Below are 72089 nucleotides of genomic sequence, written 5' to 3' on the forward strand. Positions count from 1 at the left end.
CATACAAAGACCCGTTTATTCTCGGCCACAGTTATGCCCTCCCTTCCATACATGATTACGAAACGTTGACATCTTTCAAGGAAACATCTGCACCGGTTTGAAACATTCAATCTGGCTTGCCTTCGATCCATGGTAGGTGTAACCAGACTGCATTTCGTGAGGAACTCACAGATCCTTGACAGAGCAGGACACATTAGCATTAGTGAGCTCCTCCGACAGGCGAAGCTGCGTTGGCTGGGTAATGTAGCCTGCATGCCCAGCCACCCGAGTTCGATTCCCGCTCACGGTCAACACCAGTGACGATCATTTGAACCGGCCCTGGGCCTCACTTAGGTCGACTGAGCCTCAAATAAGTTCCAAGTACGATATGTAAACATAGCCAGGGGGGATACAAAGGCGGCTAGGCGTGGTACTGGTCACCCACCCCCTCGTATGCCGTCCTGGCCTTTACATGTGCTCGCGAACAGCACTTGCCCCAACACTATGTTCAGGCTGTAAGGGGGATCATTGTCTTTGCATTAAACGTCGCACACACACACGCGTCTTTGTGCATTGTGTGTGCTATGTGTCTGTGCGTGTGGGAATGTGCATGTGTTTACACAGTATACGTGTGTGTTTATATGCCCGTTTCTGTGTATATACTACGTGTATTTGTGTGCATGTACACATCTGTGCATGCTTATAGGTGTGTGTTTCTATATATGTGTGTATGTATGTAGGCGAGTGTATACACACGTGTGTGTGTATATGCATGTACGTATACCTGCGTATATATATTCCCGACCTCTGCTGACCGTGTTGATGTGAATGTCTTTGAGTGTCGTGCCGGCCTTAAAAGGTGCTCTCACATAGCACACGCACTTGCCCAACAGTGTGATATTTGGCTATACACGGGGAACCGTTGCCGTGGTAAATATCGGCAATTATATTATCAGAGGTCGTGTGCTAAGCGCATTTCGGCATACACAGATCGTGTGTGCATCACGCAGAGATTAATTTGATTTATCTTAACGCAGCCCCACATCTAAGGGTCCATGGGTCACTGCGGTTTGGTCGGTACCACCTGGAGTGACAAATACTACAACTATTTACCATGGACAGTGTCCACCACGGGTAGTAATTACCAAGGGCAGTGTCCACCACGGGTAGTATTTACCAAGGGCAGTGTCCACCACGGGTAGTATTTACCATGGGCAGTGTCCACCACGGGTAGTATTTACCATGGGCAGTGTCCACCACGGGTAGTATTTACCAAGGGCAGTGTCCACCACGGGTAGTATTTACCATGGGCAGTGTCCACCACGGGTTGTATTCACCATGGGCAATGTCCACCACGGGTAGTATTTACCATGGGCAGTGTCCACCACGGGTAGTATTTACCATGGGCAATGTCCACCACGGGTAGTATTTACCATGGGCAATGTCCACCACGGGTAGTATTTACCATGGGCAGTGTCCACCACGGGTAGTATTCACCATGGGCAGTGTCCACCACGGGTAGTATTTACCATGGGCAGTGTCCACCACGGGTTGTATTTACCATGGCCAGTGTCCACCACGTGTAGTATTTACCATGGGCAGTGTCCACCACGGGTAGTATTTACCATGGGCAGTGTCCACCACGGGTAGTATTTACCATGGGCAGTGTCCATCACTGGTAATATTTACCATGGGCAGTGTCCACCACGGGTAGTATTTACTATGTGCAGTGTCCACCACGGGTTGTATTTACCATGGGAAGTGTCCACCACGGGTAGTATTTACCATGGGCAGTGTCCACCACGGGTAGTATTTACCATGGACAGTGTCCACCACTGGTTGTATTCACCATGGGCAGTGTCCACCACGGGTAGTATTTACCATGGGCAGTGTCCACTACGGGTTGTATTTACCATGGGCAGTGTCCACCACGGGTAGTATTTACCATGGGCAGTGTCCACTACGGGTTGTATTCACCATGGGCAGTGTCCACTACGGGTAGTAATTACCATGGGCAATGTCCACCACGGGTAGTATTTACCATGGGCAGTGTCCACCACGGGTAGTATTTACCATGCGCAGTGTCCACCACGGGTAGTATTTACCATGGGCAATGTCCACTATGGGTTGTATTCACCATGGACAGTGTCCACCACGGGTTGTATTTACCATGGGCAGTGTCCACCACGGGTAGTATTTACCATGGGCAGTGTCCACTATGGGTTGTATTCACCATGGACAGTGTCCACCACGGGTTGTATTTACCATGCGCAGTGTCCACCACGGGTAGTATTTACCATGGACAATGTCCACCACGGGTAGTATTTACAATGGGCAGTGTCCGCCATGGGTAGTGTCCAGGGTATCCCCCATGGGTAGAACGCTTAACGTATTCACTTTGTGTGTATCTCACACATGTCTGACTTGTTCTCACATTACACAGAGTAGTAGTAGATGGTTGATAGTCGGATAATACGGTGGGGGTTTTTTTGTTGTATACCAAAGCGAAATTCGCTATCAAACGTATTGCGGTGTCCCTTCATTGATTGCCCAGACTTTCTCATCAGCTGCGACCACCAACCAGCGCCTTGCTATCCACGCTTTGCTCTACTCTAGGGGGCAATGGGCGAGAAGGAAATCATTGTTAGCCTTCGCCATCCTAGGTGGTACCGATAAAAAAGACGTGCAGGGCAATGCCACAAGGACCGTACAAGGGGCCGTCCATAAATGACGTCACGCACCTGGGGGGGGGGTCAGATATTTGTGACGATGTGTGACGAGGACGGGGGTCAAAAATCGTCAAAAATCGCGTGACGTCATTTATGGACGGCCCCCAAGCATTGACATGGGCGCTGGAGACTGCCCCCTTGTAGGTGAAAGTGGAAGGATTTGGCGGTGTGACGTCAGGAATAGATGTCCCTTTTATACCCACGTAAACTTAATTGGACAGAGGATAGCGGGAAGAAACAGTCGATACGATGATACTTGTTTTTTTAATATTGTAAATGTGTCCCATTGTTCGTGTGCACGGTGCCACGGTGGCTTGGAGATGTTAACTACCTCGCCTGGTGTACAGGAGGTCGTGGGGTCGATCCCGACCCTGATGCCTGTTGTGTATTTGGAGGTATGTGAAGGCTATACGGGAGGAATCGTTGTCTTTGTATATATTTGTATATAGTTTTAATAATAATTCATAGCCATTTTCAATCCACCGCTGGACGAAGGCCTCCCCACACACCTTATCGGTTTGTTTGACCATACTTCACCACGCCGGTCAGTGCGGGTTGGTGAAGAGCGGCAGGTGGGGAGAGGAAGGGAGGAGAGAGACAGATTCAAATGTCACGTGACACGCCCGTTATAGCACGCTTGGCTACGTACGGTACGAATGAAGTTCAACATACGTACAACACATGGCAGGAAATGGAACCCAGGTAGCCTGATTCACAGCGCAATCCTCTAACCACTGACCCAAAGCTCCTCCCCGTGTTTGTATATAGGCCACCACTATAAAGCTCTACCACTCCTGCGTATGCATATAGGCTACCATATATATACATATGAAGAGGCGCAAATCAGAGCCTGTATCTTATCTCGAGGGTACACACAACGCCGCCTTGCCCAGGTTCAATCAAAGTGACAGGTCGCCTTTCAATGGCAGAGTTAATATTGAGGCCGGCCCTTCATAGCACACACAGCACACAGCACATACACACAGCACACGCATACAACACACATACAACACACATACAACACACACACACAGCACAAGCACACAGCACACACACACAGCATACGCACACAGCACACACCACACACACAGCTCACACACTCTTGAATACCCACAGCACACAGCGTACACGGCAAACACACAGCACACACACAGCATGCACAGCAAACACAGCGCACACAGCACACACACAGCATACACAACAAACACAGCACACACTCTGTGCACGCACAGCACACACACACAAACTCAGTGCACACACAGCACACACACACACACAACTCAAACTCAGTGCACACACAGCACACACACACACCGCTCCCAGCTTTAGCTGTACCATAGCCCGCTCTCCATACGGACAGCGACAGCCCCGTTATTTTTTATTTAACTTTGCCCGCTACCGCTCGTCCCTCCACGCTCTCCAGAGACCTTCCCTCCATCCTCCTCTCGCAAGCTGCTGGTCTCTTAACAACAAGGGGAGAGGGCAAGTCATATACAATGCGTGCCACTCCACTGCTGGATGAAGGCGCATTTTTTTTTTGCCATCAGGCCGCGTCGGCCGTTAGGGGGGAATGTTCCATCATACTCCACCGTGCTGGTTCAGTGCGGCTCGGTTGGGGCAGTGCCGGATTATCCTCGTAGCAAAAGTAGCTACAAATGTAGTAGCTACTGCTACTACATATGTAGTAGCTACTACTACTACAAATGTAGTAGCTACGGGCCCCGCACTTTCAAGGGCCTCGCGCAAAATGCTTTCAAGCTATCAATTCCGGTTCAGTGATTCTGCACTTGCTCTATTACTATAGTACTATACCGCCTTCAACTTTTATGTAGAACTGTGTTTAAGGTTAGCGATTTGTTGTATTATCTGGCCGTATAGCAAATGAAAACATGCAATAACTTTACTATGCAAGTACAAAAATGCGTGTTTTAATATTTCTGTGGGGTTTATTCATGTATTTAGGGCCTATACTCCTTGGTTCAGTTCGGTAAAGTCACGTAGGTAAAAAATTAAATAACAAAAATCACGACGCTGGCGTTGGTGTCCTCATGACAGCACGGTCCCTTCACCTGATGAAGGCCACTTGTGTTGTGGCCGAAACGTCGTGATTTTTGTTATTTTATTTTTTACCTACGTGACTTTACCGAATAGAACCAAAGAGTATGGATCATTGCAGTCACGAAAGCTTCAAATCTATTTAGGGCCCCTTTATAGCATATGCTACAGGCCCCGTACTTGCTTAATCCGGCACTGGGTTGCGGGTAGGGTCGGGTGCACGTGTAAACTTCAGACTTCACTCTCCACCGATGTTAGCCGTGGTCCGGAATCGAACTCAGAGTCCACAGCGCAGTGCGCTAACCGATGCGCCACCGCTCCTCCCGTGCAAAACGTAAATGTGACGCAGTGCCGAAGCAATTCACTGCGATATTAAATACGCACTTGAGCGTGATGTGTCTGTAATTTAAGATCTGAGATAGCGTGTGCGTATACATGTGTGTTTATATTGACAGTGTTAAATTGGTATGAGATATAGTAACCTAATGGTTGTTGGGGGGGGGGGAGAGGACAAATAGTGTTTGCATGTGTTTATATATGTCTGTATGTATGTGTGCCTGTGTATTGTTTCTGTGTGTATTCAAATGTGTGAATGTATTTAAGTGTTAATATGTGGGAGTGACTTTGTGTGTGTGTGGGCGGGGGGGGTTAGCGCGCTGCGCTATGCACCCGGCCACCCAAGTTCGATTCCTGATCTACACCAGTGCCGGTCCTGGGCCTCGCCTAGGTCGACTCAGTCTCAAGTTAGTACCTGGTGCCATGTGTTAGAATCACAACTGGGGAGACAAAGGCGGCCGGGCGTGGTGCTATCCACCCACCCGCTTGTGTGTCGTTCCGACCTTCATAGCACTTGCCCCAACGATCTGTAAAAGGCAATACGGGGAGAGCTTTGTCTTGTGTGTTGGGAAGTCAAACGACGATCATCATCCCAGAACTATGGGGTTCAGGTCAGGTTTGACATTACAATACTTTAATCAAACAATGGGTAAGACAATAGGCGATGTTTCGGATGCGATGACGATGACGGTGATGACGATTACACGTGCGCACGCGTGTACGACACACACACAACTAGGTAACAAAGATTCAGATAAACAACAACATCGAACGACACTAAATGACATGACGTCGAGTCGGGCTGTGGCCGCACGCGTGCGAGCCGTGCGCTGTTTCCGGAGAGAGAGGGAGATGTTGAGGTGGTGGTGGTGGGAGGGAGGGGGGAGTCAAACACTCTCCGCACACTCCCCTCCGAGAGCAAAGCTGAGAGAGGAACGGCGGAGAGACGAGGGGAGAAGGGAAGACGGGAGGGAGGAAGAGCTGCCGGGAGGGAGGACGAGGGCAGGCAGGCAGGCAGAGAAACGCACGCGGACATCATCCCGCTCGAAACCATCGCGAGAGGAGGTTGCTGTTGGCAGCTTGTGCCTCGGTGAGACGAATGCGGCAGTTGGTAACCGCGCGTCGCGTTAGATGGATGGTTTGTAATTGACCCTGCGGTGCAATTGACGGGAAATGCGCGCGGATACAACGGCCGGATTTGAAAATTGAGACCTATTTATTCATTATTATTATTGTTATTATTGCTGTTGTTGTATAACCTTAGCCTCGTCTCTTTGCGTAATTTGTTTTGGCACATTGCGCGAGCGTTATTTGTTTGTGTTTACGCCTTTAACGCACACGTGGTGGGGCTATCGCATTGCGGGCTGCGCGCAAACACGCGGGCGCACAGCGCGCCCACAACAGAGAACGGCGTCACGTCGGCATGCCGCACAATAACACGAACGCCTAACGATGACACAATCACCGACATCGTCTTGTCAATCCACTGCTGGATGAAGGCCTTTCTCCCCATGCCCCGTTGGTCATGGGGCGCCGCGGAGCGAGGGGGGCAGGAGGGAGGGGAGGAGGATGGAGTGACCATACTTCACCACGCTGGTCAATGCGGGTTTGTGATGGGGGAGCGGTACTCTCTGATCGGTTCAGATACCACTCCGCTTGTTTGTGGGTTCACTCTCCAACACACCGGTGTTGCTGTACTAGTAACGAATTGGCATGCTCTATTTACGTGACAAACGTTACTAATTGGCTGTGTCGGGTTGCGGCGGATTTAACGACGCGTTTATATATTTACGCGATCTAACCCCAAAAAACTTGTATCCATGGATGATACTGGTCGCGAAAGCCTACGAGTTAAACTTACCACTCCGCTACTCAGCGGGTTGCCTGATGGCTGTAAGCGCAATGCGCTAACCACAGCGCCACCGTTCCACCGACAACCATCTATCATATAAGTAGCACAAACACAGAGCGGCTGTGTGACGCATCCCTGATGCTGCTGCTGTTCGTGCTGCTGTTATTCCGCGTCTTAAACAAACATAAAAAAAGCCCCGAGAAATACAAACAGATTACGCATGCGCGGGGCGCGCTCGCGCTATGAGTTAAGGCGGCGGATTGGCCCAGCACAATTGCATTATTAATGCTAGTTTATTCCTTTAATAACATTTTCTTCTTTTTAACACGCGCACACACACACACAAATCTGTCTGCGACAGCGGCGGCGTAGTCGTCTCGTGTTGCGCGCGCTCGACTTAAAGGGGGAGCCTCCTCGTTCAATGCCCAGCCATTGTGCGCGCGCGCGTGCGTCTTTTTTTGTGTTGCGTGGCTTGGTGGCTTGGTGGGGGAGGAGGAGGACAATAGCGGACGAGAGGGCCAGCGGGCCCTGCAGTGGCACGTGGCGCCGTCAGATGGCACCTGGCGACTCACGTGCGACCCGTGAGGAGAGGCGGTCAGGGTGGGGTGGGGGTGCCCCCAGTGAGAGATTTCCATGACATTAAGGAGGAGGGGAGGGGAGGGGGGAATCCACACTCGGCGAATGCAGTTGGCCTCTTCGCAGCCCCGCGGCTTAGATCAGCCACAATGAATGGGAGCGGTGGTGGTGGGGGGGGGTGAGCCACGCGTTACGGGGGGTTTAGACTCGAGTTGTGTCCGGCCTAAGCCCGCCACGGTGGCGTTAGAGAGACGAGACTAAGGGCAAAGCGGTATTAATGCATTAATGGGATGAGCCCCTTCGTTCGTACGTGCCTGCGTTTAGCCTTTTTTTGTTTATCTGTCGAACTGTTTATCTCCATATATATTCATTAATCCGTCCAACTGTTTATGGAGATCTCTGTTCATTTATCTGTCCAAGTGTTTATCTAGGTATAGAAAATAATGTGTCTCTCCAACTTTTATCTAGATATGTTTTTTTTTTATCTGCCGGGTTACGTATTAATCGATCAATCTGTATCGGTTCGGATATCAATATTTGTAGGCAATTTAAACCGCACTCTCTGTACAATAACAAGACACATTTTGACTTCTAGTATTTTCAAGCAAAAATATTTTGGGTACGTCTTATACTGTCATCTGTTGTGTGTGTTTGTGTGGGTATGTCCAGATTTGTGGGGAGCGGTAGTGCAGCGGTTAGCGCGCTGCACTACAAACCCTTGCAGTCAGCGTTCGATTCCTGCTCACGGCCAACACGAGTGATAACGATTAGATGAAAGGGTCCTGTGCCTCCCGTAGGTCGACTCAGCATCAAATGGGTACTTGGTGCGATGTGTAAATATCGCTACGATGGAGACAAAGGCGGTCGGGCGTGGTGCCGGCCACCCACCCCCTCGTGCGCCGTGCCGGCCTTCATAGGTGCTCGCTAACGGCACTTGCCCCAACAGTCTGTTACAGGCTACACGGGGGAGCTTTGTCTTTGATGACCAGGTTGGTATACATTTATTGACACTGAGCACCAGCTTTGGGCCTTCCTCCTTTCTTTGTCAATGGCATCAATCTATGCGCACCATTTGGAGATGCGTTGCGGCGACAATAACGATGGGCACGGCGCTGGAAGGACGTCATCCAACAGTAGACGTTTCAGGCAATGCTCCTTCACCAAAGCTTAAATTGACGGTGCATGTTACACGTAATTACACGAACACATACATTCCATAGTTATTCCTGTTCTTATCATAGATGTCCTAATAATGTAGCACAGTTTATAATTGCATGGTCGGGTGCATCATAGCTTGACGTAATATAGACTATAACATCCGCTCAGTGTGGTGTATACTGCAGCACATCCATCCACATTGTATACTGTATTGCCCTTTGTCAGTCCACTGCTGGATTAGGGGCTCAACCACGCCGTGTCGGTCCATGGGGTGGCGGGGTTATTAGACCATACTTCACCACGCTGGGCACTGCGGGTTTTCTGAAGAGGCGACTCCCAGTATACCCATCGCTCGCTGCCGATGTCGAGTCGGGAATCGAACTCGGGTCGCAGGAGATTCTTCGCGAGCGAAGATGCGCAGACCACTACGCTACCGCTTCCCCGCGCATCCACGCCACAGCGGTGCGCACGTGGCGCAGTGCCAAATCGCACCGCGCACGACGATGCCCTCATACGTGACTCTACACATCGGGGGACTGCGTGAAATGCGCGCGGCGCTTTCTGGCCCCCCTTTGCTCTGCTCGATGGCATCGGCGTCCTGAGACGCGAGCGGCCCAGTCGGAGTTCGAGCGGCGGCGGCGGCGGCGCGAACGCCGTTTTATTTTATTTCATTTATTTTAACGCGTGCCGGTTGTGCGGGGTTTTTTTCTTAAAAAAATATTCAAAGCACTTCAACCCCCCCCCCCACCCCATCCACCAAAAGACACAATGCGGAGCGCGCGAACGAGTTGTTGAGGCTAATCCCCCGCGCGCGTTCGTGAGCGCTTTGTTGGGGCCGCTCGGCAAACACCGCGCGGTGGCTTAAGACGACGACGAGGAGGCGGCGGCGAGACCGCGAGGGACAATCGCGTGGCACGCTTTAGCGCGCGGCACGCTTTGGCGCGCTAAAGCGTGCCGCGCCGGGGTGTGCGCTCCGTGCAGCGTTCGCCGACGCAGCAAGCGAGCAGCCTCTGTGAGCGTGCAAGGCCGGCACAGGCAGCCAGCCTCCACGCCATCCGCCAGCCCTGCTCTCTGTTGCCACCAGTCCCTGTGTAACGGGCGATATGCTGGGCTCTATGTAACAGGCGATATACTAGGCTCTATCCACCAGCGTCGATACCAGCCACTTTATAACGGGCTATGTATGCCAGCCTCTATTCTACTCTTGTTGCCGCTATACACCAGCCTCTATCTACCAGCGTCTATTCACCAGTGCCCTATATCCTCTATATATACCAGGCTATGTACCAGTCAATAGCAGCCTCTATACCAGCATGTACATACCAATCTATATGCCAGCCTCTATTTCAGGCTAAATCATCATCAGCAGCATCATCACTATAACTATTATCATCACCAACACGAGAATCGTCACGAACTGCACTCCTACAACAAAGGCAAAGGTCCCCAGTATAGAATTAACAGACTGTAAGGACAAGTGCTGTTAGCGAGTACTACCTATGAAGGCCAGAACGGCACACGAAGGGGTGGGTGGCCAGCACCACGCCCGGCCGCTTTTGCCTCCGTTGTGGCGATGTTTACTACACACCGCAACTAGGGACTAATTTGAGGCTGAGTCGACCTAGAGGAGGCCCACGACCGGTTCAGATAATCATCACTGGTGCTGGTGGCCGTGAACGGGAATCGAACTCGGGTCTTCGGGTTCGCAGCGTAGCGCTAACCGCTACACTACCGCTCCCCATTCATAGAATGGACACCTCCACACATATCAATCATCTACAAACACACAGTGTACATGAATAAGATTATATTCCTATAGATAGACGCAGATATACACAACCACATATACAATTATACATATCCTTACGATATACAATTGAACACATTTGCATACATTGTAAAAGTGTGTACTGTATACATATATACGCATATCTTACCAACACACTGGTACACATATACTGTATAATTACACACATGCTGTACACACCCACGCGTGTTTACATGTAACAATTGTGTCGTACATGCCTAGTAATAGTGATGATTAACACTTGAAATAATGCACACATGCCTACAGACGTATTCTACTCACACGATACGCAGAACATCCATACGCACACATACACGCAGTGATACAGACACGCGCACTTGCACGCATCAAGCGAACTAATCCATCACACATCGGCAGATTCATGCGTGCAACCCGCACCACCTAACATAGAGACAAAGATAAAGACTCCCCCCCCCCCCCGCCACTTCTCCCCTAGCCTTGCACAGACAGCAGCGGGCAAGGGCTGTGAGCAAGCACAGACTAAGAGAGCGTGCACCACGCCCGTCCGCCTTTGTCTCCCCCCGTGCTGATGTGTGCGCACCAGTTTAAGTCTGATTCGATCTGACAGAAGCCCATGACTGATTCACATATCACTCGCCCACCCACGTTAGCCGTGTCCGAGAGTCGAACTTGGGTGGTCGGGGTCGGAGCGGTGTGCGCCAACCACTGCGCCACCGCTCCACACACGTACATACAAAGAGTGCCCGTATAGCATTTAACAGAGTGCTGAGGCAAATGCGTGTAGCACCTCTGAGGGGGAGGGGGGCGCGGCACACGAGGGGGGGATGGGGGGGGATGGCCAGCACACCACGCCCGGCCGCCTTTGTCTCCCCAGTTTAAGTGGCGATGTTTACACATCGCACCAGCTACTCATTTAAGGCTGAGTCGACCTAGGGGAGGCCCAGGAGCGGTTTAGATTATCGTCATCGATGTTATACCGTGAGCGGTCGCCGGCTTCGTAGCCGCAGTGCGCTAACCGCTGCGCCACCGCTCCTCACACATGCGCACATACACACACACGCGTACACACGCACACACACACACACACGCGTACACACGCACGTACACACAATTGTGTCTTCACACACAACTTACCTTCGCGCGGACCCTGGTTCTGTTGACACGGCGCTCATTTAAACGACGATCGCGCTTGCCAGGCCGTGCGTGTGTGTGGTGTGCCCGTGTGTGTGTGGTGTTCCCGTGTGTGTGTGTGGTGTGCCCGTGTGTGTGTGAGTGTGGTGTGCCCGTGTGTGTGGTGTGTGTGTGGTGTGCACCCGAGTGTGTGTACGTGTGTCCGTTTGTGTATGTGTGTCCATGTGTGTACGTGTGGTGTGTGTGTGTGCCCGCGTGTGTGTATGGTGTGCCCGTGTGTGTGTACGGTGTGCACCCGCGTGTGGGTTGTTACAACGAGAGGCAACATTAATCCGGCGCACACATTCACGGACACCAACAAGCACGACGCTTTCGCTGGGCGACAGCGCATCCGCTTGGGAGCCCTCGCGATTATATGCGGCGCAGTGGGTCCCGGAGAGCATCGTGCGAGTCACCATTTTCATTGGGAAAACGAACGAACGAAGGATCGAACGAACGATAAGGACGTTCCGCAGAGCTTGACGACGTTGCGGTCATTGAGGAGGCAGAGATGCGGGGCCGCGGCGCGTCGCAGACCGCAAACGCAATGACGGGGATTTACTAGAAATTGGGAGAATTCTTGCAATGAATTGCGCGAGGTTTATTCTCATTCACAGAGATGGAGCGAATCGGTGTTTGCGAAGCTATGCTGCGCGTTTTGTGTCTGTGTTCCGCCGCGCCCCCCCCCACCACCCATAAACTCCGAAGAGAATTATACTAATAAGAAGCCACAACGGACTGTGTTGACACTAGCTTCGGTTTTTTTACAGGAACAACGTAGACATTATATTGAAAAACACCACAATCTGCGTCAACGCTGCCTTGTAACGCTACAGTATATATATTAAATAGGTTTGCCCGAAACGTCAGCGAGGCTTAGGCGACGCATCGCGAGGGTGCGAGTTAAAATGCCGCGGTTGACGATGGACATTAGGGTAGTGCGTGGAGTTTGTCGATAATTTGGTGGCCAATTTGGTGAGGTTGGATAGAACGTGTGGCAATATTTATATATTTACCGGCTGATCACTTGCTTATTTATTTCAGCTGTATCGAATACTCCCGACTGCTCAATAAACACGTGGGCTATTCATTTAAACGTGTGACCGTGATGAAGCGAAGAGTCTTACTATAACGGATGCATCGCTGTTCATGAATACAACTCAATACGCAGCAGCAGCAGCAAACGCTACAAAGACGTAGATGCCCCGTATAGCCTTCAACAGGCTGCTGGGGCAAGTGCTGTTAGGGAGCAGAAGCACCGATGAAAGCAGGAACGGGCACACGAGGGGATGGGTGACCGGCACCACTCGCGGCCGCCTTTGTCTCCCCAGTGGCGATGTTTACTACGCACCGCACCAGGTACTGCACTTGAGGCTGAGGCGACCTAGAGGAGGCCCTATGACCGGTTCATATAATCGCCAACGGTGTTGGCCGTGAGAGGGAATCGAGCTGGAGTCGCCGGGTTCATCGCGCAGCGCGCTATCCGCTGCACCACCGCTCCCCACTACACAAGACAAAGAATCCCCGCATACAGCCTTCACGGACTTTGGTGGCAAGTGCTGTGAGCGAGCACACCATGACAGACACACACACACGCACGTGGAACACGTCTACTACGTACCAACCTCGTACGTACCCGGCACGCAATTCACACGTGATCACGCTTTCGTGACGCGTTCGTGACGCGTTCAAGTCGAGTCGTCACAATCGGGGGGTAGGGGGGTGGGATTTGCGGTGGTTCGGCTGGTTACCCACACCGCGATACGAACTCGCCTTACCCGACACAGTTTAATTCTGGGCCAGGGCTCACGACATGAAGCGGGCTTCGGAGTGGTGGTTGACGTCTGGCAAACGCTCTCACAGTCTCTACTTCCACCGATGGGCCCGGCATTGGCCAGGGCGGTGAATTATGGCCAAACAACGTTACCCTAACGTCGACATGGCGTAATGAAGGGAAGGAAGAGGTTTAATCCAGCAGTGGATTGACTGAAGTCTAACGTATATAAACAACATAGTATAGCCGTATTTCCCGTCGGTCACGAGCGCGCATTTATCTGTGTGTGTGTGCAGTCAGTCTCCAATCCTCACGACCCACTCCAGCCTATGTATTCATGTGCTATGAAGAAAATATTCATTACTCGAAACGTCGCATATCATATATTAATTTGGCTTGATTTTATAGCCACAGTGATATTCACGAATATGCCGATGTTATTTTGGCTCTGTTTGTTACGTATCTATGTGCTGCGTTGGTATATTATTTATGTGAATTATAGTGTCCTATGGTTCACAACGGGATGTGTTAATAATACAGTACGTGGGAGCAATGGCGACTGCCGTGCGTTGCTGGCAAGAAGACGCCTTCCCAGGCGACCACGCGGTATGCCGAGCGGAGATCTCTCGAACTGACTCGTGGCCTGGGGTTATCGCGCAGAATGGATCGGTCCGTCCCGATCCCTTTCATCCACCGAGAGTCCCAGAGCCATGCGTGACAACAGCGTTCGGACATCTCAAGGGCTGAATAGCTGACATGTGTTTATTACACGTGTCAGGGAGGGGGAACATTTGATTCTCATGCTCGCTACAACACTGGCCTCTGTGTTGTAGGGCAATACACGTGCAGCGCAATTGTCGAGTGCGTTATGATTCTGTACGCCTGTCCGTATGTATGTCGCTGCTTACGTATGGTTACGTATTATTGTGTCTGTGCATGCGTGTTCGTGTGTGTGCGTGGTTTGCGTATGTTGGTGGGGATCGATAGAGTGCAGCGGTGGTTAGCGTATTGCGCTACGAACCAGGCCACCCTAGTTCGATTCCCGCTCACAATCTTGAGCAGTGGCGAATATTTGAACCGGTTTCTCAGTCGCCCCGAGGTCGGCTCAGCCCAGAATTAGTTATCGGGTAACGGTTTTGTAAGCATCAGCATTGGGGAGACAAAGGCGGCCGGGCGTGGTTGTTGGTTTACGCACCCCCTCGTGCACCGTGCCGGCCTTTTAAAGGTTCTCGCTGACAGCACTTTTCCCAAGACTCCCTTAAAGGCTATACGGGGTGGCTTTGTATGTACGTGTATATGAAAGTATCTTTGCAGGTATATTTGTCTTTGTATTCCTATCCGGTTCCACTTTATAAATGTTTAACATATGTCAGGAGCATTGATATTGTATGATGATCTCATATAGATTTTAGGTTGGCAATATTGTACTGAGTTTTATTTTTACAATTTATAAAAGACCACGTGATTGTGTATTCATATGTGTATCTGCGTGTTCATTGTTATCGGTGTGTTTATTGGACGTGCATTTCACATTTGCGAAATATTAAATACTGCAAAGCCCATAGTGTGAATGTTATCTGCACGATGTATAAATATATATTGGTGTATGAAGGGTATATTTTAATTAAATGGCAAGTTTTAGGATGATACCGTATGCATTAGTCCGGTAATGTTAACCACAAACATACTCTCTAAATATTCTTGGTTCTTTTGATGATTGCTTGTGTTGCAGTCGAAACGTCGTGAGAATTTTATTGTTTTAAATTTTTATTATTTTATTGTTTCCCTTCTACGTGACTTTACCGAAAGAACCAAGAATATGAATCCCTGCAGTCACGAAAGCTTTAAATAAAAAAAATTTTACTCTCCAAATGTTCTTAATAATATCACTGAAATGCCCTATCATAGACTGAATTTACAAGATAGATAAATAAAGCAGGTCCTCTGTATTATATCATACACCTCTTATCTCTCTTCGAACGCGAACATAAACGGCAATTTCTTAGAACACAGAATAATTATCAAAATTATTATGGCAGAATTTGCACACGTCATCCCCCGGTTCATATTTTGTGTTTTAACGAATTGTTACGTACAGTGAGGGAAACAAGTATTGGATCCCCTGCTGATTTTATACGTTTGCCCACTGACAAAGAAATGATCAGTCTATAATTTTAATGGTAGGTTTATTTGAACAGTGAGAGACAGAATAACGACAACAAAATCCAGAAAAACGCATGTCAAAAATGTTATAAATTGATTTGCATTTTAATGAGGGAAATAAGTATTTGACCCCTCTGCAAAACATGACTTAGTACTTGCTGGCAAAACCCTTGTTGGCAATCACAGAGGTCAGACGTTTCTTGTAGTTGGCCACCAGGTTTGCACACATCTCAGGAGGGATTTTGTCCCACTCCTCTTTGCAAATCTTCTCCAAGTCATTAAGATTTCGAGGCTGACGTTTGGCAACTCGAACCTTCAGCTCCCTCCACAGATGTTCTATGGGATTAAGGTCTCGAGACTGGCTAGGCCACTCCAGGACCTAAATGTGCTTCTTCTTGATCCACTCCTTTGTTGCCTAGGCCGTGTGTTTTGGGTCATTGTCATGCTCGAATACCCATCCACGACCCATTTTCAATGCCCTAGCTGAGGGAAGGAGGTTCTTACTCAAGGTTTGACGGTACATGGCCCCGTCCATCGTCCCTTTGATGCGGTGAAGTTGTCCTGTCCCCTTAGCAGAAAAACACCCCCAAAGCATAATGTTTCCACCTCCATGTTTGACGGTGGGGATGGTGTTCTTGGGGTCATAGGCAGCATTCCTCCTCCTCCAAACACGGCGAGTTGAGTTGATGCCAAAGAGCTCCATTTTGGTCTCATCTGACCACAACACTTTCACCCAGTTGTCCTCTGAATCATTCAGATGTTCATTGGCAAACTTCAGACGGGCATGTATATGTGCTTTCTTGAGCAGGGGGACCTTGCGGGCGCTGCAGGATTTCAGTCCTTCACGGCGTAGTGTGTTGCCAATTGTTTTCTTGGTGACTATGGTCCCAGCTGCCTTGAGATAATTGATAAGATCCTCCCGTGTAGTTCTGGGCTAATTCCTCGCCGTTCTCATGATCATTGCAACTCCACGAAGTGAGATCTTGCATGGAGCCTCAGGCCGAGGGAAATTGACAGTTCTTTTGTGTTTCTTCCATTTGCGAATAATCGCACAAACTGTTGTCACCTTCTCACCAAGCTGCTTGACAATGGTCTTGTAGACCATTCCAGCCTTGTGTAGGTCTACAATCTTGTCCTTGACATCCTTAGAGAGCTCTTTGGTCTTGGCCATGGTGGAGAGTTTGGAATCTGATTGATTGATTGCTTCTGTGGACAGGTGTCTTTTATACAGGTAAGCTGAGATTAGGAGCACTCCCTTTAAGAGTCTGCTCCTAATCTCATCTCGTTACCTGTATAAACGACACCTGGGAGCCAGAAATCTTTCTGATTGAGAGGGGGTCAAATACTTATTTCCCTCATTAAAATGCAAATAAATGTATAACATTTTTGACATGCGTTTTTCTGGATTGTTTTGTTGTTATTCTGTCTCTCACTGTTCAAATAAACCTACCATTAAAATTATAGACTGATCATTTCTTTGTCAGTGGGCAAACGTACAAAATTAACAGCATATATGCGCATATAATTATTGGCATCAAGCATACGAAATACCAAGTTATCAAGACCCATATATAAATATGCGTATGCGAGGGTGAATAAACCTTAACAGACTGTTGGAACAAGTGCTGTTTGCGAGCACCCATGAAGGCCGGCACGGCACAGCATCCCGCCCGGCCGCCTTTGTTTCCCCAGTGGTGATGGGGTTTTTTTCACGCCGCACCGGGTACTAAGTTGTCCGAGGGGAGGCCCGGGACCGGTTCAGATAATCATCACTGATGTTGACCATGAGCGGGAATCGAACTCGGGTCTCCGGGTTTGCGCATACATACACACACAGCTCTGTGTGTATAGGTACGTACATACATACACACACAGCTCTGTGTGTATAGGTACATACACACACAGCTCTGTGTGTATAGGTAAGTACATACATACACACAGCTCTGGGTGTATAGGTACGTACATACATACACACACAGCTCTGTGTGTATAGGTACGTACATACATACACACACAGCTCTGTGTGTATAGGTAAGTACATACATACACACAGCTCTGTGTGTATAGGTACGTACATACATACACACACAGCTCTGTGTGTATAGGTACATACACACACAGCTCTGTGTGTATAGGTACGTACATACATACACACACAGCTCTGTGTGTATAGGTACGTACATACATACACACACAGCTCTGTGTATATAGGTAAGTACATACATACACACAGCTCTGTGTGTATAGGTACGTACATACATACACACACAGCTCTGTGTGTATAGGTACATACACACACAGCTCTGTGTGTATAGGTACGTACATACATACACACAGCTCTGTGTGTATAGGTACGTACATACATACACACACAGCTCTGTGTGTATAGATACGTACATACACACACAGCTCTGTGTGTATAGGTACATACACACAGAGCTGTGTGTATAAATACATACACACACTGACAACTCTGTGTGTAGGTACATACACACACACAATGACAACTCTGTGTGTGTAGGTACATACACACATACACACACAGCTCTGTGTGTATAGGTACATACACACAGAGCTGTGTGTTTAGGTACATACACACACACTGACAACTCTGTGTGTAGGTACATATACACACACTAACAGCTCTGTGTGGGTACATACACACACTCACTGGTAGCTGTGTGTGTATGTACCTACACACACAGCTCTGTGTGTAGGTACATACACACACAAACTGACAGCTCTCTGTGTGTAGATACATACATACACACTGACAGCTGTTTGTGTAGGTACATACACACACATTGACAGCTCTGTGTGTAGGTACATACACACACACACTGACAGCTCTGTGTGTGTAGGTACATACACACACACACTGACAGCTATGTGTGTGTAGGTACACACACACACACAGGCAGCTGTGTGTGTAGGTACATACACACATACACACACAGGCAGCTGTGTGTAGAGGTACATACACACAGTGGTAGCTCTGTGCATCAACGCAATTGTTCTGCGTCGAGGAGACCCTCGGCTCTGATTGACAGCGCAGTGGAGCGGGGAGATCACCCCGGAAGGGAAGGAGAGAAGAGGGAGGGAGAGCGAGCGAGCGAGCGACGCTCTGAGCAGGCGGTGTGCTCGCCCGCGTGTGGTGGTGGTGGTGGTGGGGTGGTGTGCGTGGAGGGGAGCAGAGTGAGAGAGAGAGAGCGAGGAGGGGGGAGAGAGAGGGGGGAGGGAAGAGGGAGGGGAGGGGTGGGTGGGAGGAGGTGGCTGACTTGTGAGACCCAGCCCAGACGCACACATAAGGAGGCATATATGTCTCTCCAGCCTCCCATCATCAACTCGCTCTCTCGCTCTCTCGCTCTCCCCGCATTCTCGCTCACACAACACTCCCCGTCCACACACACACACGCTCCTCCTCACTCTCTTTCTTCTCCGCGTCTCCCCGAGCCGCTGTCACATTCAGCTCGCTCGCTCTCTTGGTGCGCTCTCGATCTCCGTGTATACGCGTGGTGGTGGTCGTGGTGGTTGGTGGTGGTGCCTCTGAGCTTGCACGCTCGCATCTCTACCCACCCCCCTCGCTCGCTTCGAAGCGCTGCAAACCCCCCCCCCCCCCGGACTCAAACACGGCGAGTGCGGCTTGGCCTGCCGCCGTGCACAGGTGAGCAAGCGACTCGTGCAAGCCGGCGTGTGTGTTTCTCTTTGTCGTCGTAGTCGTCGTTCGGAGAACGAAAGCGAGGAACGAAGGTTGTGAATGGACGATAGTTGGGCGTTCGTGGCTTGCGAAAGGATGCTGCGGTGCTGCCAACTGCTGCTGCTGCTGCAAGTTCATCTTGCATCGTTGAGATTTTTTAAGTCGCAAACTTACCGGCGCTGATGTCGAGGTTAAGTGGGCATTTGCCCTACCATTAGTGGCCGGCTCTAATACAGTAGTACACGTGGTGTGTGTCGTGTGTGTGGTGTGTGTGTGTGGTGTGTGTGGTGCGTGTGTGTGTGGTGTGTTTGTGGTGTGTGTGGTGTGTGTGTGTGTGTGGTGCGTGGTTTGTGTGGTGTGTGTCGTGTGTGTGGTGTGTGTGTGTATGGTATGTGTGTGTGTGTATACGAGGCACGCGCACGCAGGATGCACGCTTGCATGCCATAGAAGAACACGCGAATAAATTAATGCATGCAATTGAGTGAGCGATTTAAAGGTGTTGGGGGGATAGCAGAGGCGTGATAATGTTGCGTAAAAAAAGACAAATATCCCCCGTATAGATAGGCTTTAACAGACTTTGAGACTTTGGGGGGCCAGTGCTGTTAGCGAGCACCTATGAACAGCGGCAGGGCACACGAGGGGGGGTGGTGGTCAGCACCACGCCCGGCCGCCTTTGTCTCCCGAGTGGCGACATTTACACATCGCAGCAGGTACTAATTTGAGGCCGAGTCGACCTAAGAGGAGTTGGCGCACACACAACGCACCACCACACTCACTCGTGTGTGTGTGTGTGGTGGAGTGTGTGGTGTGTGTGGAGTGTGTGGAGTGTGTGTGTGTGTGGTGGAGTGTGTGGTGTGTGTGGAGTGTGTGTGTGTGGTGGAGTGTGTGGAGTGTGTGGAGTGTGTGGTGGAGTGTGTGGTGTGTGTGGAGTGTGTGGAGTGTGTGTGTGGTGGAGTGTGTGGAGTGTGTGTGTGGTGGAGTGTGTGGTGTGTGTGGAGTGTGGTATCTTCGACATACGTTCTACGCGCGCGAGTTGTGCGCTACCCGGTGCAGTCGCACGGCGTGGCGCGCGCGTTCCTCCGCGCTCCCAGACCCCCGTGTGACCGTGAGAGACGGCATCGGGTTTGCTGCACTCAACTTACGCAACGCGAAAGCTTTTGTCCTTTTTAATCAGTGGAATGTATTGCGTGCAAAAAAACGGATGCGTGGCCCGAAACGTCAGGCGCCGTGTCAATGATGAATGTGTAAAGGGGTTGTTATTGCCCTGTGTGTGTATATCTAGATGTGTGTGCGTGTGGGGAGCGGTAGTGTAGCGGTTAGCGCGCTGCACTACGAACCTGGCGACCTCGAGTTCGATTCCCGCTCACGGCCAACACCAGTGACCACCCACCCCCTAGTGTGCCGTGCCGGCCTTCATAGGTACTCGCTAACAGCGCTTGCCCCAACAGTCTGTTGAGGCTACAAGGGGAATTTTGTTTTTTTTTCTATGTGTGGGGAGCGGTAGTGTAGCGCTTTGCGCACTGCGCTACAAACCCGACGGAACCGAGTTCGATTCCCGCTCACGGCCACCAACGCCAGTGACGATTATTATCTGAACCGGTCCGGGGCATCCCCTAGGTCGACTCAGCATCAAATGAGTACCTGGTGCGGTGTGTAAACATCGCCACTCGGAAGACAAAGGCGGCCAGGCGGGCGTGGTGCCGTGGCCGGCATTCATAGGTGCTCTCCAACAGCACTTGCACCCAATATTCTGTTAAGGGTATGTGTACTGAATGTTCGTGCACGGCTCGATGTATCTGATACCTCCACGAATTTTTTGCGCGTACCAAGTACTGTTATCCCACGCGCGACTCTTAGACGACGAGAATGACTTTCTAAGTCATGTAAATATATATACTGTATATATCGAGTTCGGATAATCTGTATGACTTTCAAATCGCATCTGCAGAATGATCACTCCAAGTCGAACTGTCGTGACATGCTCTGTTTTGTCAGATCGCGTCTGCGTTATCCACAGACGTTGTGTGTACACGTGTTTCCCAGTGCAATGTTAGCCGATCTGGAGGTGAAAGAAACATTGTATATGTGATGGTCTCGAGCCTTCATATGTTTTTATTATATTAATGTATCACCGAGTCCGCATATCATCATCATCATCATAAAGCCAGCAAGCTATGATCTTGACCCATTTGACCCACACTAGCGACTTGGAATGCGTATATGCGATTATAAACGCTATTTATTTTCGAATGTGCGCATCGCATATATACACAGCATTTTGCGGAATGAGTCAATGCGCTGTGCGTATCGATGTTCATGTATACATTGCATTATTTCTTAAATTATTGTGATTATATACCTGTGCTCCCTATTAAAACATGCTATTTGTCGATACAGTATTTAAACATGCCATAAATAGCATCAATAGTTACTATTCTTCATTATTATTATTATTGATGATGATGATGGAGAAGAATAAGCAGTATTCGATCTATATATGTGTAGGCTACAGATGTCGGCTTATATGTACATACATATATACAGCCCTTTGTCGACCCACTGCTGGATGAAACCAACAGTGTAAAAATATTTATCTAACATTTTAAAGAGTTCGTAGTACCATGACTGCACATCACAGACTGTATGGCGTACGGTATATATTCAACGGGGTATACCATAGAATGTCAACATGATGTCAGTATACACATATATGCCGTGTATATATAGACTGTCAATATCATAATATAGACTGTCAATGTATACCCCGTTGAATATATGCCGTACGGTATACGCAAGCCGTCTCGTCGTGACGAACAGACCGCGACATTGGCATTTATCTCCAGAAAGTATTGACTGCGACTGTCATTATTATCTACGTAACAATATTTCGACTCGTTACTGGTCTGTTATCGATCCGCTTACATTTGCCACGCCGCCTCGTTTAACCGCCCGTTGTTGTTGTTGTTTGTGTGTGCGTGCGCGCGCGTGTGCGTCTGTGTGTAACTTGGCGTGCGTGTGTGTGTAAATGACGTGCGTGTGTGTGTCAATCTGCGTGTCATCAATGATCGATAGTGTAACGGTTAGCGCTACGCCGCGCTACGAACCTGGCGAACCCGGGGTTCGAATCCCACTCACGGCCACCACCAGTGACGATTATCTGCACCGGTCCTGGGCCTCCCCTAGGTCGACTCGGCCTCAAATGCGTACCTGGCGCGGTGTGTAAACATCGCCACTAGGGAGACAAAGGCGGCCGGGCGTGGTGCTGGCCACCTACCCCCTCGTGTGCCGTGCCGGCATTCATAGGTGCCCACTACCAAACACTTGCCCCAACAGTCTGTTCAGGCTATACGGTGGATCTTTGTCATCAAAGTGGGCAAATTAGTGGCACGTTCGTGTGTTTGTGTGAACGTTTGGTTGATGTACTCCGCCGTGTTTACACAATAACCACGGGGAAGAACATTTTCCGTAAATAGAAAAAAATAATTATGACCGATGGCACTTTTAAAGCAACAATTCCATTCGACCCGAGACATGCGTTTTGCACGCTGACACAATATCTATTCTGCTGCTTTTTTCACAACTGAAAAATAATTTCCGGTTTCTATTTCTAGGCGTTTTAATCCACTCTACGCATACAACATAACAACAGATTTGTTTTTAATATATAGAAATACTCTTTTTATTTTATAAGGTAAGGCCCACTGAGATATATATATAAATTCTTCAGATGCAACCTGGCCACAAATGATAGCTCAACAGAGTGGCTTATCACGGAGAAATGTATAGCAGACAAATACTCTAAACGCGTGTTTTTAAATGTGGGGTGAAAAAGCGGAAGACCCGGAGAAAAATCCACGCGACCAAACATACAGCAGCAGCAGGCGTCAGGGTCGGGATCGAACCCACGACCTCCTGTATACCAGGCGAGGTAGTTAACATCTCTCAGCCACCGCGGCGCCAATGTTACCGTCCCTTGGTCTATTGTATATCCAGACTGATAATATCCCGCAGCCACTTGCTCCATCAAGCAAACTCTGGACCAGGTTTTGATCATTGGGCTCTCATCAGCAGTCAAGCCTCATCAATAAATCAAACCCCTGCTGGGTTTGCCAGGACGTGCGGACGCGCGTGAGCTTTGTCCATGCGCGTGCCCACAGACAATGCTTTCGCGATCCACCGCTGGATGAGTGGCCTCCTTATTTGACCATACTTCACCACATTGGTCAGTGCGAAGTTAGCATACGGAAGAATACAGACAATTAAATACAATTTGAAATGAAGACGGGTATTCAAATGAAGTCCAGCTGACAAAACGGGGACTTAAACTCTTTTTTTTAAATATCTCAATATGACATTGGATTCCATCTAAGACTTAATTCCTTCTTGATTTGTGTTCGTCTTCATCGTGCAATATATTGCATTGAACCCACCACGCATTCCGTCGATATTGCCGTGCTGTGTTCTGTGTTGAAGCAAGCTTATGGAATCGCCATCGTCATAATCACCACCATCGTCAGCTCGTGTGCAGCCAGGCGCTATGGGGTGGTAGGGGTGGCGTGGGGGTGGGGGGGAATTGATCAATGGATCGCAGGTCTGTCGGAGATTGCGACGGCTTTGGGAGGCCGTCGTCCAACAGTGGATTGATCATGGCTCGAGATGATGACGATGATAAGACGATGTCTCAATTGTGGCTCTCATCTGGATTTATATATCTATCTACATAAAGGTCACCGCGTGTGTACAGAGATGGATTCCAAGCCGTTTGTCGACACGGATGCTACTGGTATTTGGACATGTCTGAATGCACACGGTGAAATGCTAACCTGCGCATTGAGTAACATGTGGATATACAATATAGCAGATACCATTACGTAGCATTTACCTAATGCATACGCATGCGCATACATATGTGTGTGCGTGTGTCTGTTTATATGGGTCTTCCCCAGGTCGACTCGGCCTTAAATGAGTACCTGGTGCGTAAACATCGCTACTCACTGGGGAGACGGAGGCGATATCACACGCAGGATTAGAGAATGCAGGCATAACGTGTAATCTTGTTAATGTAAAATGACACATTTACATACGTAAGTATATTGTATAAATACTCCACATTTACCGTTCATGCTGCGCACATGTGATATGCATGATATAGGTATACATACAATGCATGACACATTTCCCCGTATAGCCTCTGCAGACTGTTGGGGCAAGAGCTATTAGCGAGCACCTATGAAGACCGGTACGGGACACGAGGGGGTGGGTGGCCAGCACTTCGCCCCAGGCCGCCTTTGTCTCCCTAGTGACAATATTCACACATCGCACCGGGTACTCACTTGAGGCTGAGTCGACCTAGGGGAGGCCCAGAACCGATGGTGTTGGCCGTGAGCGGGAATCGAACCCGGGTTGCCGGGTTTGTAGCCCAGCGCGCTATTCGCTGTGCTTCTGCCCCCCGTACATATATACACATTCAACCACTTAGGTATTTCAGAATTTGCGTATCACCTTTGGAATTAGTATAATTATCACAACGTATCCTGCATACACATATGTATTGTGCAGTGCATACAACACTATACAGTATTTTACAAGCGTAAATGTATATGTGTGTGTGTATATAGATGTTGTATATTATGTTCGGCACATTGTATGTACGTTTAACTTCTTTCGCACCATACGTAGGCAGCGTGCATTTGTATTTTACGTTTTGTAAGTGCTGTATGCATGTATGATGTTACGTAGATATGTCTCGTATTTCATATGGATACAAACATATACAGTATATACACATAACAGGTACATTACACGTCATGCAGATACACACACATTACTCACATAGTCTATATAAAACACATGTATATGACACACAGTGACACAGAATCTCACATGCATGGTAAGAGCAGGGCTGCACAGTTACATAATGCACACTACACATTCCATTGCGCGTTTATATATAACACAATTGCATAAATGCAATATAAACTCCACAGTACATGGATGTACACATTACTCAATTACATTTGCATTACATGTATATGTTAGTGCATATGTCTCTTGCATATATGGTACGCACAGACATAATATACATTTACACATACTCTATTCTGCATATACGTCGCGTATTTATATAATAAATTTCGACACATACATATATACACGAGTGTACATAACACGCGTTTATGTGCACACTTGTGTATAACAAAAACAGAGATCCCCCATGTAGCCTTGGATAGACTGTTGGGGCAAGTGCCCCTATCGAGCGTTTATGAAGGCCGGGAAGGCGAAGAACGAGGGGGTGGTGTGGATACTAACACCACGCCCGGCCGCCTTTGTCTCCCCAGTGGTAATTTATAAGCACCACTCCAGGCTGAGTCGACCTGGGTGGGGGGAGGCTAGGGGAGGCCCCTGTTCGGTTCAAATATTCGCCGTCAGCGGGAGTCGAACTCGGCTCGCCGGGCACGCAGCAGAGAGCAGCGCTGTAACCACTGCACTACCGCTCCCCTGCACTACCGCTGACACACAAAGACAAAGATCCCCCGTCTAGCCTGTAACAGACTGCTGGGGCCAAGTGCTGTTAGCGAGCAGCGGCACCGATGAAAGTCGGCACAGCACCACGCCCGTCCGCCTTTGCCTTCCGTGGTGGCGATGTGTGTACCGCACACCGCACCAGGTACACGGAGCTACACGGCATCACTCTGCGCGATTCAACGCAAACGCGCTGGGTCTTGCGTTGTTTTTTTTTCCTTGAGCGCGCCGCCCCTATCAGCGCGGCAGGAGAGGGCTGCCTGCCTGCCCACATTCTTGGCGCTTTGCGGCCACAGCGCCCCAGGGCCACATGGAGGCCCTGGCCCGGAGCGATTGAGTCCCAGCGGTCAGAGCCGCAAACAGGCCGGGAGTTTGTGCGTGAGTGCGCGCAAGCCCCCCCCCCCCCCGAGTGTGCGTGAGACCTGCGGGCCGAGTGTGGGTGTTAGCTGCGCGTGTGCGTGGGCGAGTCATGCGGCTCACGTGTGCGCAGTGAGTCCTGTTGGACGCGAGCGAGTGCGTGAACAGTACGGGGCGTGCGCCCCGTCGCCTCTTCGCAGGCAGCACGCTCAGCGTTGCCCACGTGCACGCGACCTGCGCGTTAGCAGCACGATTGTTTTCATGTAAATACGCCGTTAAGACCGCGTGTCTAAATGCGCGTGCGAGTACGCGAGTCCCGCGGCGCCTGCGTGAGTACTGCGCTCTGACCCGCGCGATGACAGGTTTTATTGTATTTGTGTATTAGTAATCAGCCCTTTGTGTATATAAATGCATGCGTGGGTGCGTGCGCGCGCGCGCATGTGCTGTGCGCGTGATGTGGGTTGCGTCAGTGCTGTGCTGGTACGCGTGCGAGTGGTGTGGGTACGTGCACGCTGTGGTGCGCGCTGTGGTGCGCGCGTTCCACTTTTCTGCTTTGGCCACTTGTATCGCTTGGGCTCCGATCGCCCCGTATTTCGTCGACCCACCCCGCCAGTGTTGGAGAATGTACAGAGATACACACAGAGATACACACAGACGGACACATAGAGATACACACAGAGATACACACAGACGGACACACAGAGATACACACAGAGATACACACAGAGATACACACAGAGATACACACAGAGATACACACAGACGGACACACAGAGATACACAGAGATACACACAGATGGACACACACACACAACCTGCACGAAATCAGTATTCCTACAGTTAAGCCTGCCCGTCTCAAATGGACACTGCACGTGTGCGCGTGGCTTTACCGTGCACGCGCACGCGTATTATACGCGTGCTCGAATACCACTGTGAGATCAATGTTCGTATGCATGTACGTTGAACTTCTTTCGTACCGTACGTAGCCAACAGGGTTCCGTCCAATGTATTTCTATTGAAAAGAAAAAGGGATATCCAGTAGGAGTTGTAATATTGAATTCTATTGTTTATATAAGCTGACTATATACATACACACAACAAAGCCAAAGAGTCCCGGTGTAGCCCCTCGTGGCGTCGGGGGGCATCTCCTAAGCGTGGCCAGAACCACGCACACCTGGCCATGTTTGTCTCTCCATCGCTGAGCCTATTTAAGGCTGAGTCGACACTACAAGAAGAGGGTCGGTATCGGTTCTATAAAGACAAAGATCCCCCGTATAGCCTCGACAGACTGTTGGGTCAGGTGCTGTTTGCGAACACCTATAAATGGCCAGCACGGTACACGAGGGAGTGGGTGGTCACCACCACGTCCGACCGCCCTTTGTCTCCCCAGAGGGGATGTTTACCTGCCCCGTACCAGGTACCCATTTGAGGCTGAGTCGACCTTGGGGAGGCCCAGGACCGGCTCAGACAATCGTCACTGATTTTGGCCGTGAGCGGGAATCGAACTCGGGTCGCCAGGTTCGTAGCGCAGCGCGCTAACTGCTACACTACCGCTCTATAAACACGCACACTCACACACACACACGAGTCATATGTGGAGCATGCCCTCTCTTGAATTGCCTTTCATTGGACAAAGCGTTTGGAAATGACATTTGACGTGATCCGTAAAGGTGGTTGCCCTTACCCCATTAGTCCTCTCGACTGTTTAAATTCCACACTGCATTTATATACACACATACATACAGTATATATATACTGTATATATACTGCTGTGGAGAAACCTCTGCGTGCCTGATGTGTTCCAGCGAGTTGGGAGGGAAATTCGCATCGTACGCATGAGAACAAATACAGCTCAGTCGATCCACTGCTGGACGAAGGCCTCCGAGTGCCGCTAACCACCCAAAATTAATGCATTTTACTACATGTTTATTCAGATATTGACTACGCAAATAAGCGTCTGCGTATAAATATATAGATATATATATGTTTCTTACGCGATCCATTATCTGCCATTATCGGGGTGCGTCATTTCAGCGGTATTGTTTCAAGACAAACAAACTCTGCATGCACCGGTTTCGAGACGCGGGGGCTCATCAGCAGCATCGAGGCGTTGCTCGAAACGATCGCTGGTGACCTGTCCATCTTTTCGGCAGTTCACCCTCTCTGCTTTGCACCGTGGGGGATCCTAATTGGACGCGAACTTATAGAGGTCTACACGATTCCAAATAGGCGACGCTTATATGATAATTTCGAGAAACTCACGACATACGCGATTAGCGAATTTACGTACCGCGTCTACGCTCTTAGAATACTAATGTATTGATACGGAGTAATGCATTGATACGGACTAATGCATTGATACGGACTAATGCATTGCATGCGTCGCCGTGCATGTTATGGTAAATGCATTACGTTGACAGTTGCGTCTGCATTGTAACCAGATGCACTAGTGTGTGCGCATTAACGCAGAACGATCATGCATGTTTTGTAAACGATTACCTGTTAGTACATCGACATATGAACACTCGCGTGCATTGCACACGTGATTTAAGGTGCACAGTATGGTCGGTAACGTCGGTAGGTGACCTCATGTCGCCGATTTATGTTGTTTAAAAAAATTAACAGCATAGCACAGTGATGTTATTACATCGGCTAGCTGTAATCATTATGGTATCGAGGTGATGATGGTGGTGGTGGTGGGTGTGTGTACAGGTTGGCCTCGAGCGTACTTCAAATGAATTGTTTTCATTTTCAACAAGCAAACAACACGCGCGCATACACACACAAACACGATTGAAATCTTTGATTGAACCTCACGATACCCAAAACCGGCGTCAGCCTTTGGAATTTGGTGTTCCCACGCAGGGCGTAATCGCTCTACCCAGTCTCCGCGTCTCTGAGCGGGCGCTCGCTCACGTGGCTCGCGAATGCTCACAGCCCCGAGAGCAAGTGATCTCAAGGGTCTTGCTCGCTCCACTGCTGGATGCACGTCTCTTTCCCCAACCCTCTCACACCCTTCCCCGCACCCCACACCGCCCAACCGGTGCTCGTGTCTTTCTCTCTCTCGAGAGAGAGAAGAGAAATATGTAACAGCAAAAGTGCAAGGGGAGGATTGCTCGTTTGCAGCCGGCACTGACACGTAAATCAAATACAAACCCAACGCGTTCGTTATCAACGCTGGCTTACGAGCAGACCACAAATACGAGGCTGAAGTTTCGGGCAAGGGTCCTTCTACGGAGCGAAGAGAGTGCGTGGAGGGAAGAGAGATTGACTGACTTGTAGCTGGAGAATGCAATTTACCTGTTTCTATCAAGCATAACAATGTATACTTAATGTTGCATTCCATCTAATTCAACTCGACATTACTGCCAGCGGAATATACAGAAAACTGTATAGATCGATGATGGTGTTAATGATGGTGATAACAGTGTTGATGGTGTTGATGGTAATGATGAGGTGATGAAGGTGGTGATGATGATGATGATATTAATAGAAGCTTTACGGCAAGTACCACATCGGAGCAGTCAGCTCCACTACCGACTCTTTGTTTTAAATTAGCAGTCGGCAACTCAGAATCAGTATTTGAATTCATCCTGGAGGAATCCGATGAGCTTTGAAGCTCTTTTTTCACAGATGTCCAGTAGGGGCGGATCAGCGAGTTACAAAGTAAGAGAAAAGGTAGGCAAATCACGAAACATTAATAATACAAAACAGAGTATCTGGGTACAATTGCATAAGTGCATAAATCCCTGCCAATTATTTTTGCAACACTGCTTAGCAAGGGTGGGGGGGGGGGGGTTCCAACGCGCGCAAGCGACTCTCAACTCAGTCGCACGCAAACCGACGGAGTTGCGCGCGACCGAATCGCTCGCGCGCGGTCGACTCGAAAAAGGACGGTGGCATCCCCGCCGTGCCGCTGGACTCAAATTCGAGTGCCGACGTTTCGCTTCGCTGCCACGTCTCTCTCGCGAACCCTCCGGAGCGCCGCCGCCGCCGCCGCTGCTGGTCGAAGGGGAGAGATGAACAGGAATTAGGGGTTAGGCTCAGAGATGATGGGAGGGGAGGGAGGGGTGCAGGGGGTGGGGGAGGAGGGGACCGGGCTGAGTTCAGTCGCTCTGGGCGGTGGACACCCCTTAAATTACTCCCGTCAATCGCGATGAACGACGGCGATTGCAGAACACTTCCTATAATAATCAACATTATTTGCTGTAAGGGCGTGCGCGCGCTCTACATGCGTAAAGCAGTGCAGCGTAGAGGCGGGTTCATGCGCGTGTGTAAGTGCAGCGTGATGTACAGCACGTGCGTCAATCCACTGCTGGATGAGTGTCGCGTGTGGCCTGCTGTTGTGATCGAAGATGTCCAGCGTGGCGGTTGAAGCAGAGTGCAGTCCGGGCGATGGGGATGTTCGCTCAAACCTACAACACTGGCTTGGTTGGTGTTGTTTTTTCTAATGCGAGTTGGGTGGCTTCACCCGAGCGCAACCCAGGCTCAAAGGCTGCGTGGCTTCCGACGCGGGGCGAGATTTGGGGCGAACATCTCAGAGTGTATTGTTTGTTGCGTCACGCGCAACTTGTACGCCGATGCACGATGCGATGCAACGTTCTTATCCGCCCCTACGGACTGGACATCTGTGGGGGGGGGGGGGGGGGGAGCTTTATAGCTCATCGGATTCTTCCTGCAGTATAAAAGAAATATTCTGATGGTACGTTATTATATCCGTGGGATTTTCTTCAAGCGCTTTGAGATGTCACAGTGTGTGTGTGTGTATATATAAGGGCACAATACATTGCAATCGTTATCCGTAATTGTAATTTATAATTGTGATAATGATCATTATTATTATAATTTACGGTCCTTTGTCAGCCAATTACAGGAAGTAGGATCTCCCCTCCGCACGCAATGTGGGTCACGACGGGGCCGGTTGACGATACTTCACCACGCCCCATGACCGGGTTCGGACATCCACTCGTCACTGACTTTTATCCTCGGCCGGATATCGAAGTCAGGAGGGCATCGTGTGCCGTGTCACGATCCAGAATCTCAAACGTTTGAGAAGCGTCAGAAATTGCGTTGCGAGTGGAACGAGCGGTGACGCGGTGGTTAGCGCACTGCCCTTTGACCCCGGCTCCACGTGAGTTCAGAATATATATATTTTTTATTTTTTTTTCAGAATATTTGTATTCGTACTGGAGAAATCCGATGAGCTATAAAGCTCTTTTTTCACAGATGTCCAGTAGTTCCATTCCCGACCACGGCGAGTCCTACATGTGAACCCGCCACGGACGAATCCCTAGTCGTCAATCAACTGACCAACGTGGTGAAGTATGGTCAAACGACCCCGGTGTGGGCAGGCCTTCACCCAGCGCACGTTCACTCTTGGAGTTGATGTTTACTGTGGCGAGCTCGCTGACACGCAGCGCAGTGAGCATGGCGTCATGTGACGTCAGTGACGTCAGTGCCACACACCGTGTGTTGCGCTTCTGTGACGTCATCGTATCTATTTCACCAAAATAAAAAAATGTACGCACACGCGTAACGAATACAAAAATCACACCCCCCTCCTCCCCACGTGTAGCCTTAACAGACTGTTAGGGCAAGTGCTGTTAGCGAGCGCCTATGATGAAGGCCGGCACGGCACACGAACGTCAATGCATTACCCATTGCTGTTAACGTGCATACGGAGCAACGCGAGTGTCTGAGCATAAATAATCTCATCCCGCGCACACACGAGACGATGAACACGCGCGCCGTTGCAGATGCTTGCTCATCCAGTAAGCATGTTAATAAACACCGCGACGCAACATTATCTTACGACGCCGAAGAGTTTATTTGCTTTTCGTTAATCGACGGAGTTAATTGTTTGCATTTGGCTCAGCAAGCGCCATTCTCTGTCTGTGTGTGTACAGGCTAATAGTGTAAACGGAATGAGATGGTGTTGATTGAACAGCGCGCGCGTGCGTGCGTGTGTGTGAGATGTTCGATTACCGCTCACGGCCAACACCAGTGACGATTATCTGAACCGGTCCTGGGCCTCCGACTGGTCGACTCGGCCTCAACAGCGTAGCTGGTGCAGTTTGTAAACATCGCCACTGGGGAGATAAAGGCGGTCGGGCGTGGTGCTGGCCACCCACCCCCTCGTGTGCCGTACCGGCCTTCATAGGTGCTCGCAAACAGCACTTGACCCAATAGTCTGTTAAGGCTACACGGGGGACCTTTGTGTGTGTGTGTGTAACTCGGTAATCGTGACCTCCTGGCAGTGAGCATGCACAACACCGCACGTGGCCTCGAGGTGCACCTAGCCTGGCACAGGCGCCGTGGTGACGTCCGTTGGTGTGCGTCTATGTTTGTGTCTGTATGTATGCGTGCACGCGTGCGTGTAGGTGTTTGTGTGCGCGTGTGTGTGTTTGTTTATCGTGTGAATACTTGTACGCGAATGCGCGTAAATCCTTCACTCGAAGCCTTTGAAAAAATCGTTCTCGGTGCAGGCGAAATTAAAACAAACAACAGAAACTGAACCGCGTGAACGCTGTCCGCACGAAACGCGGCAGTGTTACGCAACCGATGATGTGTGTGTGTCAAGAGGCAGCGGTGGCGCAGCGGTTAGCGCATTGCGCTAGGAACCCGGCAGCCTCAGCTTGATTCCCGGCCACAATTTGTAACAGCAGTGGCGAAAGATATCTCACGTTCCGCGTAGGTCGACTCAGCCTTAAATGAATACCTTTTACGGTTAGGTAAACGGTCGCATTTTGGAGGAGACAAAGGTCGTGGATCGGGCGTGGCCCTGGCCACAGAAAATTCTTGATTCGCCGTGCCAGCCTGCATAGACTCTCGCTCGCAGTAATTGCCACGAAGCTGTACGGTGGAAATCTTTGCATTTATTATTGCGTGTATACAGAATGCTCGCTCACCCATCACTTTCACCCAAGCAGGCTGTAGAGGCTCCTCGGGGTATATATATATGTATTTGTAATAGAGAGCTTCTGAGCAGACCCTTACCGCCCGCGTTCAGAGTCTGATATTTATTAGGCGACCGAAGCGCGCAAAATTGGAAATTGGTGGAACAAAATCTTAAGTGAGTTCCGTGCACCAATTGCAAGCGGCGTGTGGCGGCGCAAAGGGATTGGGGGGGTTGGGGGGTTGAGCGTGGGGTTGGTTGGGGGTTAGGTTGATGGGGAGTGAGTGTTTGGGAGTGGGTGGCGGTGTGTGTGTAGTATGGGGAGCGGTGGTACAGCGGTTAGCGCGCTGCGCTACGAACCCGTTGACCTGAGTTCGTTTCCCGCTCACGACCAACACAAGCGATAGCGATTATCTGCACCGGTCCTGGGCCTCCTCCCCTAGGTCGACTGAGCCTCAAATGAGTACCTGGTGCGGTGTGTAAACATCGTCACTGGGGAGACAAAGGCGGCCGGGCGTGGAGCTGGCCACCCACCACCCTCGTGTGCCGTGCAGGCCCTTCTTCATAGGTGCTGCTGCTCGCTAACGGCACTTGCCCCAAAAGTGTGTAAAGGCTACACGGGAGATCTTTGTCTTTTGTGCGTGGGGGGGGGGTTACGAGGTTACGAGGTTGGGTTTGGGTCGGACTGGCGCCAGTGAAGAAGCGGGCGAGCTGCGGGGAGGGTGGGAGGGGCGCATTTATGGGTGGGTCTGTCAGCTGGGCGGGTCGGAGAAGAGATGGGGTGAAGGGGAGAATGCGTTGAGATGGACTGTGGGTGGTGCTGGCTTTCTTTTGGGGGGGGAGGGAGGGAGGGGTGGAGAGGAGGAGGAGGGGAAGGAAGAGGGGTGGGCTTTTTGCCCTCGAACGCGTACATACACGCACGCGCGCGCACACACGCAGGCACGCGCGCGGCGCTACGACTCGACTCACACACACACCTCCCTCTCTGCCTGCGCTCGGTCCATTGTACCCTCGCTTTGGCATTAGCGCGGTCCCCAGTACGAGACGCGCTCACTCACCCACCACACGCACTCACTCACCCACCACGCGCACTCACTCACCCACCACGCGCACTCACTCACCCACCACGCGCACACCGCGCACGCACCGCGCGAAGAGCGAAGCGAATTCGAGGCGACATTGCGTCGTTGTTCCTGGCTCCGGGTGCATTCCTCGATCGTCGTCGCGCGAGTCCTTGCCACGCGCGCCACATCACTTCTTCGGTCGCCGCACGCAAATTTGACGACGTTTCGTCGACTTTATTCGGGATACGTTTGATTTATATTAGCGTTCTGTGTATTCATATCCGTGGATCGTCTGAAGAGTCGGCAACGGCTTCCTCCGGTGGTAGATGGTAAAACAAAGTAAGAGAGCGTGCACTCTGCAATGACAGCTCATACACACACGCACACACACACACAGAGGAACGCACGTCGTAAGTAACTGGTAAAGTAAAGTAAGACGGCGATCAGCAGACGTCTGTAGGGTTCCGCTGGCGGCCTCAGTTGAGCTCAGTGGCGAGTGATAGATACCCGAAACTCTCCACACCCTTCACACCGAAGCACTTTAACCAAGCCGCATTGACCAGCGTGGCGAGGTATGGTCAAATGACCCCCCAAACGACCGTCACGGTACGCAGAGGGACTCCGCGTCTGTTGACCAAAGGCTTAAAATAATATTGTTGGAGGAAAGTTATGTTTGCAAGAGAGATCGCGCAAAGATTTAAAAATAAATGTACGTTAATATACGAAGTCTTTTTTTCGCATATTTGTCTTCAGACATACAAGCGTATACACGCAAATGTGTATATACATGAGCATTGTTTTACGCGCTGCATTGAACTAATGTATTACGCGTCGTGTGCTCCGGAATTAATATTCGTTACGTGGTGTGTAATGTTTATAATGTACGGGATACATTTGTATGTATTATGGTCAGCTTAGAATGTGCAACTCTTATTACTAACGCGATTCATGCTGTTACTCGTTAGTTTGATAGAGCAGTAAGCGCTGAATTCCATTATATATCGTATATATCGTCTATATATCGTATATATCCTATATATAGCTATACATACCACACGTGTAATGATTTGTTGTTGGTGGAGCTTCGCTATGCACGCGACGCTAATTCATATTCCGCGTAATCGCGTGTATGTATGTTGTGTGTATGTATGTTGTGTGTATGTATGTTGTGTGTATGTGTGTTGTGTGTATGTTTGTTGAACTTCTTGTGCAGCGTACGTAGCCAAGCGTGCTAACCGGAGGTGCGGAAATCATCACCTCTGTCGCCGTCTATTTTATTGACCTTTTCGGGTTTTTATGTTTGCTTTAACGCCTATGTCGAGTCCTTTGTGTGTGTGCGTGTGCTATGCTGTGTCTCGTTCGCTGCTGCTGCTGCTGCGCCTTCGCTCGACTCAGCCGTCGTGTCACTGTGCATCCGTAACCGACTTGAAATCCACGTGGGTTTTTTAATCATTATTTTACTTTTAACGCATATAGAACCAAAGACAGCGCGCGTTCTCAATCTCACGAGCACGAGCCCGAGTGCCGCTTTGAGATGCCAGGGTTGGCGGATCACGTCGACGTTTGACAACCTCTCGACGCCCACTTTGTTAGGAGGCAGTGGCCAGGAGGTGGCAGCACAGCCAGTGGGCTTGTGAAACCCGCACGTGCGGAACTTTGAGCGCGTGAGTGTCGGGCACCTCCGAGGGTTCGGCCACGTTTGAGACGTTCGCCCCGGTTAATTTGTTTGTTTGATTTTCTTAAAGATAACGAGGTGTTTGCTTGGTGCGCAGTAGGAAAGTGGGAAGGGGGGGGGGTCATACTGAATCTCTTGCACCGTGGTCCCTACCAACCACGCGCTTCGCTTACCGGATGGACACGTGATGCATATTCTATTATCCCACGCGCGCATTCTGATTCATACCCTGTTATCGCCCGCTGCTCTTCTCCCTCCCCCTGCCTCTCTCCTTCCCTTCCTCTCCATCCTCCCTTCCCCTCCTTCCCAACTCCGGTGGTGGCACAGAGCCGGCATGGAGGTGAGCTCCGAACAGCCCCGATGGATTTCGCATCCAAACGCCGTGCTGAGCGGCGCGCAGCACCCGATGGAGCAGCTGCCGCACGGGGCTTACGCTGAGCCCTCTCAGCTTCTGCCTCCAGACGAGGTGGACGTGTTCTTCAATCACCTGGACGGGCAGGGCAACCCCGTGTCCCCCTACTACGCGAGCCCCGCGCACGCCCGCGCCGCCGTGCACGGCTACAGGCAGACACACAGTGAGTCCAGGCCGTCCTCTCCATCACCCCACCCCACCCCCGCCACACCGCTTTCCGTGTCATCACCATCATCTTCACCTTCATCATCGTCTTCATCGTGTCTCTACGCAACCCTCCCCCCGTGTCATCATCATCATCATCTTCACAATCATCACCATTATCATCGTGTGTGCACGCTGACCTCACCACCCCAAGAACCATAATCACCATCACCACCATCACCGTCTTCGCGTGCATCTCGGTGTGCCGGTCATTCATCGCCCCACTCGTCTCACCCCGGTCACTCCACAGAGTTCCTCCCTCGTCCGGTCTCAACTGGACTCAGAGCTGACTAGAGTCCCTGTGAAATCCACGGCAGACAGGAGCAGACCAGCTGTGTTTTTTGCGTCGTTAAGCGCGTTGTGTATTTCAGTTATTTTTTCCCTACCCGGAATGATGTTTGACGTTTCGCGCACACTTGCCCACAGCTTTTTCATCATCGGGGTTCTAAGTTGCTGAAACAATCATTGCATTAAAAATAAGAACACGTGTTACCCTCTCTGGCAATGAAACAGGTGTTAAGATGTTCAAACAATAAGTAGATATCTTTTTGCAAGGAAACTAGTCTGCATTAATCAGACACACATACAAAAACAGGTCCCATGATATCATCCTGGCATTGATATTCTATCTCACGCTGCGTGCGTCTCTCCGAGAAAAGGGCCGTTGTCCGAAACGTCTGCCTGCTGTGTGATTAAGCTCGTCAGCGGCGCTTTTTATGGGGGTTTAGCGTCACACTCTGCTGAGCGGGTGTCGAATTAGTTAGTTCCCTGGTGACGGGAGGTGAGGGTTCAATGCGAGGCTTGAGTCCGCACCCCGAGCCTTTGGGCTCACTGCCGCTTGCCCTGATGGCGAGGGCGATCAAAGATCGTCGCCGTAATTCTAGGTCGCACATTTATAAACAAATGGTTTTCCGTTGTAATATTGTTGTTGTTGTTGTTTTTTTGTATTATTTTACACTGTATTCATCATGCCAAATGTGAGCGCGTTAGACCTTCAGCAATTTGATGTGCAGCATTCGCTCACTCAGTCTACTGTAGACACTACATTTGATTGTTTTTTTTGTACAAGTCAATATTAATTAACAAAACAGCGTAATGTGTGGTAGCAGCACATCTGCCAATAACAGTTAATCCATTTTTTTTATAAAACTGTACATCGTTTTATTCATACTGTGCACATTATTGTATCGGGCAGATGGTAGAATTGGACATCCGCGCTTAACCACTAATAACATTCGTTAGAATTAAAGTGAATTCACAATTCGGCTTTTTCACGCTTCAAAGTCGACGTTTATCGATGGCAAATCGCGTCGTGCGGTCCAGGCACTTTGCACCGATTGGTGAGAATTCGCAAAGCGGCAAACTCGCTTTCGGATGCGTTGAGCGGCAACGTGGACGTTTCTCACGTGCGTGGAATTAATTTTGGGTCACTGAAGTGGAGATGAATGATGTCCAGTGAAATGCACAGCTTACGTAACTGTCCTGCCAGCGGCGACGTTACGGCATACCAGAGGTTGACTATATATTCATGAATACATTAACGTGAAAACGTAACTTAATATGATGCTATTTTTGTGCAAGTACGCTAACCACTGCAAAGACAAAGACCCCCCTCAGAGCCTTAACATACTTTGGGGGCAAGTGCTTTTAGCGATACGGTACACGAGAGGGTTGGGGTGACCACCACAAGACCCGACCGCCTTTGTCTCCACGGTGAGTGACGATGTTTACAGTCCGTACCGGATACTCATTTGAGGCTGAGTCGACCTAAGTGATGGGGCACGTGACCAGTTCAAATATTCGCCACTGGTACTGATCGTCAGCGGGAATCGAACTCTTGTCGCCGGGTTCGTTGCGCAGTGCGCTTAACCACCCAACGCTACCCCCACCCCCACTACACCCACACACAAAACAAAAACAAAGATCCCCCATGTAGCCTGTAACAGACTGTTGGTGCAAGTGCTGTTAGCGAGCACCTAATGAAGGCCAGAACGGCACACGAGGGGGTGGGTGGCCAGCACCACACACACATACTAACGCACACACACACATACGAACACACACACAAACACATACGAACGCACACACACACACACATACGAACGCACACACACATACGAACGCACACACACACAAGCACACGCACGCGCGCGCAGCGCATTCCTGTTAAAACCACGCATACGTTGGGGTTTGTGGGACGCGCATGCCGACTGCCCGATAGGTTAGGGCAGCAATGTGGGAGAGTGTGAGGTGCGGTGTTACTCGTTATCTCGACTTGAGGGCTCCCGTCTCCCCTTTCTCCACTGCTCGTTCACTCAGAATCGTCGACTCAGAGAAAACAAAAAGCCCCAGGCGTACACTTAACCGGCCCGGCGAGGTTGCGACTTCTTTTTTTGCCGCTGGAACCTCGGTCGTATCGGTTTGATTCCCAACCCACGGTTTATGGCTACGCCCTGGACCTTCTGCTTGGGTCGCTCTCGACTGTAGTGAAGCTGGGTGTCAGTCGCGAGGCTATACTCGTGGGTAATTAAATTCCCCGCTGAAGGAATGAGTGAGACCGTCGTGCGTGTATCTCTCGATCACGTTGAGTGATCGCACGTTGAAAATGGTCTGGCACTCAAGTGAGGTGTCCGTAGCGAGGTTATAGCTCTGGCCGATGTTTTATTTTTTCCCGATGATGCAACATGGGATCATGAATTGCAAAAGGTTTTGTTATATATCTCGTTTATCAAAACGAGCGGCAATAGAGGGGTGACTGGTCGATTCTCATTCTGCGAGTGGCTCTGAGCCACCCGGGTTTGGAATTCCACGGTTCAATTCAGAGCAGCAGCATCAGGAGTGGCGACACCACGAATTGTCACAATGTCATCCGTTCCTTTTTACTTTTTATCGCGGCAAAGCTTCCCTGAGTCTCGAGGTTTCTTCCGCAAGAGGGGACCCTCGCCAGCCATTGCTCTCCCTTCCGAGGCTTAGAGTTTGTGTTCGGTGACGTGAGATGTTTATTTACGGAGGCAAATCGTACGATGGGCGTTTTAAAGGCAGACAATTTGGCGCTCTCCCTCGATACACCTGTGCAGTGGACACACAGTGCATCAGGGCAGTGTCTGAATGTGACTTCCAAATGCCTTCCGTAAGCCACACGTTGTCACACACAAGCGCACGCGCGCTCACCCCTCAGACTTATCAGACAACAAACGTGGCCAACGATAGTCTTAAGTTTGCTGTGCGCTCGGTGCAAATAGAAACAAACGAATGTTGGCCACAGCGAAATTAATGCCTCCTCTCCAGCATCCCTCGATTTGTGCGGATAAGTTGCTCGCAAGCGGTGCTTTATTATCGCTGACCTGCCGTATCGAAGCGATGGGCCCACGTGTGGCCACGGGACGTCTGGGCCGGCTAAGGCCCGCCAGGTTTTCCAGCCCCCTTGGAGTACGAGGTGCTGCTATTCACCCCCCCTCCCCCCAACACCCACCCCATCACGTTTCATTACGAAAGTTATTAACACCGCAAGTATACGCGTCTCCAGAGAGCCATTCGTGAGCGCAATGCGAAATAATTTGAAGGCACTGCTTCGTGTAAACGCATCGGTGATGCGCACACACACATCATCTCTGGTGCATACACATACGTGCCCTACTATGTAATTCGGTACATGATAATACCTGGATACACACAGTACACTCACTTGCTCTTTCTACAAAGGAATTAATTAATTAACTTGACACACTTAATCACTCATTCATCCACTTCCTCTCTTGCTCACTCACTCATTCGTTCGCTCACTCAATCATTCACTCCCCTCAGTTTACTCACCAAGTCGTTCACTAACCCACTCGGTCACTCACTCGCCCGCCCGCCCCTTCGCTCGCTCGCTCACTCGCTCGTGTCACGTTGAAGGATCGGTTTGCAGCTGAAGGAATGCCGTAAAAGCTTGGATTTAAAATACCACGAGACGAGCCAACGAGAGCGAGCGGACACCCAGTGATGCGTGATACAAGTACAGTATGCAGAGGCAGATAAAGAAGCAGAGGTCTGGGTAAGAGCTATGAAGAGTGGAGGATTTGCACTCCACCTGCCTGTCACGATTGTGCCTGACGCACCCCGACCCCGATGCACGTGTGCAGCCAGCCACTCATTGATTGGCTGAAGACATCGTCAATATACGTAGAGGGCGACAGAGCTTGGGCAATTATTTGTAGCGGGGGCTTACCGCCTGGCTGCTGCTGATGCCTTGCAGCCACATGCCTCAATGACTGCGCTGCTTTATATTGAAAACAAACAAACAAGAAAACATAAACAGGTGCACCAATTATTGCCTTTACGCAGTTTTTGACTGACAGATAGACAATTCTTCATATGTTCAATGCAGCACAGTGACATGTTATCAAATCGAGTTATTTTTATTTATTAATCTTAAGAACATATGTAACGTGCAGCCCTTTGTCGATCCACTGCTGGATTAAGGACTCTCTCACACCGGCCGGCGGCTTAGTCACGGGAATTGCTTGACCATACTTCACCACTCTGGTTCAGTGTAAGTTGGTGAAGAGGAATTGGGGGCAATAAATGTAGGGCTGGTTCAGATATTGCACCAGCTACTCATTTGAGGCTGAGTCGACCTGGGGGAGGCCCAGGACTGGTTCCGATAACCGTCACTGGTCCGCGCACATGCATATATGCATATATCTTTCAATCAATTTGAATCGGCACTCTGTACGTTAATGCGGGACGTGTTTAACAATCATTGGGCTCGTGAAGTGTGTTACAAAAGTGCAGGTTATCTATACAACACGTTGCACATCGGTGATAACCTCGGGGAAACACTTTGACATGGTTGGATTTCGACGGACTCCCATTTGGGGCAGCTGTAGAGTGTGTAGGCGGTGCAACTTCACCGGACTCCCACAGACCACAGTGGTGGTGGTGTGCGACTAATTGGGGAGTTGTGGCGCAGCGGTTAGGGTGCCATGCTACGAACCTGGCGACCCGAGTTCGATTCCCGCTCATGGCCAACACCGGTGACGCTTATCTGAACCGGACCTAGGCCTCCCCTAGATCGACTCAGCCTAAAATGAGTACCTGGTACGGTGTGTGTAAACATCCCCTCTGGGGAGACAAAGGCGGCCGGACGTGGTGGTGACCACCCACCCCCTCGTGTACCGTGCTGGCCATTTAAAGGCGCTCGCTAACAGCGCTTGCCCCAACAGATTGTTAAAGGCTACAGAGGCGAGTGGATCTTTGTTGTACAGCTGCTGTGTGACGCATGACACCGCGCATCGTTTTGCCACGACGTCCGACGTTTCTCCCCACGCGCCGGAGCGGGCTTCTTTTCGGGAAGCGGACTCTGCCTGATCATCGTGCGTGTGTGCGTGTGCCCTGTGCGTGCGTGCGTGCGCGTGTGTCCCAGCAGGCGGCTTCGCTGGCGCCCAGGTGTGCCGGCCGCACATCCTGCCGGGGCCGGCCGGCCTCTCGTGGCTGGATGGCGGCAAGGCGCTGGGCGCTCACCACCCGCACAGCCCCGCCGCCTGGAGCGTCTCCCCGTTCGGCAAGTCGGCCCTGCACGCCGCCCACGCTCACCACCCGCACGCCCACCACCCGCACCACCCCCACCCGGGCAGCCTGGCCGGCTACAGCCCCGGCGGCGGCGGCGGCGGCGGCGGCAGCGGGGTGGCGTCGGCCGCCAGCCCGCACCACCACCACCACCACCACCTGTTCGGCTTCTCGTCGACGCCGCCCAAGGACTCGGCGCACAGTCCCGTGGACGCGCCGGGCGGCGGGGCCGGGGCTGCGGGCGGCGGAGCCGGCGGAGGAGGTGGAGGAGGGGGAGGAGGGGGTGGAGGGGGCCGCGGCACACAGAGAGACGAAATGGACAAGGAGCAGATGCATCAGCAGCAGCAGCAGCACGGGCAGAAAAATGCGTTTGCCCTGCACCAGCAGCAGCAGCAACAGCAACAGCAGCAGCAGCAGGGAGGTGGCGGGGATCAGGGTGGACTCAAGTTGGAGAGCTGCAGTCCGCCCCGAAGCGGGGAGCATCCGGCCGCCTCGGCGACGCACCACCCCATCCCCATGTACCCGCACTACCTGGCCGGCGGGCCCAATTACGGTGACCCGCTCTACCCCCACGGGGGGCTGCTGGGCGGCTCCCCCGTAGGGTTCACCCCGAAGCCGCGCAGCAAGTCGCGAACGTCCGCAGGTAGTGAACCCCGACACCGACTCTCTCTCTCTCTCTCCCCCTCTCTCCCATCTCCCCCCCAAGCCTCCCTGTCACCAACACTTTTCTGGCGTGCGTGGAGTGGCCACTTCCAGCACCGCGCGGAGCCAAACCCCAGTGCAGTTGGAACAGTTGGGAAGTGCTAGGCCAGCGGTGGGGATGGGGGGGGCACGATAAGGGAAAGTTTAAGGGCACCGCAATTGGCGCAAGGCTGTTAACAAAATACAAAACGAGGTGTGCATCAAATCGAACTCGGATACTTAATTTTAAAAATAACTAAATACTAGATAAAAAATCTAATCTTTCTCTGCAGCACGATTACGATATTTGAACTAATAAATGTCACACAACCGCGATAAAATTAAGTCCCATGCGTCTGGGCCATCATCATCATCATGTTTATTGTGGTCACGTGGGTCACCCAAACATGAATTCTGTTGAGAGCCTCCGATGGGCCGACAAAAATTTCCCAACGGTGCCGACCGGCCCGAGAGTCTGTCCTCTCTGCACAAGTTCACGCCGTGTGCAGCCGAGGTTCACGCTTCATCAACGAGCTGCGCGTCCCATCGATTTCATTGGCCCACTACAATCGGTCGAAACCTGCCCGGAATTTGCTTCCTTAAAACAGCGATGGATCTCCGATCAGAGATCTCGAATATGTACGGCATCTCGTTCCATTGAAAAAAAATGTAACCGGCCTAAACATCCCAATGGTAGGACTCTCTTGGAAAAAAGTGAGTCAAGACTCAAATTATGCTTTCCTGGATTTACAAAAGAGAAAGTGTAATGATAATTACGTAATTGCAATAGTGGTGGTTATAGACTGTATGGTTATACAATCCGGCCTATGTTTCCAGTGAAGAGGCTCTGCAGTCCATCTCAGATACCTACGCCAGCTCAAGGGTGAATTCTAGAGCTAGTGAAGAGTGTAGAGGTGACTCGAATGGTTAAATATTTTACAGAAATCCAGGAGGTGTGCAAGTAGGCCGCTTGTCGTTTGAAAATGTAACGTGTTTTTTTAACACCAGGTAAGGCCCACTGAGCTATGCAGTCCTCTTTCAGAAGCGACCAGACCACAAATAATGAAGTGGCTTATCACGTGGAAATTTATAGCAGCCAAATACTCTAAATAAGGGTTGACTCTAAATGTGGAAGGGAAAACCGGTGCACCCGGAGAACAATCCACGCGACCACGGGGAGAGAGACATGCTAACTCCAAATATACAGCAGGCGTCGGGGTCGGGATCGAACCCACGACCTCCCGTATACCAGGCGAGGTAGTTATCTCTCCCCCGCGATGCCCAGTGACTCGTATGGCAGTGACATCACTGGAGGCCACAGTGGCTGCACCTGAATGTAAACTGAAATTCCTTCAATCTTCAATTAAGGGAAAAATGTTAAAAACTCGAGCCTGCGACGAGGGCCCTTTACACGTGTTCCCGCCACGATAACGACCAATCGTTCGTCGCATATTGGTCGCGAAAGCCTACGTGTTAAACTTCACGCTGTGCGTCAATGCGAAGTCGCCACTGAAATGTCGTGTTGGCGTTCGTGTGTGCGCACGCGCGCGCGTGTGTGCGCGCGCATGTGTGTGCATGTGTGTGTGCATGCGTGTGTGCGCGCGTGTGTGTGCGCGTGTGTGTGCATGTGTGTGTGTGCGCGTGTGTGTGTGTGTGCGCGTGTGCGTGTGTGTGCGCGCGTGTGTGCGCGTGTGTGTGTGCGCCCGCGTGCGTTTTCCCTGAGAGAGGGGGCGACGTTTGCGCCGTATTGTTTACGTGCATGCCACTGCCCACATGTCGTCGCCGTAGCTAAATGTTCTCCCCGCCCGTGAATATGACCGAGAGCGCGATGCAAAGCGTAGTCAGGAGCAGACCGAACCCCGCTGTGTTTGTGCCGTCCGTCATTCACGCACCACGCGCGCAACTCGCCAGCCCAAAACTTGCCCAGAGCATAAGGTCAGGGTGTGTGGGTGGGGGGGAAGAGTTGAATAGAAAGGCAGCATCGCAGCATTATTATTATTTTATTGGAATTCGCGCGTGCACAATTTGGCCTCAGCGACACGGAAAAAGTGAAACAGGCTACGCGCGTGATTGTCTGCGGCTGCGCATCCCGACCAAAAGCCCGGATTGCCTCGACGGAGGATTCGGCGATTTGTAAAATCACGATGACGATGCTGATAAAAATGTACTCCACGGCTCGGCATGTCGCGGGTAAATTTCTCGGTGTATCGTTTCGCAGCGGATCGAGAATGGCGAGTGGGCGATGCCGGTGAAATAATAGGAACCACTATCGGTCGAGGCATCTGTTGCAACTCTCAGCGTAAAAGAGTGATAAATTGATCGCACCGCTGTTGTTGGCGGTCACTGGCGCGTATGCTAAAAAATATTGAATGGTGAACTTGAACTCGCGCCGATGTCTGGGTTCCGATTATTCAGTTTTGTCCAGCCGGTCACATTCGCGATGGCTTAAGTGCGGGCTGGAACGCGTGTCCGGCCACAACAATCGCTTTTGGCGCATTACTGATCGCAAAACGTTGGCTCTGTCAGTGGGCGGACGCTCTCGAGAGGGGTTGCCGCGATGCGCCACGCAGGGTCACGGCGCCCACATATTTGTCGAGCTCACCCGCAACGGTCGATCGATGTAAAACATATTTTTTGTCATGCGTAAAAAAATAATAACGGTTCATTTGCTGTGATTTTTGCGGACATCCCCGGCGCAAAGGAGATGTGCGCATCACGCTAGTGGAATAATCACCTTTTAAGTATGTTCTCAAATCAATAAACCATTACCTGTTGCTGCCAGGCCACCCGGTCCTGGCTCCAGAATCTCGCTTCATGCCTGGTGCCTCGACTTTCCACCTCCCCATGCAGCACGATGCCACCTCCTCACATCCCTGGCCTTCCTCTGGGCATGAGAGCTTGGAGCTCAACCTCAAATATCCTTTCGGTGAGCTTCCTTTCCTGCTCCATTTGGTCCAAAAACAAGAAAGCAAAAAGAGAAAAAGCCCCAGACACGAAACCAATTGTTTGCTTTTTGAATTATTTTTCGTCACGTGATTTTGTTCAGAATTTTTTGCTCTGCACCTGCCTTCGACACACATCGTGTAGACGTTCGGCAATCGCTGAGGTGGCGCGTTGAGGGGGGAGGGGGGACTCCCCGTGCGAGCGAAATCGCTTCTTTCCCCCCCCCCAAACCGCATTGTGGATAACGAGCGATGTGCAATTCGGTTTTGAAATCTCGCTCCCAACACCGTTGCCTGCTGTTCACTCGCTGGCCATCGTTGATGTTTCGTTGTAGAACGCCAGTGCTGAGCCCCCCCCCACCCCCTCCACCCTTTTGAAGCCTCCTGAATTAAATGCGGCTCTTTTAAATTGCAAGACGCATTTACGGACCGACAGAGTGGTTTCGCGTTATTGTGCACCGAATTGAGGCTTCACGGTTAAAAAAAATTCCCGCCCCCCCCCCCCCCCAATGATGGGCAGCTGCCTCGCAATATGTGCCACACGTCACGATCAAACGTGACGTTCAAATTATTATTCTAGTTATGACTGCGTTTTTATACGCAACGATTAACCCGTACGCCAATGACACTCACCGTGTGTCATTGTAGGGGGGACAGCTTCTAATGTACGAACACTTCCGCTACCCCAAGAGGCAATTCTAACTATAGATCGTCAAACCGAGGAATTCAAAGTTAAACGAGCCAAAAAGCTCCGAATCTCCACTTTTCTTTTTTACGCACAGGCTCGCGATCACTGCTTCACCGCTCCACCCAGACGGAACGCACGCGCTTTGTTCACACGCGAAACGCACTCACGCGCTTTGTTCACACGCGAAACGCCTGCCGGCCCCGCCTCGTACTCACTTGCATCGCGCTCTCTAACGCCCGACGAAATGTAACTTACTTTTTTCGTTACATTTAACACGAAAACTCTCCCCAAGTGTAAAATGCAGCGCATAAAAACGCGACTTGCCTGTTTTACTGCACGACGTATCCGCTGTTGTTTCGTCTCCCTTAAAAGTGGCTCGCCAGATACGACGCCGCGCAAAACCTATCTGTGGTTATTACGCGAGCTGAGAAGCACAAAATGTGCCTGGAAATTTTTCCAGCGACCTGAAATGAGTTTGATTTGAGCTGTTCGTTTCTGTGCGCGTGTGTGTGTCCACATTACGTGAATGGGCTACGTAACCTAACGATTGAACCCTTACCCTAACTCCAGCCCAGGGATATGATTTGACACTTGTAGGGTTATAGACTGCAAAGTGATTGCTTGATTCAAATTGGCATAATTCTTAAGTGCTTGTGAGCAGATGGCTGCAGTTTCATTGGCTGTGGCGCTTGTGTTTAAGTGTCACCTCGGTATAGAATGGTACCAAACGCGCTTTGCACCATGTTCTCTGACCCCTAACAAGCTGTAACCATTCGAAACGATGACCGCAATCGGAGCATCGACTACAAAAGGGATACTCGCGCTCCTGTTGGCCGGGATGGTGCAAAATAACGTGCTCACTTTAAAACCCCAACCGCGTTCAGACGCTGCTTTAGAAACACAGTTCAGGCATATCGTAGGTCGGCACACCACATCCAGTGTACCTCTCGCTGTGACTGCTAGACAAGCGTCACCGGTTCTCGTCTTCCAGCGACTCGGAAGTAAAAAGTAAATAAGTAAAAAAGTAAAAATTCAGCGAGAAACGTATCCCTGCAAGCGTCGGAGTCGTTCATACCAGGGGCTGGATGCAAACCTATGCTGCGTGAGTGCGGGACCGGCGTCGCTGGAGGAGCGGCCGTCTGCAACGTTTGTGTGGCGTGTGCCGTTGCTCTCTCGCAGCCGAGGGGCGCGAGTGCGTCAACTGCGGAGCGACGTCCACCCCACTGTGGCGCCGGGACGGCACGGGCCACTACCTGTGCAACGCGTGTGGCCTCTACCACAAGATGAACGGGCAGAACCGGCCCCTCATCAAGCCCAAGCGCCGACTGGTGAGTGCGAGCGAGTGTCTGAGTGAGCGTGCGAGTGAGGAGCGTGAGTTGGCACAGTATGGGGGGGGGGGGGGGGGGCACAGGTGGTGCATCGGGCCAGTCATATCGGTCAGTCCACCCATGGCACCACCTGGCTCTGACCCCTGACCTCCTGTCGGCGAGCCTTTCGACACGTGGCCTCAAAGTGCACTTGACCTGGCACAGGTGCCGTGGTGACTTCGTCATCACTGAGTGGCGAATGGCACTTGTCCCAACAGCCTGTGCAGGCCACACTGGGGTACCTTTGCCTTTATGCCGATCTGCAGAAAGTTGGCACACGCGGTGCATTCGCCAGCCGCCTCGGTCAGTCGACCCCATAGCGCCTGGGTCTGCCCGCGCGACCTCCTCCCAGCGAGCGTAGCTGCCTTCCACACTTCACGCGACGGCCCAGCACGAGCGTCGTAGTGAAGTCACCATCGCTTTAGTGGCGCACGGTGGTTGTCGTTGCTGTGTGTTCAGATCTCACGCTCCCCGCCGACTGTAGCCGCAGCCTGGGGTAGGACACGGATTTGGCCGGGGTCCGTAGCGCTGTGTGAAAACCGACTGCTCCACTGCCCCATGCCCTCCATGTAACCACGGCGAGCGTGAGATTTGTGTTTCGGGCTTATGATAAGGGCAATAATGTTTGAGCTACGGTTAGGATAAGGGCTTGGGTTGTCATTGCTGTAATTCTATGAAGTTCAATAACAAAAGGAACACGCGCCAAACGCGGTGGACGCGAATAATTTAGTGGAAAAAAATTAACATCGTAGAATCAACATAGAGTGTAAGTCACGTTCCTGAGTTTTCGGGGAAATGTCGCACTGCCATGCAAATTTAATGGGGTCAAAAGCGCTCGCTTCACGCGCCCACGTGCACATGCGCACACACGTTGCGTAACCTACGCACGAGAACACATGCGGTTAGAATAAGCACGATTGGGTATTGTCCGTATCGGGGCTTAACTTGTCAAATAATACTTTCTGGGGGTTTGGTTCACCAGAGCACTAAACAAAATCAAATAGTTTTTTTTTTTATATTACGAAGTAAGGCCCACTGAGCTATATAGATATTTTTCCAGAAGCAACCTGGCCACAAATGGGTTATAACGTGGGTTATAACGTGGAAATTTCTAGCAGCAGCCAAATACTCTAAAGGGGTGAAGTTGATTCTAAATGTTGAGGTGAGAAAAAACGGAGGACTCGGGGAAAAATCCACGCAACCACGGGGAGAGAGAGACACGCAAACTCCAAATTTACAGGTGTCAGGGTTGGGATCGAACCCACGACCTCCTGCATACCAGGCGAGGTAGTTAACATCTACATAGTGGACTTGGTGTGCTGGGAGCTGATATCGTTTGTGGGACACCGACCGGCGAGTAATCCGGCCCGGTTCCATGATATTTTGTAAACACGTAGATCGTAAACAGCGAGCCATCCTTGACCAAGGGATGCAGACGTGCCGTATCGCTCGCTTGGCTGAGCAGCAACCCGTCAAAAAGATGAACTCCTGTGATTAAACGAGTTTGATTGGCAGCTCCTTTGTCCCTCTCAAGGCCACTGCAGAGCGGTTTTGACGACTCACAACTCTCGCAATCTGGCTCCGCACAGAGTCCGTGCACCACCTGGTCACGACGCACACAGGACTATGATGTAGACATATAAAAAAAAAATTAAGCAAACAAAAATCTGAGATCCCTTGTATAGTTTTTATGGGTTGTTGGGGCAAGTGCTGTTGTTCGTGGAGCGGCGCCGATGAAGGCTGGCATGGCACACGAGGGGGTGGGTGGCCAACACCACGCCCATCCACCTTTGTCTCCCCAGTAGCGATGCTTTACACATCGCACCAGGTGCTCATTTGAGGCTGAGTTGACCTAGGGGAAACCCAGGTCAGGTATTCAGATATCCGCCACTGTTGTCGGTTGTGAGCGGGGAATCGAACTCAGGTAGCCGGGTTCGTATTGCGGTGCTTTGACCATTACGCCACCACTTCCCGCACGCACCGGTGGCATAGCTATCGAGTGTGCAGGTGGTGCAACTGCCATCGGGCCCCACGTGCCAGAGGGGCACAGAGAAAGGGGATACAAACATGACGATGGGGGGAGGGTTGAAGATTGCACAGGAGAGAGGTGGTGGAGGCATTACATTTCTGGTACCACGACCTATCATCATCATCATCACCACGACCTATCATCATCACGACCTATCATCATCACCACGACTTATCAACATCACCACGACCTATCATCATCACCACGACCTATTATCATTATCATCACAGCCTATCATCATCACGAGCTATCATCATCATCATCACGACCTATCATCATCATCATCACGACCTATCATCATCATCATCACCACGACCTTCGTCACTCGCACGTGCCCACCCGTGCCTCCCCAGCCGCTGACTCCATCCAGCGAACGTCGCTTCACGACGTCGCATCACGACGTTTGCTGGGCACTGCCCCCTTATTCATCCTCTAGCTTTGTTGACCCAAGCCCTCAAATCTAAAAAACTAAAATATTTTTTTTGTTATTCTTACCTAGGGGAGACCCACTGAGCTGTGTGGCTGTTTTTTTTTTTTCCCAGAAGCGACCTGGTCACAACTGATAGCTTAACGAAGTGGCTTATCATCACGTGGAAATGTACAGCAGCCAAATACAAAAACGCGTTACGTTGATTCTAAATGTGGAGGGGGGAAACCAGAGGACCCGGAGGGAAATCCACGCGACCACAGAGAGAGAGACACGCAAACTCCAAATATACAGGCGTCGTCAGGGTCGGGATCGAACCCATGAACCTCCTGCATACCACGGGAGGTAGTTAACGTCTCTCCACCGTAACGGCGCCGTGGGCCGCACCTTTGTGTTTGTCGTCGTGAGATTTCACAAACAACGGAAATGCTGTCACCGTGGCCCCCAGCGCTGGCACGCCGGGCACACAGTGGGCACGGCGGCACAACGCCACTCGCGACAATGGCGTTTGTTAATCTATTGTTGTTGTTGTCGTCGTTGTTGTTATTTCTGGAAGAGAGGGAGAGAGAGAGAGAGCGAGGTTTTTGGGATGGGGAGAGAAAGTTAGCAGCTTATAAACAAACATACGCAAATGTCTAATAATAGTGATTGTAAGAATGGTGGTGGTGGTGATGATGATAACTTACAAGCCCTTTGCCAATCCCCCGCTGGATTGGATGAGAGCTGCTGATGTTAGCCCTGGCCGGGAATCGAGCTTAAGTGAGCTGATTACCGTGCCACCATTGCACCACACCTGGAAATTCACACTCGAATTATATCTTTTTTTATTAATATAATAATACACGTTAGTTCTCCTTTATTATTTTTGGTTCCTATAACTGTGACACTAATGACAATTAATAAAACAGCAATAGTGTCCCTTTATTGGGGGAAATGTCTCACGAGAACCTTACAGGCTGTTTTTCAAGAGCTTCCTGAAATCAGAATGTTTGGCCAATTTGATTTACAGTTTGTGTTTCGTTGATCAAACAAAGTAACGATAGGAGCAGTGCTCAACTCTCGCGTATACTCGGTGGCAATTCCACATTCTCATGGTGGGGATGAGTCCGGGTCTGTGAGATATCCCACAAAAGTGGTGCTCGCGTCAATGGCTCTCAAAGCGAATGAACGGCTGAGCGAGCTGTGGGGCGCGAATTTGAACCTCCAGGTTTTGGATTGCCAGCGGCACATTCATAAACACCCCCATCGCCAAGTCAGAAATTAAATTAAATATATTCACGTAACGTCCGTGGAATTGGTCAACGTACATAAGTCGTGGTTGAAATGTTTTAGAGAACATTTCATGAGTAAAGTCAGTTATTTTCACCTACGTGACTTTACCCAATAGAACCAAAGAGTATGGATCGTAGCAGTCACGAAAGCTTTAAATCTAGAACATTTCATGAATTTACATTCAACGCCACTGCCACAACTTTGATGTTATATCAGGTTTTTTTTTTTTCCCCATTGCCTGGTGATAAGGATTTGCCTTTGGTAATACGCCTACTGTGAGGACAGTGTTACTTTTGTCCGTGCCAAATTACTTCTCAAAACTCGATTGAATCCCTTCCTTAAAACCTCTTGTGCGTGCGTGCGTGTGTACAAACCTCTCCTGTGACTCACCTAGGTCGACTCAGCCTTAAACAAGTACCCGGTGCGACGTTCAATAATCAGGCACTGGGGAGACGTGCCGTGGTATTGACCACATCGGGCGCCCTTGCACTCCCCGGCCCAGCCTGTGTAGGCACTCGCTAGCAACACTTCTGCAAATGGCTAAAACGAGCGATCCCCCCGTAATTCTAAACTCCACGTACAGAGGAATCGCCACTGTCGGACAATCGATGTTGCAACGATCAAGCCGTCGTCCGCGTTCCACGAACCCCGATGCTCTGCGCGCAGGGCGTTGGATGCGGTCCGCTCACGCGCACAGCGGAGACACGACGCGCGGGCGAGATTATCCCGCCCGAGCGAAACGCGCAGCGCCCGTCGCCAGGGGCCCTTGCATTTTTAATTTGACGAGCGCCAACGCACGCGGGGCTGGGTTCTTATTATTATTTTTTTGCCGCCCTTCGTTCCGCGTGCGTCTGTGCATTCGTTTGCGTCGATGCCCGTCGTCGTCGTCGTCATCGTCGCCGTCGTCGCCGCGGCCTCATTAGGCACGGAGCTCGCGCTGGCGAGGGGGTCGGGAGGGCGACGTTCGAGGAGAGAGCCCGCAGCGCGATGCTCGGCTTCGTGCTGGCCCGCGCGGTCGAGCGTACTCAGCGGGTTGCCGCCGTGCCCACTTGCCCCCTCGGTCAATGCAGCCGGGCGAGGCAGACTTTGCCCTTGGATACGATTTGTGCGCTGTCACGGTAGCGCCCGCACGGTTGGCATGCGCCTGGGTTCCAGGAACGAAGTGGGGCTGCCGCCTACACCTTTCCGATTCTCACACACCTCTCTTGGTAACCCGGAGCCCTGGCTCCTCCAGCCCGTGGGTCCCTGTGCAGTTACACCGCCTGCACACTCCGCTAGCTACGCCACGGGATATGTAGAACCTTTACATTTCATGACCGTGGTTCTGTGTAATTGTATCGCTGTGTGCTTCGTGAGGGCAGGCTGCTTACCACTGAACCAGCTTGAACAAAGTGATCAGCTGGACAGGTGACTCGTACTTTTTTTCTACATAGCATTTACGGGATTAACAAAGTGCATTGTCTGTTGAAATGAACCCACGATTCTGACATCAACCCACAATTCTAACATCAACCCACGATCCTAACATCAACCCACAATTCCACTGGACATTATTTACAGCAACGCTAGGACATCGTGTGCCATTGTAATAGCCCCCACCCCACCACCCCCCCTCCCGATCTCCACTCGCGTAAACAATTGAAAGAACTCTGCGTAACCGCGGCACCCCAGGTCTCCCATTGGCCAAGAGATAAAGCATCTTGCGAGATGGCTCCCGCCCGATTAGACCGGACGAGGACGACGTTGGCTGATGGGCCGCTGATAGGGAGGATTATCGGAATCTCCACGTGGCAGCGCGCACGACCGAGCGAGCGCGGTGTTGCAACGTCGTCGTCCCACCGCCGTGGTGAGAGAGAGAGAGAGAAGCTTGCGACGCCAGTTTGTCGGCCAGCGGTCAGCAAAGGCATGGGCTCATCGCTCGATGTCAAACGCGTCTGCGTGAGACAAAAACACCAGCTCCGCGCTGTTGCAATCCTCCCCAGCCATGGTTTTCTGGCGCTCGTTGCGCGTCCTCGGTCCCCGGCCGCTACGAAGGAAAACATCACCTCCGTATCGCGCTTGTTGTTTTTTTTTTTTGCTTTCGCGAAACTGAAGCTACGGTCGTAGATTTCAATTCGGTGGGAATGCCCGTGAATATTCCTGTCAGATGGCAGAAGCCATCTTTGCAAATCCCACATTGCCAGAAGGTGACAATCCTTTCAGAACGTTTCGATGCAATGCCACTGTCCGGCAGATTGTGCGGCCACCTCCCTCCGCACAGCCTACATCTGGCACCGTCAAAGGGCCTCTGGTCTGGCACTTTGAAGGATGGCGCACAGGGACAACATTCCTGACAATGGCACTCGGCCCGGTTATGGTCACGTGATGCCTATGGATCCTTCCTTCCCGCGATGGAAATGCCCAATCCTGGTTCCGGATTTGTGGAAAAGTACGGGGACCGAGTTGTGAAATAGCCTACTGGACATCAGTGGAAAAGCTTAATAGCTCATCGGATTCCTCAGTGTATAAATACGGATCCTGATTATGAGCCAAATGTCCATGCCATCTGCATGAATTAACATCAATAAGTTGCGTAACATCAGTGAAGAGTTGAGGAGGCGCTTTCACAGTGGTTAGCGCGCTCTGTGCTATGGACCTGGCCCCCTAAGTTCAATTCCAGGTGCTGGCGAATATGGACACACACTTTCGCCCACCGGGCACTGACCAGCGTGGTGAAGTATGGTCAAATATCAGCCATGCCCTGTCCATCGTGGTGGGAGACTGCCTTCACTACAGTTATATACATTTATGACTGAGAGACATGTCTCCTTGGGTTATCCCACGCAACAGCGGATGGTGATGTGTTGTTGTTGTTGTAGATCGCTATAGGTAGGTCGCAGAGCGTGGGGCCTGCTGTCAGTACGACCAGGTTGGACATGGAATGTGACCGCTCCTCAAGCCTCAGCCCGTCTTCCCTGCTGAGCCCCGTCTGGCTTGTTGACTTGAGCGGGATGTTCACTTCGTGGCTTCTGCTGCTGATGGCCCTGCTAGAACGAATCCCCTTGATTTATTGCCATTGACTGGGCACTTCACAGCCCAAGCCTCCTGTCACCTGGTATGCCCAATCAGTCTCTCATCCAAGGACCAACCAGGCTTCACCTCGCTTAGCGTCCGAGATCTGATGAGGATTGGGCCACAGCCAATGTATATTTGGTCTGCTTAACACGGAGCAGGCTTCTGCGACCAATATTATTCATATTAAAGGTTTATGGGTTGGCTACGTACGGTGCGGTAGAAGTCCATCACGCGTGCGTGCGGAGGACCACTGCTGTTGACCGCCTCACGGAGCAGTGGTTATTTCATCGACCCCAGAAGAGATGACGAGCCTAGTCCACACCACAATTGGGAGTAGTGAGGAGTTGACGTTCGCTGCGAGGGAATTGTCTAGGCGGTGTTTTTTTGTTTAGTGATCCAAGCCCCTCCCCCCGCACCGAATGCGCGTCGGTCAAAATGTCTTCATCTTTTCAGACGAGTGGCGAGGCGGGGGGCTAGTTGAGCCGCTGTTGACGAAGGCCGCGCCAGCGGTAGATCTTCCGCGATCCCGTGGCAGAGACCAGCACGTTTATAGGACGCCCACCGTTGTGGCTAATCGGAAGTGCGGGGAGAAGGACAACAAACTAAATGCAACAAAGCAGTTCTAAGGAAATGAGTTTTCGATTTAGATTTAAAAGTGCATAGCTCCAGTGGTTTCCTAATATCGGGCGGAAGAGCGCTCCAGATGGCCGCAGAAGCGCATCTGAAAGCGCGTTCGATGCGGCGACCGTCATTGTTCGATGGCCAGCCAACAAATCCACTGCCGCCGCTGCAGAAATTGCCTAGAGTTCGCGCGATGACAGTTCATGCTGCCCGACGAGATTGCCGAGGGTATCGTGGTTTATTTGTGGCGAGCGATCCATCGAGGCAGAGTGGTGACGAGTCGAGGCGGTGACGTGAAGGACCTCCGTTTTTTTTGTTGTCGTACCTCAACATTTAGAATCAATGTCACGCGTTCAGATTATTCGGCTGCAAGTAAATCTCCACCACGATGAGCCACTTCGTCGGGCTATCGTTTGTGGCCAGGTCACTTCTGGAAAAAAAGAGCGATACAGCTAAGTCGGCCTTTACCTGGTAAAAATAAAAACAACAGTTTAGTTTGAATAGTTATGACACGGGCGATGAGCCCGTGGGACGCCCGCGGATTGTGCAAACCTCCGTGCGGGTTGCTTCGTGGCTGCGGTTTGTTTTTTTGCTCAACGGGCCACGGAGCGGGAGACACGAGAGGTGATCCCAATGCGAGGCGGAGTTTGATTGATGCGAGTGGCGAGTCATTTTTACTGAACCGGCGATCCGGTGGCTCCCCCCGCACCTTCGCCAACCCGCACTGACCAACGTGGCGAAGTATGGTCAAGTGACGCCTTTGGACAAAGAGCTCCTGAAGCTTCTGACTGCGCAGAGCTCCCCCCAAAAGGGTTGTAGAATGGTTGATAAATAATGACACCGACGATGATGATGATGATGACAATCATGCTGATGACAGTGATGATGTCCACAAATGACAATCGTCGTGGTGGTGGTGATGATGATGACGAAGACGATGATAAAACAAACATTCACCATAGAAATAGTGATAATAATTTCAATGATGATAATGATGTAAGCGATGAGAATTGACACGATGAATGTGATTATGGCGATAATGATGATGTAACAATATTGATGATGATGATCACCGCGATCAGTGTGTGCGCGTGTGAACATTTTAACACCTCTTCATTCCAGAAAGGGTACATGAATTAACTATATATATACCAATGATGGCTTTGCCGCTATGCCTCGATAACGATACCAACGACGCGTCTCTCCGTGTGTCCCCCCCCTCCCCCTCCACTCCGCCCTCTCCGCCGTGCCGCCCGTTGCCGCACAGTCCGCAGCCCGCCGCGCTGGCACCTCTTGCGCAAACTGCCAAACGACCATCACCACGCTGTGGAGGAGAAACGCCAACGGGGACCCCGTCTGCAACGCGTGCGGTCTCTACTACAAGTTGCACAATGTGAGTTGGAATGTGGCCGGAGTATCGCTCATCGCCTTGTGCGGACCTTGCACCACCGCCTAGGCGCGCTTATCTCCAACGATTTTCCTCTTTTCTGTTTTCTTCTCCAACGCTTTGGTCGGCGGTCGCAAAGTCCTGTCCCCGGCGTCCCTGTCGCAAGATCGCCGTTCCGGAGATCGCTTCGTGCGCGTGCGTGCGGGGCCCGCGGCTGGCGCGTGAGCGTGGGCGCGCGGTGGGTCTTCGTGTGCCTCGGGGGTGGCGGCGGGGGGGGGGGGGGGTGGGAGAGGTGAGACGGTGGATTTTGCCGTTCTCGGCGGGGCCCGAGTTCGATTCCCGGCCGTCGGCGGCGTGTAGCGTAGCTATCGAGCGTGCAGGCAGTGGGAGATGCAACGAGGCCCGTAGGCCAGGCTATGAAGTGGGAGGAGGTGGGGCGGGGGGGGGTGACGGAAATTGGACAGGGGGATGGACCCGTGTCTTCCTTGCACCGGGGCCATTGCGCCAACCACGTCACGCCAGCGCCAGCCACGGCTAACGTAAGCGGCGAGCGGCATCTGAAAAGCTCCTGGGCCTCTCTCCCAGTAGCTGCCGGAGGCCGGCACTTGGGGAGATGAATGCGGGCGGCTGTGGTGCTGGCCTACGCCACCCTCAAGGTGCGCCGTGCGTCCGCTCGAAATCCATGGCCCCTCTTTCAGTTGCTCGAGTTAAATGAGTCTGTAGTGAACACACGCCGGTGTATGTGCAACTCGAAATGGCCTCAAAAGTGCACCTAGCCTGGCACAGTGCCCAACTGCGATTGCCGTCGTCGTGTGTGTCTTACGACCCTGGCAACCCAAGCTCCATTAGTCCTCAACAGGCTCTCGCGAGCAGCACTCGCCCAACCAGACTCAGAATCGTCATATAGACTGGAGGAGGAATCCAATGAGCCATGAAGCTCTTTTTCACAGATGTGCAGTAGTAAGCTGCGACAGCCGGGCCAGGCTAACACAAAATGTGGTGTGCGGGCTGGGGGGGTGGGCGTCGTCCGTTAGGATTTTTTCATTGCCCCCCACGTCCCATTTCCGCGCACGGCGGAAGACAAGCGTGGAGATCTGGCCGAGGAGCACGTCGGGCGGAGGGTCGGCGATCGGTGCGGGAGTGTAACTCGGCGCGCGCGCTGCCAACAGGTGAACCGCCCCCTCACCATGAAGAAGGAGGGCATCCAGACGCGCAACCGCAAGATCTCCACCAAGTCGAAGAAGAGCCGCAAGAATTCCGACGGCCTGGAGGGCGACCTCGCCAAGGCCATGCACGACAAGGCCAATCACTTCAGCGCGGCGGCCCTGGCCGGTCACATGGGCTCCCTGGGGCACCACCACCACCTGAACCCGTACTCGGGCCACATGCTGCCGACCCCCACTCCCATGCACCCCTCCACCAGCCTCTCCTTTGGGCCGGCGCACCACTCCAGCATGGTGACCGCCATGTGCTAGGCCCCCCCCCCCCCCCCGAGACGGCTCGCTCGGTGGGTCTCGGTCGCTTGCGCGATCCGCCGATCGTTCGTTCGCCGGATCGTTGGCGGGCGCGCGGGAGGCTCACGGCGTCGCGCGCGGCGGCATGGAGACGGCGGGGAGGCTCGCGGGAGACGGTGCTGGGAGGGGGCTCTGCAGGGGGGGGGGGCAGGTGGGGGCTTGTTTTGTTTTCATTGCGGTTTCTGACATCATATCTGGACGGTACGCTGGGTGCAAACGACGACTCCGCCGAAGGAATTTAACTTTTACTTTTTATTTAACGAGTCGATCTTAAGGCCGGGCTGCTTCATTTCCCCGCGTTGACAAAAAAAAAGAACCCCCCCCCCCTACAAAACCACCGCGACCATTTTAACTCGCCAAAGTAAGCGGCGTCCGTCCACAGCGTAACGTAAGAGGGGGCCGTCGGCGCTTCTGGTCCCAGAGCGACTGAGAAGTGTCTGCGAGAAACCTTCACGCAGGAGCCGGTCCGAGCGAAAGCAAACGAAATGGGCGGACAGAGCGCCCGCGGCCGTAGCAGGGACCTTCGGCGTCACGCGCGTTGCTCGGAAACTGAAACTTGGAAAAACATTGGATCGCAACCACATTTTGGAGTGCCGTGCCGTTTTACCGAAAGTGAGAACGTGTAAAGTGAAGGAACGAACAAACAGAAAAATTCGCTACGCTCATTTCAAGACAAAATTCCGTGGTTTTTTTTTTGTCGAAAGGCCCGTTATTCAAAGAAGAAAACAAACCACCTAGCATGTGCGTAACAATGTAATGAAGGAAATTAAATGCAGCTGCCTATATGTAAAACTTGTATTGATAAAGCTTTTTATAAATGCGTACCTTTTTAAAGGTCATATTACTGGAATACATTAAGATGTTATGCATGTCAATCCCATGTGAGAATGTTAAGCACTGTATGTTAAAGCCATGTCCCAAGATTGTTTTGTCATTTGGTGTAACATGTAACCCGTGTTATATCGGCATATGATATATATGTTAGGTATGTGTGCGTGTGTACGTCCGTATCACCTTGTGTGTATGTATCTTGTATACACACATAAGTACCGTCTGTATATTGGGATGAGTGTGTCTTAATGTTAATTACATATTGAAGTAAAAAAATATATATACATATGTACAAATATATATATCTAATTTCTACCCTTGCACATTCCCAATCTTTCAATTGTTGTGTTCACACGCCAACCCTCTTAAATCGTTTTTATTAAGTTATAGACCACGGCAACGACATTCCCCCTGCCGGGGCTCGAAATGAACATGAGAAGAATCCCAGCTCCACGACGCCACACGTCGCAGCTTTGGAAAGAACAAACCAAAAAGACATGCAACAAAGACAAAGATCCCCCGTGTAGCCTTCACAGACTGTTGGGGCAAGCGCTGTTAGCGAGCACCTATGAAGGTCGGCACGGCACACGAGGAGGTGGGTGGTCACCACCACGCCCGGCCGCCTTTGTCTCCCTAGTGGCGTTGTTTACACATCGCACCAGGTACTCATTTGAGGCTAAGTCGACCTAGGGGAGGCCCAGGGCCGGTTCTGATAATCGTCACCGGCGCTGGCCGTGAGCGGGAACCGAACTCGGCGCCACGGGGTTCGTGGCGCAGCGTAGCGCTAACCGCTGCACCACCGCTCCCCACACACAGACACAGAGACACACAGACGCACAGACTCACACACACACACAAAAGAACACGCGAGCATGGGGGGGGGGAGGTAAGCGAAGGGAGGCGGATTTCAGACCATTCGCATTTTCACTCTGAACTGAAGACGCTCCTCGTTCACAGCTCATGCTTGTGGAACGCCGCCCAAACCAGTTTTTATTTTTTAGGGAACTTAACCTGCACGGGTGAGTGAGCCAGAGGAGCTTTGGAGGTAGAGAAGGTTGGATGGGAGTGGGTGTGGGGGGGGTGCGGGTGGAGGGGTGGGTCGGTGGGTTGGTGTGGGGGGTAGAGAGAGGCAGGCAGGGTCGGGTGTGAAGGTGGGACATAGCTGGGTCGCTCCTGAGCTGAGCTGGCAGCAGAGAGAAGGGAACAGCATTCCTCTTGGCATACAGTGCCTCTCGGGGTGTCTCTGGGGGTGCCTCTCGGGGTGTCTCTCGGGGTGTCTCTCGGAGTGTCTCTCGGGGTGTCTCTTGAGAGACACCTCTCTCTCTCCCCATACGCACACACGCGCACACACACGCACACACACGCACGCACACACACGCACGCACACACACGCACACACACGCACACACACACACGCACGCACACACACGCACACACACACACGCACACACACACAAGCACACACACGCGCACGCGACTCTTCACTCCACCAGTCGCTGGCGAGTGGTTCCTCTCTCTTTGCGCTAAGAAATCAGGGACATTGTGTGACGCCAACTTTTAAGGAAGCCAATGATGCAGTTGACAACGACGACGACAAAGCGGCAAAGAGTCAATCATAAACAAAACGTCATAATAGTTAAACCACGTGGGCGCGAGCGTCAGACGAGGGGGGAGGGGTGGGGCTGTCATTGCGCCCGCGTGCGCTGCACCGGGCGACCCTCAGCATTGATCGTGTTCATATAATGGGCACCCCCCCCCCCCCCCCCCACACTGAATTTCACATTTATATATATGCAAAGAGCTTAGCAATTATAAGGCTGTTGCTAATTGTTATCGGGGTGTATATAAATTCAGAAGTGTTTGAAGGAGCCTTTGCCTGTGCTTAAGTGTATACATATTGCAGAGCCAAGGTTAAGGGAGAGAGAGGGGTAAAAAATATTGTATTATTGTTCTCGTTCCTTCTCAATTATCGCTGCGCGAGTGTGTACGTTGCGTTTTTGTTTTTACTTATGTATTATATATGAACCCCCACAGTCTGTGAATGCCTCAGAGGGACCACAGAGCCATAAATATATCGACGAGCACCGCAGTTTGTATCAATTGTGTTGTTTTTCGCTGAGCCAAGGAGAGAGAGAGAGAGAGGGAAGAGAGAGAGAGAGCTGCACTTTTAAGTTGGCGATATACAAAATGTGTACGGGGGGGTGGGGGGGGGTGCGAGCTACCGTCTCGCTATTCCACAAACAACCGCCAGTGTCTCTTCGCCCCCACCCCCATCCCCCCACACTTGCATCGGCAAGTTGCTCACGACGACTCGCAGCAGTGGGCTACCCATCGACCGCCTCTTATTTCAACTTGTTTTTCTCGCGGGGTTGTACCGGAGCGGCTGTTCCGATTGGGGCGGTGGTGGCGGAGGAGGGGAGTTGTTTATCATTTTCTCTTGCGTTGCTGTTCATTGTTTCTCTCGGCGCCGATTGTCCACGACGTTTCGCCGCGCGTGCGCAAGCGGCGGCGACGAGAGAGAAAAACAAAACAAAAAACATTTTATCAGCGTGCAGGGCGAAACGTCGGACACGTCGTGCCGAACGGCGCACTGTGACGACCGGGCGAGACCGTGCGGAGGGAGGGCCTCCGCATGGTCCACGCTCGAATCTCATTCTGAAATCCCAGCGTCCAAATTTACGCCGCATCTTCTCTGCGACGTCTATGCGCGCACACTTGAAATACTACGCGCGCGTGCGTGCGTGCATGCGCGCGTGCGTGCGTGCGTGCCTACTGCTTTGACTGTCAGCGAGCATTGCCGGAGTGACCAGCTTTTTGCGGCCTTTGCGTCAAAATCCCGTCATACCCTCAACAACCCAGGCCCGTTGTCCCGAACACGCGCGTGCGCATTCACGGATTATTGTCACGTGCCGTTGGAAAGCGTCACGTGCTCACATTGCGTCTCAATCAGAGAAACGCAGATTTAAGTCGCGGCGTGACAGCTACATTTTGGAATCGTTTAAGGCCCTTTTCTCTGAGCCTCCTCCGCATCCATCCTCAATCCTCCTCCCCACGCTTTCGCCGTATCTCGGTTTTGCACGACGGACGTCTGGCAAACACCTGCAGGCCCCGGCGTACACAAATCCGCATCATCCCACGGCTCAAACACGATCCATCGTCGTCGTCATCATCGTCGTCATCATCCATTGTGCCGTGCGGGCAATGATGCACTTCTCTGAATTTACTCACCAGAGCATATTAGTGGCCATAGGCCAATTCGCTATGTTTGTACGAACGTATGTATGTTTGTTTGAACTTCCTTCGCACCGTTACGTGGCTAATCGTGCTAATCGGAGGTGCATGGGCAGGGTGGATTGGAGGGCAGTTGACACGCACGGCACACTGCAGTGTAGCGTGGTAATAATTCGTACGGTCGCAACCGCTCCGGTGATATATTTACAGGCGGTTCGTCAGTTGTCGTTTGACCGTACCGCACCACGATGGGCGCTGTGACGAAGGTGGGGAGGTGGTGGCGTTGGGCACAAGACCGCTTTCGATATCCGCTCGCCGCCGGTGTCAGCCGTGGCCTGGAATCGAACGTCCGACTCGTGTGTCGCCAGATTGTATGTGTGTACGTAGAACTTCTCTCGCGCCTCCGATTAGCACGCTTGGCTACGTACGTTGCGAAAGAATTTCAACGTACGCGCATATATCAATACACACACAGCCGTAGCCTGGAATCGAATAGCCCCCAACTCGCGCCGTCAGATTCATAGAACCAAGTGCGCTAACCACTTGCGCCACGACTCCCCACTCAATCCCCACCACGGCCTGCACGCACTAGCTGCAGTAGTTAACGCGTACTGTGAAAGAGTATCAACTCCCCCCCCCTGCCAGCCAGCTACCTTTTCGTTGAAAGGTGACGGAAGCAACAGCGCACGCTCGCTCGCCCGACCGAACATTCGAGAGAGCGACGGCGAATGAACGGAACGTCCCCCTGCGTGTCTCTCTCTCTTCGTTCGTTCGTTCGTTGCCACTGCTGTGCGTTTCGCGCATGGGTCTGGGTGTGTGTGTGGAGGAGGGGGGGTCACACGTGGAGGTGGTAGCCCCCCTCCCACGCCCCCCTCCCCCACTTGCCACAGCGATCACTCCTCTTAAGTTATTTGTGCCAATTGGCTCTTATTAGTCGGAGAGGGGGGGGGGCGGTCCCGTACAGTATTTGAATAAAAAATTATAATTCTCGTGCTTTTTTTTAAACAAGCAATTTCCGGTCGTTATTAATATTATTGGTATTATTGTCGTTATCATTATTTTGTTCATCTTTTTTTTTAGTGAAGTTAAGTTATTGTTAATATGTAAAACCTGTTGTTTATATATTTGAATGCTATTACTATCCTCGCTATGTTGTTGCAGCTTAAATAAAGCACATAAATTGAATGAAGTTGCTCCGTTTGGATTTTTTTTCATTTCGCTTGCGATCGTGGTATTGTGCACAATTACAAAAAAAAACCTCAACGCATTCGTCAATAGCACTGCCCTGCAGACACGTCGCCTACTCTCTATTATATACATACAGGGACTCCTCTACTTACGAATGAGTTAGGCTCCAGAGGTCTGTTCGTAAGTCGAATTGTTCATTAGTCTAACTTTACTCCAAACATGTTGTACGGCATGTACACTAAACACGTGGAATGGCTTTACAAGTTGTATGATCTCCTGTAGATGTAGATGCCACTGGTTCTTCATGTTCTGCAGACGCAGATGCCAACTCGTTCTTCACGTTCTACAGACGTAGATGCCACCACCACCATCTATTGCACTGCGGTTGAACTTACGACTCTCGGTCCGAACAGACAACTGGACATACGGACAGGTTTGTTCGTAGCTCTCTGAAAGTTCGTAAGTCGAATATTCATAGGTAGATATATTGTTCCCCGTTTAGGGCAGTGTGAATATACATCAGGGATTTTCTTTTTCAAAATCCAGTTGTTACACTTCACCAACCGTGCGCCTTTTCCGCCTGTATCAATCTTTCTCCATTCACAACTACAAACCGAAGCCGCGCTGAACACGCTGCACGCACCTGATGATTGCTACACACGAAACCCTTGCACAGTGGTGGGGAATTTGTGCAACCCTGGGTCACACCGCACAAGTCCATTCACGATATAAAATCAACTCAAGTCTTGGTTAGTTTCTGTAAAAAATAAAAAAAACCCTCAACCTCACTCGATATTCAACGAATAAACACAAATATTTACAGCCGTGTGTCACTCCACTGCTGGATGTCGGCTTCCCCATGCCATGTCGGACGTAGGGGTCGTTTGACCATACTTCGCCACGCTGGTCACTGCGGGCGTTGCAAGGAAGGCGCTGGATTGATTCAGTAAATCGCTCGCCACTGCTATGAACCACGGCCAGGAATCAAACTTGGGTGGCCACTTGCATCACCGTTCCTCCTCCGTTGTTCGATGCTCACCTGATTTGGCCCAATGCCGGTGATTTAGACTTCGGCATTCCATACCTTCAATAATCCGGGGGGGGGGGGTTTGGGGGGGGCGGCGGGTTATATCGCGTAAAATATAAATGTGTCGTTAATATTTACGCGATTTAACCCACAAAAAATCTGTACTATGGATGATGTTGGTCGCGAAAGCCTACGTGTTAAACCGATCCATACCTTCATGATAAACAAAAACTCAGTCAAGATCTGGGTGACTAGTCGAGTTACAACTAACCACACGACGCCAAACCAACGTTCCAAAGATTACAACAAAAACTAGAGTTACGGCAACAACGCCGATGATCACATCACCTGGAATACGCCCAACCAATCTCATGGGATCTTGGAAGCGACGCAGCCTTGAACCTGGATAGCGCTTGGATGGCACGACCACAGTGTATAAGCAGGTTTAAGAATGTGTTTTACCCTTTGCGGCAATAAAACAGGTGTCTAGATGTTGAAGCACCAAACAGAAACCTTTTTGCAAGGAATCATGTCTGCATTAATCACACGTGCTTGTGAATGTAAGATGCCGTTGTGCTGCACGGCTCGACGCTCCGATGATTTACGCTGTCCGCCTTCACCAGGGTGGGGACATTTGACCATACTTCACCACCAGGGTGGTGAAGTATGGTCAAATGTCCTGCACGGCATGGGAGGGGGGGGGGGCATGTCCTGATATAGAAGTGGATTGACTGAAGGGGCTGCACGTGTCGCGACATTAATGCATGCGTCATCTCACGGCCGGGTCTAGGCATAAGCTAAGTAAGCTGCAGCGTCGGGCCTCACATTCTGAAGGGCCTCGAAATACAATAAAAATAACACTAAGTTGAAAGTTGAGCATCATCGGTTGCACCTTCGCCTCGGTGTATATACAAACACAATGCTTTACTATTTCTATTTTCATAGACTTTTTGGTTATAATAACAATACACATTGTTTTGGTAATGCTGTGGTGCCTCTTAAGCTTGACATAGCCCAGGGCCTCAGAATGTCTTGAGCCGGCCCTGCAACATCTGTCACCACGGTGGCTCCATCTCCCTATTTGACGGCCTCCCAAGGGTTGTCCCTCCTTTCGCTGCGACTCCATCGTTCGTCTTGACCACCAGCCATCACCTCTTCAAAGGACGTGTCTTGCTCAATCCCACTTCAACATTGTTCTCAAAAATGTTTCGCTAAAAATGTTGCATGACTGCAACTTCATTTTTGACTCGATATCTCAAATTGTAACGTATGATTAAATTATTATATAAGCACAAAGAAAAATACAGACTCCCCATATAGCCTACACAGGCTGTCAGTGCAAGTGAAGTTAGCGAGCACCTATGAAGGATGGCACGGCACACGAGGGGGTGGGTGGGCAGCACTCATCCCGGCCGCCTTTGTCTCCCTAGTGGCGATGTTTCCACACCGCGCCAGCTTCTCATTTGAGGCTCAGTTGACCTAAGGGATGCGGCCCGGGACCGGTTCAGACAATCGTCACTGGTGTTGGTGATCGTTAACATCTCACCACCACGGCGCCTATTTGCACTCTGGCCTGGCCCTGTTTTTGTCGACTTCATGCAGCTCTGTTGGTTCCTGTTTCCTGATGACCGACACATACCTTCCGTGGCTCTGGGCTGACATCACTTAAACACCTGTCAACAACACAGATATATAAGTTATCTTTGTAAACCCAGGCCAGCTCTCGCCCTGTGATACAGAGACGCTGCGCCAAACTTCACCACGAATATGTATCGACACAGGAAAACAGCACGAGTTCTCTCAAACACACACAGATGCATAGTTATTATTATTTTCATCTGTTTCTGGCCAATGGAGGTAATAATAACGATACAAAATTACTGTAATTGTTTTTTTTTCTCTCTTAAAGTCCGATGACCCCTGACGCTTAGGTCACCCAGCATCCACCCACCACCCACCCTCACCGCTGCCTCAGCACGACCACCACCACTACCATCAGCATCGGCAGCAGTATCTCGGGCCCTGATCCCATGGCCCCTGGCACAAAGGTGTTGATTCAAGCAGCGCGCAAGGAGGCTTTGTGGGGCCGCGCAGATTTCAGCTTTCACGCGCATCGACCGTGTCGCCTGCACGGTGCGCGCAGCCGCGCGTGCCCGTGCCTGTGTGTGCGCGCGCGTGTCTTTGTTACACCTGGAATCCCGGCGCGTGCGTGACACACACACAAAAAGATCCCCCGTGTAGCCTTTAAAGGCTGTTGGGGCAAGTGCTGTTAGCGAGTAGCACCTATGAAGGCCGGCACGGCACACGAGGGGGTGGGTGGCCAGCACCACGCCCGGCCTATTTTGTCTCCCCAGTGGCGATGGTTTACACACTGCACCAGGTACTCATTTGAGGCTGAGTCGACCTAGGGGAGGTCCAGGACCGGTTCAGATAATCGTCACTGGTGTTGGCCGAGAGACATGGGTATGGAGACGTGGAGATAGACACAGAGACTTTGGTATGGGGACAAGGAGAGAGACACAGAGACTTGCGTATGGAGACATTGAGATAAACACAGAGACTTTGGTATGGGGACAAGGACATAGTCACAGAGATTTTGGTATGGAGACATGGCGATAGGCACAGAGACTTGGGTATGGAGACATGGAGAGAGACACAGAGACTTGGGTATATAGAGACATGAAGAGAGACACAGAGACTTGGGTATGGAGACAAGGAGAGAGACACAGAGACTTGGGTATGGAGACATGGAGAGAGACACAGAGACTTGGGTATGGAGACATGGAGAGAGACACAGAGACTTGGGTATGGAGACATCGAGATAGGCAGAGAGATTTGGGAATGGAGACATAGAGATAGACACAGAGACTTGGGTATGGAGACATGGAGACACAGAGACTTGGGTATGGAGACAAGGAGATAGGCAGAGAGACTTTGGTATGGAGACAAGGAGAGAGACACAGAGACTTGGGTATGGAGACATGGAGGGAGACACAGAGACTTGGGTATGGGGACATGGAGAGAGACACAGAGACTTGGGTATGGAGATATCGAAATAGGCAGAGAGACTTGGGAATGGAGACATAGAGATAGACACAGAGACTTGGGTATGGAGACAAGGAGATAGGCAGATAGACTTTGGAATGGAGACATGGAGATAGGCACAGAGACTTGGGTATGGAGACATGGAGAGAGACACAGAGACTTGGGTATGGAGACATGGAGAGAGACACAGAGACTTGGGAATGGAGATAAGGAGATAGACACAGAGACTTGGGAATGGAGACAAGGAGATATACACAGAGACTTGGGAATGGAGACAAGGAGATAGACACAGAAACTTGGGTATGGAGACATGGAGATAGACACAGAGACTTGGGTATGGAGACATGAAGATAGGCACAGAGACTTGGGTATGGAGACATGGAGAGAGACACAAAGACTTGGGTATGGATACATGGAGAGAGATACAGAGACTTGGATATGGGGACAAAGAGATAGACACAGAGACTTGGGTATGGGGACATGGAGAAAGACACAGAGACTTGGGTATGGTGACAAAGAGATAGACACAGAGACTTGAGTATGGGGACTTGGAGATAGACAAAGAGACTTGGGTATGGAGACAAGGAGATAGACACAGAGACTTGGGTATGGAGACATGGAGAGAGACACAGAGCCATGGGTACGGAGACATGGAGAGAGACACAGAGAATTGGGTATAGAGACATGGAGAGAGACACAGAGACTTGGGTATGGGGACATGGAGAGAGACACAGAGACTTGGGTATATAGAGACATGATGAGAGACACAGAGACTTGGGTATGGGGACAAAGAGATAGACACAGAGACTGGGTATGGGAACGTGGAGATAGACACATAGACTTTGGTATGGAGACAAGGAGAGAGACACAGAGACTTGGGTATGGAGACATAGAGGGAGACACAGAGACTTGGGTATGGAGACATGGAGAGAGACAGAGAGACTTGGGTATGGAGATATCGAGATAGGCAGAGAGACTTGGGAATGGAGACATAGAGATAGACACAGAGACTTGGGTATGGAGACATGGAGACACAGAGACTTGGGTATGGAGACAAGGAGATAGGCAGAGAGACTTTGGAATGGAGACATGGAGATAGGCACAGAGACTTGGGTATGGAGACATGGAGAGAGACACAGAGACTTGGGTATGGAGACATGGAGAGAGACACAGAGACTTGGGAATGGAGACAAGGAGATAGACACAGAGACTTGGGAATGGAGACAAGGAGATAGACACAGAGCCTTGGGAATGGAGACAAGGAGATAGACACAGAGCCTTGGGAATGGAGACAAGGAGATAGACACAGAGACTTGGGTATGGAGACATGGAGAGAGACACAGATACTTGGGTATGGAGACATGAAGATAGGCACAGAGACTTGGGTATGGAGACAAGGAGAGAGACACAGAGACTTGGGTATGGGGACATGGAGAGAGACACAGAGACTTGGGTATGGAGACATGGAGAGAGACACAAATACTTGGGTATGGAGACATGGAGAGAGACACAGAGACTTGGATATGGGGACAAAGAGATAGACACAGAGACTTGGGTATGGGGAGATGGAGAAAGACACAGAGACTTGGGTATGGGGACAAAGAGATGGACACAGAGACTTGGGTATGGGGACTTGGAGATAGACAAAGAGGCTTGGGTATGGAGACAAGGAGATAGACACAGAGACTTGGGTATGGAGACATGGAGAGAGACACAGAGACTTGGGTATGGGGACTTGGAGATAGACAAAGAGGCTTGGGTATGGAGACAAGGAGATAGACACAGAGCCTTGGGAATAGAGACGAGGAGATAGGCAGAGAGACTTGAGTATGGAGACATGGAGAGAGACACAGAGACATGGGTATGGAGACAGTTCATTCCGTACACCAGGGCCCATCCCAACCACGTCATGTTGCTGATTGCGCCCCATCATTAAACGAAACACAAAAAAACTGACGTAGCAGGCTTTGCTGCTGTTGTTGGTGATTGTTGTGTGTATGCCAATTATTGTCATGTTTACAGTTTCGTCAAGGAGGAAAACATAGCTTTTGTTTCTAAACGCAGGTCGGCTCACGAGAACCACGTGCAATGACGCCTACTCACATGCCCCGTTACTCGTTAATCGTGAGTCATTCTAGCATCGCACCCGCGAAATGCTGTGGTTTGGAACGAGTACAATGATGACGACGATGACGACAATGGTGGTGGTGGTGGTGGTGATGGCGATGTCTTAACGTTTTATTGAACATCGTTTTGAAAACCGCCAGGTGATTGTGGGATTAGACCCGGCAAGGCCATGGGCGAGCATGCCGATCGCTCGACCACAAAATTGTTAAATGATTGCGAAAAAATACCGAAGCATTCAAGGCAGCACTGTCATTCATTTCAAAACGGGTATGTAATCTGAATTAAACTGTTTTCATTTTATTTTACCAGGTAAGGTGCACTGAGCTATATAGCGATTTTTTTTTCAGAAGCCACCTGGCCACAAATGATAGCTCGGCGAAGTGGCTTAATCACGTGGAAAGGTTTCGCAGCAAAATACTCAAAACGCGTGGTGATGTTGATGTTAAATATGCAGGGGAAAACCCTCAGGACTAGGAGAAAAATCCACGCGACCACGAGGAGAGAGAGATACACGCACACTTCCAAATATACAGCAGGCGTCAGAGTCGGGATAAAACCCACGACCCTCCTGTATACCAAGCGATGTAGTTAACATCTCGCAACCGTGCCACCCACAGCACATGTCCCTAAGTCCAGCAAAGCACATCCACCTATCCATCAACCTGGACATACCTGGCCCCTCAGCCAATCCACTGCTGATTGAAGGCCTCCCCATGCCGTTCCAATCACGGCGGTTGTTTGACCATACTTCACCACGCTGGTCAGTGCGGGTGGGTAAATGCGTGGAGCATAGACTCAGACTCAAATGAGTAACTCATCGCCACTAGGGAGACAAAGGCGGCCGGGCGTCGTCCTGGCCACCCACCCCCTCACGTGCCGTGCCGGCCTTCATAGGTGCTACTCGCTAACATCACTTGCGCCAACGGTCTGCTAAGGCTATACGGGCGATCACTGCATTTAGAGCATAGACGTGGAAGCATAGAACTACAGTACACAATGATGACCACCGCATCGCAGTGACCGACAGTCGCTCATAGCAACCTGGCATGCACTGGGGACTGATGTCACCCGGCCAGGCACTTCCCAGGCTAAACCCCTGCTTAGTTTCTAAGATTCTAAGTGCGTGTTAGCTACATATGTGCAGTGCAATGTTCTTATTGAAAATTATAATTATCAGTCATGTTGGCGCTTGGGGACTCGCTTTAGAGTGTAGCTTCTGCGAGGCGCAAATATCAAGTTATGAAATATGATGGTGATGATGATGGTGATGATGATGATAGTGGTGATGATGACATCTAAAGAGAACATGGCGTCCATTCTGAGAGATGTGTCCATGTTGTCATAAGCGAACGTGATGCATGAAGTCAAAATGTATAACGCCGTACACCAAGTCAATAAGTGCACAACAAGTGAATCAACGCACGTGTTCGTGCTGAATTAACTTCCACGCGAGGTCCTATGGGCCTCTGTAACACCACATGATGTCATGGACATACTATGGACAGGAAGGAAAGAAGCTTGGGCAGGAGGAAGTGATTCTGGAAAATTTATTGTTTAAAAAATCCGGGCACTGGAGCGCTCACTGAACTCCCACCTCGCTGCTAAGAACCTCACATCACCCTGAACTCCGGGCCACGGCTATTTATGTGCCTCATTGTGATGCCCTGTACCGGTGTCGGGGCAAGGGGGGGAGGAAAGTCAGCGAGCCGTTGCGTCAAAAAATGACACCGATTTATCTGAAAACTATGCAATGGCAGCAGCAACCACAGACTAACGGCGCCACGGCTTGCGAGATGTTAACTACCTCGCCTGGTATACAGGAGGTCGTGGGTTCGGTATACAGGAGGTCGTGGGTTCGATCCCAACCCTGACGCCGCCTATATATTTGGAGTGTCTCTCTCCCCATGTTCGTGTGGATATATCACCAGGTTCTCCGCCTTTTTCCCCTCCACATTCAGAGTCGATGTGCGTTTTAATTATTTGGCTGCGACTATACATTTCCACGTGGTGATAAGCCACTTCGTTGAGCTATCATTTGTGGCCAGGTCGCTTTTGAAAACAAGCAACATATTTTTCAGTGGGCCTGAACTGGTAACAAAAAAATACTAGTTAATTGTAGTCAGTTACAGCCCTCCGTCAATCCACTGCTGGATGAGGGCCTCATGCTGTGTCGGTCATGTGGGTTGTTTCACCATATTTCACCATCAAAGGGCCATTGCCTAAGACGTCGCCTGTTATATATTCAAACTTTTGAGGCCATAGTGTTATTGGTGATTAATAATGTAATGTTGAAATTGAGTTTCTTAATAGTACATGTGCACCACTGCCCAACGCAGCAGCAGCAGCAGCACCAAATAACTCGTTTCCATGGTAAACAGAGTAGGTTCCCGTAATGTCCCAATAGTGGTGGTCTAGAGGCCAGAGTGAGCCGCACAAAAATCGGAAGGTTGCCCGTTCTAATTCTGGTTGGGGTTGACTCAGCCCATCATAGCTCCAGGGTCGATACAATGAAGTACCACTTTGTGAGCAAGTCAACGGTCCTATTTGACAGACTCACCCCCGTCACGTGAATGTCGAATTTCCACCACTGGCTCGGGCCTGTAAACGGGAGGGTGGGCATTGGCCTCAACGTTCATATGAGCAAAAAGTAACTCTGACTTGGACTCTTGCGCAGACATGCGTTCCGTACGAGCCGCACGTA

General features: G+C 51.0%; 1 protein-coding gene and 1 long non-coding RNA gene across 5 annotated transcripts; one reads left to right on the forward strand and one right to left on the reverse strand.

The window, feature by feature from the left end:
• The first annotated feature begins 6072 nt into the window (after positions 1-6072).
• Positions 6073-59619, forward strand: GATA2 (GATA binding protein 2). 4 transcript variants are annotated; one of them, XM_076072045.1, is made up of 7 exons: positions 6073-6189; positions 36119-36366; positions 41818-42600; positions 45421-45564; positions 47448-47596; positions 56306-56431; positions 57595-59619. In XM_076072045.1, exons 2-7 carry the CDS (start codon positions 36126-36128, stop codon positions 57898-57900), a joined length of 1749 nt encoding a protein of 582 aa, XP_075928160.1. In that variant the 5' UTR covers positions 6073-6189; positions 36119-36125; the 3' UTR covers positions 57901-59619. The 4 variants fall into 4 exon arrangements, with proteins under 4 accessions (XP_075928160.1, XP_075928159.1, XP_075928158.1 ...); XM_076072044.1 differs by lacking the exon at positions 6073-6189 and adding an exon at positions 18888-19245; XM_076072043.1 differs by lacking the exon at positions 6073-6189 and adding an exon at positions 33946-34455.
• Positions 49304-52154, reverse strand: LOC142930078 (uncharacterized). Its single transcript, XR_012946033.1, has 3 exons — positions 51754-52154; positions 50778-50884; positions 49304-50640 (listed from the first exon to the last, which is right to left on the reverse strand). It is a non-coding gene; the product is annotated as an uncharacterized LOC142930078 (long non-coding RNA).
• Positions 59620-72089: the final 12470 nt, after the last annotated feature.

Source organism: Petromyzon marinus, chromosome 36 (assembly GCF_048934315.1).
Source record: "Petromyzon marinus isolate PM22_M1 ecotype Great Lakes invasive population chromosome 36, UKy_Petmar_22M1.pri1.0, whole genome shotgun sequence".
Lineage (NCBI taxonomy): Eukaryota > Metazoa > Chordata > Hyperoartia > Petromyzontiformes > Petromyzontidae > Petromyzon > Petromyzon marinus.

Excerpts from the sequence above, each read along its gene's own strand:
- GATA2 (XM_076072045.1), top strand. The coding sequence starts at position 36,126 with ATGGAGGTGAGCTCCGAACAGCCCCGATGGATTTCGCATCCAAACGCC. Across the intron at positions 45,565-47,447 it reads CAACCTCAAATATCCTTTCG|CCGAGGGGCGCGAGTGCGTC; the intron begins GTGAGCTTCCTT and ends GCTCTCTCGCAG. Across the intron at positions 56,432-57,594 it reads TCTACTACAAGTTGCACAAT|GTGAACCGCCCCCTCACCAT; the intron begins GTGAGTTGGAAT and ends CGCTGCCAACAG.